Consider the following 72089-nt stretch of genomic DNA (forward strand, 5'->3'; position numbering starts at 1 on the left):
AACTCCAGGTGGTTAAACCAAAATCACACAGAACAAGGGAGTACCTTGCTCTAATACCAATTGAAAGTGCGTTATATCGACTAGAGGGGGGGGGGGTGAATAGGCGATTTTTATGAAATTCTTCACTGAGGAATTTGCTGGTGAGGAAATTCCTTAGCGAAGAACTACTAACAGCGGAATAAGTACTCAAAAGTAAACATAACAGAATACAAGCATAGTCATCATGATGAAATGAAGATAGGCACAAAGTACAGGAAGCGTAATCACAGGATACCACAGGATGAAGACAAATAGACTGAAGAAATTGAACTGAGGAAATTGAGAAAGTCTTCAGTCAAAGTCTTCAAACACAGATATGAACAAACACACAACACAGTTATGAGGAAATGGAAGAGTTGAGGGAATAGAACCAGTAAGCTTGGTGAAGACAAAGATTTGGTAGACCAGTTCCAACTGCTGTCTCAGTTGTACGTCTGGTTGGAGCGGCTGAGTATTTAAACTCAAGGACACACAGTCCCCGACACCCAGTCCTAAACACGCAGCTCAGGACACCCAGTCCTCACCGTATTCTCCTTGAACTAAGGTCACATAGACCTTGTCCAATCACTCGTGGTAAGTCTCCAGGCGACTTCCAAACCTTCACAAACTCGGTCACTCGGCGATCCACAATTCCTCTTTGATGCTCTAGACCATGACACCTAACCGTCTGGAAGAAGCACAATCTCCAAAGGTAACAAGCGTCGGATCCACGTAGGATCAATCTCTTAAGTGATGCTCAATCACTTGGGGTTTGTAGGTATTTGGGTTTTGGGTTTTTGGTTTTTCTATCACTTGATGATTTTCGCTCAAAGTCCTTAGAGGATGGGTTGCTCTTAAATGACAAGTGTCAGTTTCTCTCGGAGCAGCCAACCAGCTAGTGGTTGTAGGGGGCGGCTATTTATAGCCTAGGGAGCAGCCTGACATGATAATACATAAATGCCCTTCAATGATATGACCGTTAGGTGGATAGATATTTTGGGATAGCTGGCGCATAGCATAGCAACGGTCAGAATTTTGAGTAGTAAAATCCTCAGGGATATCATGTTCCTCACTGTGTAGGCAATCCACACAGGCGAATTCCTAACTCCTCAATCAGGACAAATTGCTCAGAGACTAGAAGAACTTCGTCTCTGTCACTGAAGAAATTGACTGAACTGTATGAGATTTCCAATGGCTTCACTCGAAGGGATTGGTAGGTGTAGGATTTTGAGTTGAGCATAACATGGAAATTTTTCCTTAGTATTTCCTCGACCCCCTTTAACAATACGGTGTTTCCTATGACTCAAGAAAGAGAAAAACAAAACTATGAAAATGAACATCGTCAAGCTTCATATTCCTCGCATGGACATCAAGTCTTCATGGACACACCAATTTCTTCACTTTCAAAGTGTTCATGAAAGTCTTCAGAAATACCAAAATCTTCAGTCGAAGATAATCATTTTTAGGGGTCGACTTTTCCTGTAAATATCAAACTCCTCATAGACTTATAGACCTGTGTACACTCATAAACGCATTAGTCCCTTAACCTATAAGTCTTCAATACACCAAAATCACTAAGGGGCACTAGATGCACTTACAGAGTATAGAAAGGGGGAAAAGGGGGAGCAAAGCAACCGTGAGTACTGATCCAAAGTACTCGCAAGCAAGGAGCTACACTACATATGTATGCATTGGTATCAAATGGAAAAGGGGGTAACATATGTGGACTGAACTGCAGAATGCCGAAATAAGAGGGGGATAGCTAGTCCTTTCGAAGACTACGCTTCTGGTAACCTCCATCTTGCAGCAGAAGAAGAGAGTAGATGGTAAGTTCACCAAGTAACATCGCATAGCATAATCCTAACCGATGATCCTCCCCTCGTCGCCCCGTGAGAGAGCGATCACCGGTTGTATCTGGCACTTGGAAGGGTGTGTTTTATTAAGTATCCGGTTCTAGTTGTCATAAGGTCAAGGTACAACTCCAAGTCGTCCTGTTACCGAAGATCACAGCTATTCGAATAGATTAACTTCCCTGCAAGGGTGCACCACATAACCCAACACGCTCGATCCCATTTGGCCGGACACACTTTCCTGGGTCATGCCCAGCCTCGGAAGATCAACACGTCGCAGCCCTACCTAGGCACAACAGAGAGGTCAGCACGCCGGTCTAAACCTAAGCGCATAGGGGTCTGGGCCCATCGCCCTTAGCACACCTACACATTGCGTGGGCGGCCGGAAGCAGAACTAGCCCCCTTAATACAAGAGCAGGCTTACGTTCCAATCCGGCGCGCGCCGCTCAGTCACTGATGTCACGAAGGCTTCGGCTGATACCACGACGTCGAGTGCCCATAACTGTCCCGCGTAGATGGTTAGTGCGTATAGGCCAGTAGCCAGACTCAGATCAAATACCAAGATCTCATTAAGCGTGTTATTTTGAAATAACCGCGAACGCCGACCAGGGCCATGCCCACCTCTCTCCTAGGTGGTCTCAACCTGCCCTGTCGGGCCAGGCCCACCTCTCTCCTAGGTGGTCTCAACCTGCCCTGTCGCTTCGCCACAAAGATCCACACAGAGGGCTGTCGGGAAAGTATGTCCTTCCAGCCCCCAATTCGTGAATCAACCGCGGGTACTCCTCGAGCCAACCCGACTTTAGTCATCACATGTATCATGTATAAAGTATATAATATATACCCGTGATTACCTCCCGAGTGATCACGGCCCGATAGTATAGCATGGCAGACGGACAAGAATGTATGGCCACTGATGATAAACTAGCATCCTATACTAAGCATTAGGATTGCAGGTAAAGGTAACAAGAGTAGTAGCAAGGACAGGCTATGCATCAGGATAGGATTAACGGAAAGCAGTAACATGCTACACTACTCTAATGCAAGCAGTATAGAGAAGAGTAGGCGATATCTGGTGATCAAAGGGGGGGGGGCTTGCCTGGTTGCTCTGGCAAGAGAGAGGGGTCGTCAACACCGTAGTCGTACTGGGTAGCAGCGACGTCGGTCTCGGTGTCTAGCGAGAGAAGAGGGGGAAGAATCAATAAATATTAAGCAAACAGATGCATAGCGGTGCATGACATGACAAAGCATGATGTTAGGTGTGCCCTAACGCGGTATGAGGTGGTACCGGTGAAGGGGAGAACATCCGGGAAAATATCCCCGGTGTTTCGCGTTTTCGGACCGATGAACCGGAGGGGGAAAGTTACGTGTTCACTATGCTAGGGATGCGTGGCGGACGAACGGGCTGCGTGTCCCGGTTCGTCTCGTCGTTCTGAGCAACTTTCATGTACAAAGTTTTTCCATCCGAGCTATGGTTTATTTTATATTAATTTTTAAAGTTTTAAATCATTTTCTAATTTATTAATTATTACTTAAATTCTAAAACTGTATTATTGCATCAGCATGATGTCAGCATGACGTCAGCAGTCAACGTTGACCGTTGACCTGGTCAACCTGACAGGTGGGTCCCACCTGTCAGGGACTGTTTAGCTAATTAACAATAGTTAGTTAGGTTAATTAGTTATTAGGTTAATTAATCTTAATTAGTTAATTTAAGCAGAATTAATTAAGTTAATTATTTAGTTAATTAATTGATTAATTAATATTTTTATTTTATTTTTAATTCTTTTTTTAATATCCTTTTTTTCAAAATGTTTTGGGGGTGGGACCCCTTTGTCATAGGGCCATTGGGCCTTAGCGGGTGCGGGCAGCGGGCGACACGCGCATGCTCGGGTGCGTGGACCCGACAAGGGCCGGATCAAGGGAGCGGTGACCACGGAGATGTCATGGCGGGAGCGGGGGGCGCCGGCCGTAGCCTGTGGAGAGGCGGCCGCGGGGAGGAGCGCTGGGGGCCGGCGTCGTCGGCTGTGGCCGGCAGTGTGCAGAGGAAGCGGGGGCGCAGGCTGCGGCAGGGCTGCAGTGGAGCTCGGGGGTGCGAGGTGCTGCACTCACATGGGGTGCAGGCGGTGAGCGCCGGCGGGACTAGCGGCAGCAGCTAGCGGGGATGAGGCCACGCGTGCGGGCCGGAGCCTGGCCGAAGCGCGGCGGGGAGCGGGCGAAGCGGCACCAGTAGGCAGCGCAAGCGGGGGAGGGCGCGGTGGTGAGCGCGAGCGCGCGAGGGAGAGGGAGGGAGCAAGGAGGGGACGACTCACGGGGATTCGCAGGGTTCAGGGCAATGGGGCGCGGGGAGGAGTCGAAGACGACGGCGACGCGGTGACGAGGTGGTCCGGCGAGGAAGCGGTCCGGCGACGGGCGTTAAGGGCGACGGGGTCGAGCGGCAGGCGTCGATGGAGGGGTCCATGCCGCAGGGGCGGCGCCGGTGGTGAAGCTGCAGCCAGCACGGGGCCGTTGGCGGCGGCGGCCTGCGGCGGTCGCCGGTGACGGCGGGTCGACGGGGTAAGCAACGGGGCGCCGGGCGCGGAGGTCGTTGCCCCGATCCAGAGGGGATCGGGGAGTGGGGGACCGAGGGGAGTGGGGATGGGAAGTGGGTTGCGTGGGGGTTAGGGTTTCTGTGTCCAGGGGATAAGGGAGAGTGGGGGCGGGCCGGCATGGGCCGGTGGGGAAAGTGGGCCAAGCAGCCCAGGAGGGGTCTGCCCCCCTCCCCCCAATTTGTTTTGTTTTGTTTCTTTTTTTGTTTTTCCTTTTTTTGTTTTTTAAAAAATGTTTAGCACCTAATTGATTTTTATAAAATTTGGGAGCTAGATCATAAATTGGAGTGCATTAGATCCTAGCACCAAAAACTAGTTTGGGTGAAATAATATTTCCTATTAGATTTAGATTAATTAAAAGGTTATTAAATAATGTGTTATGCCATTGTTTGAGATTGTTTAAATGACTCATCATATTTCAATAATGTTGTTTACAATTTTATTCTAGCCTCTGATTTATCTACTATTTATTGAACATTTTAGTTTTTAAGTTTGAAAACTTTTGTTGTTTGCCTTTAATTAAATTTTGAATTTGAATCGGTTTTTTTGAACTAACCCGAAATTTACAACAGTAACAGTTGTGACGTGGCATCGTTAACGTGGGATTACTGTAGCTTGATTATCCGGGCGTCACATTGAGGTAACCTAGTGTTATTCGAAATTTCTCTGGTTTCATGTTAATCGGAATGAGTTTCTTAACAAGACTTGATCAACCTTATTAGTGGATTCCTTTTGATGATCATGAGATGGATGAAACTAGAAGCACAACCTTCTGTACCACACTTTTACTTTCTGTTATTTATATTAAATAAAGTAAAAATAAATAAATTTCTATCTGTTATCTGATTATCCGTGCAATATAAAAATACCTCGAAAATAAAAGTTCTCCAAATGCCCTGAAAATTAAATATGATTTTTATAGAATATTTGAGGATTTATGGAACAAAGAACACACCAGGGGGGCCAAACACCTTGCCACGAGGGTGGAGGGCGCGTCCCCTGGCTCGTGGGCCCACGGTGGCCCTCCTCCACTTATTCTTTCACCCACACACTCCTTCTTCCTCCCCCAAACACGAAAAACCAGCTCAAACCCGAGTCCAAGCTCGTTTTGCTGCCATTTTCAATCTCCTTGCTCAAAGCACCTCTCACAAAACTGCTTGGGGAGATTGTTCCTTGGTATGTGACTCCTCCATTGGTCCAATTAGTTTTTGTTCTAGTGCTTTATTCATTGCAAATTTTTGCTGCTTAGGTGACCCTGTTCTTGAGCTTGCATGTCAAATTTATATGGTCAAAAGTAGTTTTGATGCATGATATAGGCCCTAGGCACTTGTAGGAGTAGTTGCTATCAATATTATTGAGTTTGGTTAACTTTTATTTTGAAGTTACTAAAAATTTCAGAATTTTTCAGAAAATGATGAGGAGATTATTGAGGGGCTCATCAAGCCAAAGTTCGAAGGAAAAGGCACCGAAGCCTAAGTATAATTTGCCACGCACCACGGAGGTTCGGGCGTGTGAATGGCCCTCCAAGGATTTCTTGAGAGCAGCCGGGATTTATGAAGATTTTCATGAGTTGGCTCATAATGCAGGCCTCACCGCTTTCCTCCATGACCAATGCAATCAGTATCTCTTACTCACAAATACCTTTGTGCAAAACTTTCATTTTCAATCTAGGAACTCACCACCTACGATGGAGTTTCATTTATATTATGAGCATAAGGAGATGTCACTTTATGATTTGTGTCGGATTTGTTTAGTCCCTTTTGGGGGCAAGACGGAAGAACCACATCATGATGATGTGGAGGGATTTATTAATACTATCACTGTAGGGGAAACTAGGAAGGTTTCCGATGCACGAATCACTAGCATACATTTTCCTGTCTTACGTTACTTTGCATTATTTGCTAGTCGTTGCTTAATTGGTCGCGGAAACTGTGGAAACCTTAGTATCCCTGATATTATTATTTTGCTCCATGGTTTATACAGTGATAACACTTTTAGTATGGGCGGCATTATTGCTATACGGTTAAGTATGAACCGTACTAAGGGTCCCATCTTTGGAGGCATCTATGCTACATGCCTAGCTGCACATTTTAACATACCTATTAGGCATGCTAAGAAGGAAGAAAAAGTGCTGCCTCGTGTTTATCTAGATTATAAAAGTATGGTGGCACATGATTTTATTGTTAAGAATAGGGCAGGAGAGCTTAAATATCAATTGTTCTTTAATAAACATCATCCTGAGACCATTACTCTCCCTGCTCCTGCTTTCTTTGATTATCAGGCAAGAGGAGGATATACTATTACCAGAGAGGAGGCAGATGAGTACGAGAGGAGAGCGGAGGCCGCTTGTCGCCACACTGCAGCTCAAGAGGTGATAGCCGCTGCATCACAATACGACCCCAACAACTATTATTATGGATATCAGCCAGGCCAGCCGTGGCCATAGACCAACTTAGGCCAAAAGCCTAAGCTTGGGGGAGTACGTATTTCTCACCGACATTACATTTATGTTCACACACACTCATTGCTAGATGTCGGTGCTCATGCTTTTTCATTGTATCATCCATGCTAGTTTATTTTCTTTTATGCTTTCTTCTTGTGTGTTTAATAAACCTTAAGAAAAACAAAAAAAATCAGTTGTAGCTTTTAATTAATTTTACTTTCCATGCTTGCAGTAGTAATTAAAAAGAAAACCCAAAAATATTCCCTGTTCTTCTTTTGCTTGTTGGGAGCTTTCCCGTGTAAATAGTTTTATTTCTTTTCTTTTCTTTGGGGGTCAGTAGGAGAAGACCATGATTAAATTGTTGAAATGGCTCTTATATGCATTATTGTTTATCTGACAAAAGAGCCCATATTGCCTTGTCTTCTCATGTTTATTGATTGCTCATAGATTGCAGCTTAGTCCAATGCACGTGCACTCTTTTTATTATTCACATCGTTCGGTCGTGCAAGTGAAAGGCAATTATGGTGATATATGATGGACTGACTGAGATGAGAAAAGCTAGTACGAACTCGACCTCTTCTGTTTTTGTAAATATGATGAGTTCATCGTTCTTGATTCAGCTTGTTATGAATAAACATGTTTGCAATGACAATTAGAGATCATAGTTGCTTGTGCCATGCTTGATTAGCTATGAGTTATAATGGTTTACCTTGCGTGCCAACATGCTATTAAAATGGTTATGATGTGGTATGATAGGCGGTATCCTCCTCTGAATGATTTAAGTGACTTGACTTGGCACATGTTCACGCATGTAGTTGAAACAAATCAACATAGCCTTCACGATATTTATGTTCATGGTGGATTATATCCTACTCATGCTTGCATCCAATGTTTATTAATTTTAATCCATGTACATGACTGTTGTCGCTCTCTAGTTGGTCGCTTCCCAGTCTTTTGCTAGCCTTCACCTATACTAAGCGGGAATACTGCTTGTGCATCCAAACTCCTTAAACTGCAAAGTTATTCCACATGAGTCCACTATACCTTCCTATATGTGGTATCTACCTGCCGTTCCAAGTATTGTATGTGCCAAACTCTAAACCTTCATATAATCATCATGTTTTGTATGCTCGAATAGCTCATGTATCAACTAGGGCTATCTATATCTTCCATGTTAGGAGGGTCATTCTCAAGAGGAGTGGACTCCGCTCCTCACTCACGAGATAAATGGCTGGTCACCGGGATGCCTAGTCCCATGCTTTATGCAAACTAAATCAAAATAATTGCAAACAAAACTCCCCCTGGGACCTGATGTATGTTGGAGGCACTCGTTGTTTCGAGCAAGCCATGGATTGATGTTTGTTGGTGGAGGGGGAGTATAAACTTTACCATTCTGTTTGGGAACTGCCTATAATGTGTGTAGCATGGAAGATATCGCCATCTCTTGGTTGTTATGTTGACAATGAAAGTATACCGCTCAAAATGTTATTCACCTCTATTTCAAAACGAGCTCTGGCACCTCTACAAATCCCTGCTTCCCTCTGCGAAGGGCCTATCTATTTACTTTTATGTTGAGTCATCACCCTCTTATTAAAAAGCACCAGTTGGAGAGCACCGCTGTCATTTGCATTCATTACTGTTAATTTATATTGGGTGTGACTATGATTGGATCTCTTTTACCATGAATTACAATGTCTAGTCAGTCCTTGATATTTAAAGGTGCTCTACATTTATGTTTTGTGGTCTCAGAAAGGGCTAGCAAGATACCATCTTGTTATATCATATTATGATTGTTTTGAGAAAGTGTTGTCATCCGATTTTATTATTATGGCTTGCTAGTTGATTATGCTATTGATATGAGTAAACATGAGACCTGAGAATTATTGCAAATATGGTTAGTTATAATCTTTGCTGAAAACTTGAATGCTAGCTTGACATATTTACAACAACAAGAGCAAACAGAGTTTGTAAAAGTTTTTATTTATTTCTTTCAGTTTGTCAACTGAAGTGCTTGAGGACAAGCAACGGTTTAAGCTTGGGGGAGTTGATACGTCTCCAACGTATCTACTTTTCCAAACACTTTTGCCCTTGTTTTAGACTCTAACTTGTATGATTTGAATGGAAGTAACCCGGACTGACGCTGTTTTCAACAGAATTGCCATGATGTTGTTTTATGTGCAGAAAACAAAAGTTCTCGGAATGACCTGAAACTCCACGGGATATCTTACAATAAATAATAAAAAATCCTCACCAAAGATGAAGACCAGGGGGCCCACACCCTTCTCACGCTCGTGGCCCCCCTGGAAACCCGCCGACTCCAACTCCAACTCTATATAACTGCTTTCGGGGAGAAAAAATAGGAGAGAAGAAATCATCGCGTTTTATGATACGGAGCCGCCGCCAAGCCCTAAAACCTCTCGTGAGGGCTGATCTGGAGTCCGTTCGGGGCTCCGGAGAGGGGGATTCGTCGCCGTCGTCATCATCAACCATCCTCCATCACCAATTTCATGATGCTCACCGCCGTGCGTGAGTAATTCCATCGTAGGCTTGCTGGATGGTGATGGGTTGGATGAGATTCACCATGTAATCGAGTTAGTTTTGTTAGGGTTTGATCCCTAGTATCCACTATGTTCTGAGAATGATGTTGCTATGACTTTGCTATGCTTAATGCTTGTCACTAGGGCCCGAGTGCCATTATTTCATATCTGAACCTATTATGTTTTCATCAATATATGAGAGTTCTAGATCCTATCTTGCAAGTCTATAGTCACCTATTATGTGTTATGATCCGTTAACCCCGAAGTGACAATAATCGGGATACTTACCGGTGATGACCGTAGATTGAGGAGTTCATGTATTCACTATGTGCTAATGCTTTGTTCCGGTTCTCTATTAAAAGGGGGCCTTAATATCCCTTAGTTTCCATTAGGACCCTGCTGCCGCGGGAGGGTAGGACAAAAGATGTCATGCAAGTTCTTTTCCATAAGCACGTATGACTATATTCGGAATACATGCCTACATTACATTGACGAATTGGAGCTAGTTCCGTGTCACCCTATGTTATGACTGTTACATGATGAACCGCATCCGGCATAATTATCCATCATTGATCCAATGCCTACGAGCTTTCCATATACTGGTTTACGCTTATTTACTTTCCCGTTGCTATTGTTACAATCACTACAAAATACCAAAAACATTACTTTGCTTTCATTACTCTTTTGTTACCGTTACCATCACTATCATATTACTTTGCCACTAAACACTTTGCTGCAGATACTAAGTTTCCAGGTGCGGTTGAATTGACAACTCAGCTGCTAATACTTGAGAATATTCTTTGGCTCCCCTTGTGTCGAATCAATAAATTTGGGTTGAATACTCTACCCTCGAAAGCTGTTGCGATCCCCTATACTTGTGGGTTATCAGGGCGCGACATGGCCTGTCCGGTGGTGGAGGCGGCTAGCGTCGGGGACGTCGGGGTCATGCTGCGCGGGGACGTTGGGTCCGTGATCCGACGAGGATGTAGGTCGTCGGGACGGTGGCTCAGGCGAGACCTAGACAGCGAGTAGATGTCAACAAGATGCGCATGGTTACGATATCAAAATGAAGAAGTTTGGAGGCAAGGGTGTGGTCATCGGAGACGTATTTCTCCGGCAGAGTTGGCTCAGCCGGCGAGATGCAAATGAACGGGGCGACGGCTGTGAGCGGCGTGGAGTTGTGCGAGATGGTGAGGAAGAAAGAGGAGGCCAGGGGCCTTTTATAGGTGTAAAGAGGGAGCGCGGGACTGCGGGATAAGCACTATCCCGAGAGGCCTCTCCGGCGGTTGCAGACGAGCGGGCTCGAGGCTCTGTCCCGTGCGGCTCGGCGAGTGGGTGGAGGCGATGCGGAGCGGAGTCCACCAGTCAGTGGTGGCGGCGGGTAGCGAGCGAGACGGGGCGCGGGACGGTCGACCGGCGCGGAGGGTCTCGGGCGCGGGAGCAGGCTACGGCCAAAAGGCCGGCTCGGCCATGCGGTTCGGTCCTGGGCCGAACCCAGTTTCGGTCCATGCAGTGCGTGTGTTTTGTTTTTAAAACAACAAGAAAAACTACAAACAGAGGAAAATAAATGAAATTTACATAGGCATATTGTATACCAAAATGTTCAGAAAAAACCCAAGAATAAGATGAACTATTTTTCAAGTTCAACTAAATTCCAAAAAAATCATAAAAGTCAAATAGTGCTACTGTTGCATTTTAAATCAATAAAAGTCGTTTTTAAAATACCAAAATTATTTCAAATTTATTTTCTCCTAATTCTCCATTAAAGGAATCATTTTACCCTTATTTACATTTATTAATTTTTAGGAGAAAATTAATTTGAAATTAAAACCAATAACTCCCAAGAGGATTTGAAAATTGGAAATTCAAGTAACTTCAAAGTGACTTTCAAGTTATTTCTTTGAAACTTCCAACTCTCTTTCTTCAAATTTGAGGAAGTCATTTTATCTTCTCTCATGAACTCATTGAGTTGCTTAAAGTTTCTAAATTTGAAATATTTCAAATGGAATTCAAATCATTTTCAAATCCCTTTTCTTTAAATGGAAGAAGTCATATTATCTTCACTCTTGGGTTTTGGTGATGAAATGAATTTGAATTCATGGAGATCAAAATGCAAAGGTGAAAGTTTGGGAATCTCCTTTTATTCCCTCTCATTCAACTTTCAAAAATAATTTTCAAATTCCACTCAGTTTCACACAATCAATCACACAACAATCAAACAAACACTCATAAATATTTATTTAATATAACATTCCAAAATTTAGAATTTTGGGATATTGCAAACTACCACCCCTAAAATGAATCTCGTCCTCGAAATTGACAGAGGCTAGAAAGAATGTTAGGTTTGGAGGGTCTTCTTGGAAATCCATTGATCACCACAAAGGTCTTGGGTGCTACCACCCTTAGAAGCATGGTTATGGTTCCGTCCTTTGGGTTGATAGTGTCGGCCTTCTCATATTCTCCTGGATAACTCCCTCACTGGTGCTCTTCTGGTAAGGGCATAACCTTTTCCTCAAAATCTTGAGTCCTTGCATCAAAATAAGATCCTTCCGAGACTGGGTCCTCTTAGTTGACAGGTCTGTCGCCAATGCTAAACAACCATCAAAAATCTCATGGGGGTTAACAATTACTGGTTCCTCTTGCAAGAAATGGGTATGGGTTGAATCTCACTGTATAACCTATGAATGGCAACGAGTGCGTGTACAGGGTTTCCATCGTCCTGCCATTCTAAGTCTTTTGGTTTGTCGTGTCGACACTCTTCTAGGGTTTTAAGGCTCTCTGGTTTTCCATCAACTTATGGTAGCTCATGATAGAAGTCTCCGGTATGGGGGCCAATCCATCCCGTACTTGAATCATTACCACATACGAAGATAGTGAATCCATATTCTAACACTTGGGCATCCTCACAAGCATTGCAGAACTTCTCTTCTCCACGAATTGGGTTCGGGTAAAACCATTGGTTCTGCAAGCCAAACAAAACCTCTATCGCTTCTTCACAACTCTCGGGTTTACGTAACCTCCTATGAAACGTTGCTCATGAAATCACTACTTCTTCCAGAATTCTTCTTGCAACAAGGTTGTGCTTTCTCCTTTTTAAATCCCGAGTCATGTGAGTTATGGCCCACTTCAACACTTGTATATCTTTAACTCGTCCTTGGAGTTACTATTGTTCCATATTCCAACATTACATCTCCTTTAAATCCAATAGCACTTCATTCCTTCATACTCTTGGGGTAACCATCTGAACTAAAACAAAACTCCAACTTATTTTGTCCAAACTCCAACTATATATGGAACAACATTTTCCTTTCCATCGGTCTAGTGTTCACACAGGATATTACCATTAGAATAAAATGTATTGGTTCATTCATAATTCATAGTCTATTCATATCAAATCCTTTATTACATCCTTAACCACTTCTCAAAACTCAAATTTCAAAAGTACTCTATTACAAATGTTGCCATCCACATAGTTTGGTATGGTCAAGCATTACTTCCATCTTTATTCATTTGCCCTACTTGAAGATGCTTCAATCCTACTGGAATTGTGCAATGTGATCCTTGAAATCATCGATCTTCTGCTTCAACATGATGGGCATGAGCTTCATATCCATCATCTCGGCATGCACCTCTCTCAGGTATTCCTGACTGTGACGGTGTCTTCGAGTATTTCTCCAATCTGACATATGGCTTCCATAGCAGTTTCATGAGTAGAGTCAAAGAATGTTGCTCGTGGTACTCGAGAAATGAAAAAGTATTTCCCCTTAGTCTTTGGGCAAACTCCCTTCACACGGCGGAGCTGTACCTCCATGTACCAAAGTTCAACTCCATTCTCCATGAAAGGATAACCCTTGTAAACTCCATCTCCTTCAAGATGAATGTGCTTCATCATGTCCTTCAGGATCTTTGGGTAATCCTGATCACTAGTTAGGGTCATGATCGTTTCTGGGCCCTTGAGAAAAGACTCGTAAGGGTTGTCATCTGCATGTATAAGTTGGAAGGGGTACTCAGGATACTGTATGTATTTCCTTGGGTGAAATGTGGTTGTTCTTCCCGGGAAAGGTTTTGGGCCAGCTTGTCCATGGGTTCAAGGTTTAAGTCTGGGTGACATAGTGAGAGAGGTGCTCACAATCAACAAACAACTCATGACACCTCATATGAGATTCCAAACATATCAACTTTTATTGCTGCATGAACTATTACAATTCCCATTTCATAACTCAACTCAACATCCCCAACAAAAATAAGTGCATTCCACATTTTTACATTCTTTATTTCGATATCAAGATCTCAACTACTTAGCTCAAGCTTTCATCTAATCTGAACATTCCCTAGCAAAATGTCATGCTTGCTTGCAGCAAAAACAAATGACTTTCGATTAATCTTTGGGCTTCTTGGGGAGGGTGTCAGCTCTTTGAGTTCTTGGCTTCTTCTCTGGACAATTATCAACGTAATTACCTAAATCCTTGCACCAGTAACACATGATATGACTCAGGTCCTTCTTTGCAGAAATTGGGTTGTTTTGGGGATGCCTTTGTTTTCGCTTCTTGGGGTTTTCCGTAATGATCAAAGCTTCTATTTCCTGAGGGTCAAACTTCACTTTTGCTGTCGGGAAGTCTCCGAGATACTCTTGGCTTTCCTTCATACAATACTGTGAGAAATGTCCTTATTCTCCACATGAATAGCACGCGTTGGAGTGAAATCTGTTTAGGCCTTCTTCTTCAGGGTCCTCAAGAACTTCCTTCATCATGGGTTCTTTTATACTTTCCATGTGGGCTTCTTTCTGCTGCTTGGTATTTTTTTGTACCTTGGGGTAAACATGACACTAAGCAGAGCAGTGCATAGTTCCTTCACTCAGGAAACAAGTCACCTGCCTAGCTCAGCATTCTCCGGTTGGGTGATTTTCATCACAATGAGGGCATCCATCCTTGTGTTCTTCATGGGTGTGTCCTATTTCTCCATAGATCTTGCATGCACAAGGCTTCTGCACTTTAGGGTCACGGGGCTTCTGGATAAAACGAGACCTCAGTAGAATTGTCTTGAATTTTTCCCAAGCATTTACTCCATTCCATCCTTGTATGGCTTGATGTATCTCTCGCCATGTTGCAGCACCTTGTGTGATGCACCATCACTACAAAAAAGACACATTTGGGACACTTTTGGCCAAACAATTTTTTTCTGTCATACTTATGACACTTCTATGACGATAATTGTGACAAAACCCGGTATCATCATAGATGCTGTGGGGTCCTACTTCTATGACAAAAAATCATGACAGAAAATGGGCTTTTTGTCCTGGGTGGGCCGGAGACACAGCTGCTTGACATTCTTTGGGCCGTCCATGACGGAAAAAAACATGGTAGAAGCGAGGGCGAGGAAAATATTGGGGAGTTCCCGGGTACGGTGGGTGGTCGGGGGTCGATGGATGCGCGTATCTCTCGTACATATGCACGTGTGTGCAAGGCGTTGTGCTCTAACTGAACCCGAGTGAGGCGTTGGGCTCTAACTAAACCCGAGCGATTGCACTGCAGGCTACGCGTTACTGAACCCGAGCGATCGATCGATCCCTTGCTGTTAACCGAACCTGAGTGATTCCTTCGCTACTACTGCTAACTGAAGCCGATCGATGCTACCTCTGGATGAACAGTGAGTGTTATTGGGGGGGGGGGTTGGATGAATAGTTCCCGGTGGGGATTTGGATGAACAGGAACCCGTGGTAGTAGAGGTTGTTGCCGCTGGATGAACATGACCCCGATCGGTCGAGCCGGTTGGGGGGGGGGGGGTGGATGAACAGGACCCCGTGGAGGGCTAGATGAACACGACCCCGTGGAGGGCTGGTTTAGCAGTAGCCGGCGGAGTGCTGAATGAACAGTAGCCCGTGGAGGGGTGGTTGAACAGGACCCCGTGGAGAGGGCTGGTTGAACAGTAGCCGGTGGAGGAGCGTGCGATGGAGGCTAGATGAACAGGAGCCCGTGGATGAACAGTCGCAGGTGGAGGCTGGAGGAGGTCGACGGTGGATGAACCGTAGCCCGTGGAGGCCGGAGGAGGTCGACGGTGGAGATGAACAGTATCCCGTGGAGCACCGTTTTGCGGTACACCTCACCCCTCCTGATGAACAGGACCCCCGTTTCAACCGTAGCGCTCCAACACAAGTCTGTTTCCTCTGTTTTGCGGTACGCCACACCCCTCCCGATCAACAGGACCCCGTTTCCACCGTAGGAGGTCCGTTTCCTCCGTTTTGCAGTAAGCCAAACCCCTCCCGATGAACAGGATCACGTTTCGACCGTGGCCGGTCGAACACAAGGCCGTTTCCTCCGTTCTGCGATAAGCCAGGCCTCGTTTCCATCAGCTGTTCCATCCAAGCCGGTTGGCTCCCGATGGACAACACACATTCCATTGCCTCCTGATGAACACGAGCATTCCGTTGCCTCCCCATGAACACGACGACGGTGCAGCTTCTCCGTTCCGACCGAACAATGTACACGAGCCCTGGCCGTATGTATGGGCGAGTAGGCGTTCGAGACCCCGCCCGTATGTACGTACATGACCGTATTTTCTTTCTTGCACCCTGGCCGTTGTACGTACGTGTACATGCTACGTGCGCGCCTCCACTACGACACGTGCGCGCCTCTACTACGACACATGCGCGCCTCTACATCGACCAGTATGTACGTACACATTCGCGACCAGAATGACAATGCTACGTACGCTTCGACCAGGTGGGTCCGGACTGTCAGGCACTTCCTTGCGTGCGAAGATGTAGCTGGCGGGTCCCAGTAGTCAGGGGGGAAACATTTTTTCACGATATACGGTGGCCCATCCAATGAGTCCCTGCTGTCAGGTGGAGGAATCATTATTTTCCGCGTAATAAGGAGGCACTTCCTTGCTGCGGCCGTGGACCCAACTGTCAGCCTCTCCATGTACAGTACTCTTCCGATGGAAGTCGTTCCTTGACCATGTTGACCACGCCGCGCCGAGAGCACCAGGGCTGTGGACCATGGCGAGGCCTAGGAAGGGGACGACACGAAGCCGTGGAAGACGCGGCAGTGGTTGCCCACACGGAGAGGAGTACGAGGATTCACTAGTTCGGCTATGGTGTGAGGCTGCCGTTGCCGCAGAATAACAGGGGGTGTGGGTGAGTAGAGGGATGGCCAGGCCAGCGGTGGGAGTAGTAGGGGGCGGTGAGGCTTCCGCGGCATCACAGCCGACCATGGGAGGTAGGAGCACACGGCACGACCGGCGCTAGTTTGGGCGGCTGGAGCAAGAAGACCAGAGGTTGAAGAAGCACTAGGGCCGTTGGATGGACATCGTACGGTCACTGGAGATAGAATCGGTCATATTGACTAAGTTGACAAAGCCCTCCGTCCCCGTCAACTTAGTAGGCCCACAAGTCAGCCTCCCACTATGGTGGGTCACAACTAGCAGGGGGTATTCATTTTTTTGTGCGTAATAAGGAGGCACTTCCTTGCGTGCGAAGATATAGCTGGTGGGTCCGACCTGCACCAGGGAGAATGTTTTTTTCATGAAATACAGAGGCTCACCGGTGGGTCCCAGCTATCAGGCGGAGGAATCATTATTTTGCGCATAGTAAGGAGGCATTTCCTTGCGTGTGGCCGTGGACCTAGCTGTCAGCTTCTCCACGCACAGTCTACTTCCGATGGATGTCGTTCGTTGACCATGTTGACGACTTCGCGCCGAGCGCATCCAAGGTGGTGGACGACGGTGAGGCCCCGAACAGCAATGAGCCGGAGACGGGAAGACGCGGGAGTAGAGTCGCAGACGAAGAGGTGTACGAGGGTTAACTGGTTATGGTGCGGAGTGGTTCGGCAGTCGGTGGAGAAGAACAGGAGGTGTGGAGGGATGGACGGATGGCCTGGCCAACGGTGGGGTAGCGCTTCATAGCTAAGCGTGCTAAGTAGAGCTGCTAGCAGCAGGAGGTGGGAGCAGGTGGTCCCGTCGGCACTGGAGGAAGAAGACGAATGATTGAAGATGGATGCCGGTCGTTGGATGTGAATCCAACGACTAACGATGTCAGAATCATTTATTGACTAAGTTGACAACGACTTGCGTTGGCTTCGACCTATTGGCCCACATTTCAGCCTCCAAAAATGTGGCACATATTCAAACCATTTTTTTTCAGAATTTGTAGTCAATTTGATCTTTTTTTAGAATTAGAGTTCATTTGCTGGGTTGGGTGAACAAATAATGTAGCGTCCATGCGGCCATTTATTTTTTTCCTAAAAAATTACAGGCCATTTGCACTTTCTCGAAATACACGATTTTGCTGGGCTGATTCTAATTATATTCTTGGGTTGGGCGCAGCAATGTTATTTTAAACAATAAGTGATTTATTATTACATTGGGCTGAGCATTTTGTTATAAATATATTTAAATAATAAGTGATTTATTATTACATTGGTCCTTAAATTTTACTAAGCTTTTTGTACACAATCACCAGGATTTTCGTTGCCAAAAAAATCCAGGATTTTATTGTTAAGAAATTATTTTTATAAGTGAATAAGATGTGGGATATTGTTTTCTTATATATGTAAGTATCTGTTAAATATATGATGAAAATAACAATAATATATAATAACATATAAAATAATTTAAATATATATATTATAGTTAGGAGGGAAACATAAGTTGGACCAGGCGTTCCTATTCTTATATAGAAAAATAGAACAGACCTCCGCGTTTTGTTCAAAAAAGTACATAAATTGGGATGCCGATGTTTCAGGAAAAATAAAATCTCGGATGGGAGGTCCATAGGCCGATCGATACATGACGGCCCTTGAAAAATACAAACCGGCATGTCGTGGGCTGCGCATGTTAAAAAACGAAACCTATACGGGGCAGCCCAAAACCCAGCTGATACTTGTTGCCCCAGTGATAATAAATGATACCTGCCCGCTCCCCGGCTTCGTTGTGAATTTATCTCCTATAGTAACTACGTTGAAGCACCTAAAGAATTGTAACTATGTTGACAAACCCATGGGACCCAACGTCAGTATAGCATTAGGATGAAGTATTTTTGCGATGAGGCACTTGCTTGCGTATGACCATAGACCTGGTGGGTCCCGACTGTCCGCCTCTCCATGTACAGTCCTCTCCAGATTCCTCTCGTTTGTTCAACATGTTCACAATGGTAGACAGCGGCGCCGCGGCGAGCGCACAAAGGCACAGGAGGAGATCGGACCACCTGAGGCAGTGCCTTGTTTGTAACCAAAGTACTGAACTAGCCCAGTGGCAAAGTGACACTACCCGACGGTTGTTCCGCCTGGGTTCGATTCCACCTGATGCAGGGAAAATATCTCCAATTTTTTTGCCTCTGCCATTATTAACATGTGGGTCCCCATTATCATCTATGCTTACCATGTCCAACACTTGCCAAAACTTCGTCCCTTGTTTTCTCTATTTTTCGCACCCTCGACATTGTGTGGGCATTTTGAAAATAGCATACCTTTTTGATTGTGCATCATATGAAGATGTGCTATGCATGAATGTTGATCAGCATGATGTTAAACGCCTGGTAGTTCCATTTTCGACCATGAATAAAACTTCCAACATGATGTTAACCATGTTAATATAAATGCTCTGCCTAGTTAATGTGTTTTGAATTTCAGTATGAATGATGTTAATACTGAAAATCTTGGTCAATTATGACCCAGAATAAAAGGGATACTAGTTAATGTGGGGTCGCTTTCTTAATTTATGGGTAAATTGATTTTGATTTTGATCCAGTCACAGCGCGCCGGCTCTCTCGTCCAATCCTAAGAGCATCTCCAGTCGTTCGGCCCCCCCAAGGCACCCCCGGTGCTTTTTTGGCCCTTCCCCCGGCGCGAATTTGGCACTGGGGGCGTTCTTGGCCCAGCCACGCCCCCAGCCCTGGCCCCAATGACGCCCTGTTTTTTTGAATCTGCAGTTCCCTCTACAAAAAAACGCAATAGTTCGGCGACCACTCGCCACAGCTCGGCGATCATCTCACATAGTTCGGCATAGCGAATAAAAATGGGAGGCGAGAGTGCATCAAATGACGGCTGCATGGATGTCCTCGGCGGCACCGTCCTGTGTTTCTGCATTGGCTTCGGCGTCGGTGTCGGCGTTGTTGTCCGTAGGTGGCATCCATGGGGTGCCGGGTGTCGATGTAGGCGACACGTCGTCGCTGGGGCTTGCCGGCCGGGTTGACGCATTGGTCGTGGTAGTGAGTGTCTCCGTCGGCAGGCCATCCATGATGAGGCCACACTCCCGCATGTACCACTCCCTGATCGGCCCGTCCATCGCCGACACTTCTGTCACGTCTGCTGCCATTAGGAAGGCCAAGTCGGTGTTCCTCTTCTTGGCGGCTACATTTGTCCGGAGCATGTCGAGCTTGATCTGGCCTGTCGACATGATCGCCGACCAGCACGCGTTTGCTTTCGCCTCCCTCTCAACGGTGTGGTTCTTGGCGTCAGCGATGCACTACTCGATGGACGCCTATAGACGCTCGGCGTTAGGCGCGGCGTCCCTTGCCGACTTGGCCTTCTTGTTGCCATCCGAGCGGCCAGCCGATGCCCCGGGCGCCGACGCGTCCGGCTGGTACGTCTCCCTCACATTGGCCAACGTGCTCCGGACGTCTGTCCACTTCTCACACTTGTCGATCTGGGAAAACACATGGAGGTACTTGAAGTCCTGCTCGGGGCTACTGTCCTGCCGAAACATGGCGAACATGCGCAGCATCTGCGGCGAAAGAGAAAAATTGTCGGCGAGGTAGAAGGAATAAACGAGGCAGCGACCTGTGTGTCCATACCTTTCCCTCACTGCTCTCGCCGCTCTCTGGTCGAGCAGCGACCTCCTCGACGATCCCATGCCATTTGTTGCACGTCGCCTGGATGATCGCCCAGTGATTCGCCATGGACTTTTCGCCGCGTATCATGTGGATGCCGGCGAATTGCGGGTCGACCAACTTCCGGTCGTCAAACTCCGACTTGATGCGCTCCCAGTACGCGTCGGCGCTCTGGTTCGTGCCGGTGATCACGTCGAGGTAGACGACCTTCCATGCTTCGGCGAGGCATTCATCCTCTTTGGCCATCCACTTGACGCATGGCTCCCTGGTCCTGGGTCCGCGCTTCCTCTTCATCCCGTTCCTCGCCGCCGCAGGCGCCTGCTTGTCCTGCTCCTCCTCGTCAGTGTCCTTCTCCTCCTCATCGGTGAAGTCCTGCTCGGCGCCCACATCGGCAGCGTCATAGAGCTCCTCGGCGAATCCAGGGGAAGCGGCGGCCGCAGCCGAGCCGCTCGTGATGATGTCATCCATGTCGGCGTCCGTCGACTCCTCGCTGCCGTGTTGCGACGATGATGCCTGCGAGTAGAGCAGGGCACCACCACGCAAATTCATCATCGGCGGCATCGGGGAGGCGACGTAGTCCGACGGAGAGTAGTTGTATGGGGGGTACTGGATGCCGGCGAACGCAGGAGACGACGTGCGCTGCCCGTGCGAGAAGGCGGTGTTGGGGTTGAACCCACCGTGGACGTCACCATTGCCATAGCCAAGGGATGGCGCGCACCCCCATGGCTGGGGCGGAGGCGTAAAGCTGGCTGGTGACCCGACGCTCGGCTGACTCCAGGCAACCTGATGATGGCTGGGAGGAGGCATCATCCGGGCGCTAGCCGCCGCCTCCGCGGCATGCTCTTGCTGCTTCTTGGACCTGTTCCGCTGGTCGGTGGTGGCGGCCGCCCCCCGTACGATGTCCGCCTTCCACTCGGCGTTCGACATCCCAGGCGGCTTTGACGGCGGCGCCCTCGGCTTCCTCTGCTTCGGCGGCGGGGCATCAGCATCCGCGGCAACGGCGGGCCTGGCGGCGGTGTATTTTTTCGGCGGCATGGTGGCGCGCAGCGAGAGGAATGGCGGGAGAAAGGGGGGGTGGAGGGAAGTGGGGGAGGAAACGGCGGGAAAAGGAAGACACTCACCGACAAGCAGGACCCACGCGCCTTTTCGCTTTGTCTGGCATCCCCAGGCGCCCCCAATGCACCGGGTTCGCCCAGGGTCTACCGGCGCCAGTTTCGGCCCAATCCGGCGAAAAAATTAGTCCTGGGGGCGCGGCTGGGCCGATTTTTCGGCGCCGGCACCGAAAAAGTGGCCTGAGGGGGCTGTTGGGGGCGTGACTGGAGACGCTCTAAATCGCTCCCACACGCTCCTCTCGCTCTTCTCCATTGCAAAACCACCTCCTCTCCTTTCCATCTCCATTCCATAACCACCGCCTCGCCTCTCCCTCTTCTCCATTGCAAAACCACCTCCTCTCTCCTCGGACGAGGATCCCCTGACTTACCCCATCCTGCCATTGAGACACTAATACATGGGTCCCACCAAGCGCGGGGTCCACCCGTCAGCGACCGAAAGGCAGGGAAACCTCTCCTCTCCAACATCTCCATTCCAAAACCACTGTCTTGCCTCCCCTCTTCTCCCTTGCAAAACCGCCCCCTCTCCTCTCCATCATCTCCATTCCAAAACCACCGTCTCGCCTCTCCATCTTCTCTATTGCAAGACCACTGTCTCTCCTCCCATCTTCCAAAGCTAGCACCAGACCACTCAAAAGGACATCTATGGAGATGATGCATCAGTGAATCAGGCAGATCACCGGTGGCGACCAGGCAATGTTAGCCAGGTTGAAGGAGATCCTTACTTGGTTTGACAATGAGTGGGAGATTTTGAGGACGGTGAGGGCCATGTGGAAATGTATGCGAAAGAGCGAGACAGCGGCGATGTACTCCTCGACAGTAGTCACGCCGCAGTTCTTCGAGTTCATCGAGTATCTCCTCTGGGCGATGGAGCAGACAAATTCTCCCGAGGCGAAAGTCAGGCGGAGGTGGTGGGCGTACAGGTCGAAGGTCGAGCACCCAAAGGATAATGAATCGATCGAGTACGGTGTGCCGTTCGTGAGGGTGCAGAGCCAGCCAGAGCCACATGAGTATTTGTTCTACCACCACAAGAGGAGGCCGGATGGTGCGACATCACTTCCCTGCCGCTCTCCACGGTTCCCTCGATGCTCGTCTCATTTCAACGGCGTCGGTAGGGTTTAAGGTAAGCTTCGCACTAACCTAATCTTCCATCTGCTCATGCTTACAATCAGTGTGACAACTAATAAAAATCATGCTTACAATCAGTCTCCGAGTACTACACCAATCACCCTAAAATAGCTCGGGACCTTTGGGTCAAAGTTGTGACACTGTGTACAAATAGAGAAAAATAGATTGGTGCTTCTTTCAGAAAAGAGTACTCCCTAGAAAACTGCCAATATAAGCTACTAGTATTTTTTTGAAGTCTAAGCTACTAGTATTTGGTTAGAGGATTTGCTGCCGAGAAAGATCTATCCACAGTGAGCGCCACACATCCCACTGGTGGTGGTGGATGCCAATGCTTAGATGGAGCAGGGTTGGTGTCGGTAATTTTTACTTGGCACCTCGCACTCTGCATATATGCTGGTTCCATCCGTACATTTATGCAGTTCCACCAAAATGCAGCTGAATAATCCTATTTGCACAGATAATGAAAAATCATGATTACATTATAGTGGCACTAGTTGATGAAACATACACTACTAAATAGAAGAAAAATATTGTGATAGTATCATAGTATGCCATGCTGCGAGGGTGAGATGGGCCCTGCGACGCCTCATACGGTACACCTCATACTGGAAATTGACCCAAGTCTCCCTGATACACCCTCTGCCAGTGATGAACATCAGTGTACAATGGTAGTACAAGGAGAGGCCTTGAGACATTCCAAGCTCTATTTTTGTGCAGATCAACTAAAATTAAGCACCCCAGTTTGCAAAAACGCTTAAACATTAACAATCGGACTAGTTGATGAAACATATACTAACAAAGAGAAGCACTTTCTTTATCTACATTGGAAATGAAATGATAGAGAGGACACTCGCTCTATTTTAACTGTATTATTACTTCATTTTATCAGTGGCACTAGGGTCGAGCAGGTGGCAAATGAGGTGTACCGTGCGTCGCAAGTATGGAGGCCAGGGGTGCTTAGATTGGGATGCTAAAGCTGGCTCTATCTTCCCCCTGATGTCTTTGTGGTAGCATTTGGATTGTAATCCAAACTTGGTTGAGCTGGTGTTGCGTCCCCCTACCTGCCTAGCTTATGTGGTGAACTTGTCTCCTGCTAGTACTCAGTCCGGTCTAGTAGTAGTTGCATAACTGCCCGTTTACACTGACATGTTGTCGGATAATGGTTCTCTATGGTATGGTTTCTTTAATGAAATCAGAGGAAACCTGCTCTTTCGATATATAAAAAATATCTATGGCACTAGCGGTGCCAAAACATTGCCTGAAATTAATAGTGCCACTAGATTAAGGTGCAAAATAATAACATTACTGCTTTATCATGGCAGTGCCAAAATAGTAGCAGAAGAGCAGACTCAACATGCATGATCTTTGGCAAACTGTCAGACCAAAAATCCACATACCATGTGATGGGAACCATATCTGCAGTCAACGCCATCGTAGAAGGGATGACACCAGTCACCAACATGGATGATTCAATTCATGGGACCTTTTGGTGCAGTTCACCTAAAATGAAGCAATGTCCCATGAGCTAGCAGCTTCTTCTTCATTTTTTTAAGAAAAGGGCTTCAGCCCCCGTTCCATTTCCATCAGAAAACGAAACCCACAGAGCTTATTCTTCAATAGTTGCAATAAAATTGAGCAACATCAAGGTTGGTTGTGAAGCTCCTGGAATGTTCAACTATAATCTGGATATGATTTGTGCAGTTCAACTAAGATCAAGCGTGAAATGTATGTCTCTGTTTGCACAAAAAGGGTGGAAAGGAGGGTGACAAACAAGTGATTAAACATACATCAAATGAAAAGAAGCATGTTCCTTATCTGAATGGAAATCCTACAAGGACAGTAGCAATTTCTAAAGCAGCAACATTGCTAGATATTAGTGTGGGAATTAGGATTAACTATGACAACTGTTAAATATGACATTACTTTAATGGTGCGATTGCTTCATTTTACCAGCAACATTACATTAACAGCTGCTACAGAGTCGGTATTTGGGCACGGGAGAGTAGGTGGACCAGGACCGTTGCATTTCTAACGAAAAGAAGCAACTTATCTTAATGGGAAATTTAGCAGGACATTGAAAACAACATTGGTTTAACGTGTCCTTACTTTTAACAGTGCGACTGCTACATTTTACCAGTGGCATTACATAAGAGTGGCTCGGGGCAACAAACATCAGAACAGGATATCTCGGTTGGTCCCATTTTTGTTCGGTATAGCCACCTTATACTGTGTGAGGCTAGCAAATCTAGTGCTGGACTTACTCTGTTGACTTGTCCCCCAGTCCCCACTTTCTTTCCTTTTCAACCAACATATCGGGTTTATATTGAGTTTGTATAGCCAGTCTTTGCTACTTTTCGCCCCCATTATTTTCTCTTTCGACCAAGTCCTAGATTCAGGTAACAGATCTTCCCCCAGCCCCTTTATTCCTTGTTTGAACCAAGTAGTAGTATATTCAAGTGCATGAACTACTTTTACCTCTTAATAGTCAAAATTTAGGTGGCTTTCGAACAACCGATCGATCCTATCTAAGAGGGGGCCTGGGAAATAGTAAAAGATACAAATGCAGTGACATCAGGAGAAGTAGAGCAAGGCTAGTTTTGAAGGAAGTTATACCCGAGGGTCGCCGGGAGGCCGGATATGCCCACACTACGGAAGCGAGGAAGAAGGGGTCGGAGGCCCTCCCTAGCCAGCGGTGCTGGGGAGAGAACGACAAGGCATGCTGATCGGGACACGCCAGCAGTGGGTAAGAGCCGTCGCTGAGGACGACTGCATGAACGTTGCACCTTCTCACCTTCCCCGACGGAGAGGATTCGGCTGGATCTATGACCATCGGTGAGCAGGGAGAGAGAGATAGTGGCCACTACTGTCGTGTTTAGATCTAGAGAGGACGAGACAGTGTGAAGAGAGCAACACTAGAAACCAAGCGCGGAGGCTCCTGCCTATATAGTGGAGTACTAGTTTTATTTTGTCTACCAAAGTCGGCTTGACCTCGTCAATGACTATCAAGAAGTCTTCATGCGCGTGCCTCGGAGGCACAGTTGTCGTCATTTTGATCTGAAGCACTGGATTATGACATATAACACAAAAAAATGTCACATGACAAGAAACCGTAACCTCACTGCCCAAAGGAGACAACATGAATCCCGGCGGACAAACTAGACGAGGATCGAAGCTCAAATTAAAGATAAACTCATTGTCAAGGGGTCCGTCGATAGATGTCCTAATTAACATAGCCGGCTTGACCTAGATGGCAGCCGAGTAGTCTTCGTGCATGTGCCCCCAATGACCAGCGCCTTGGAGGAACTCAGTTGTCGCTGTTCAACCCTCGCAGTGATCCGAAGCACATGACACCTAATATTGCGAGATGACAAGAAACCTTTTTTAGATTTCTCACCAGAACTACAGCCCTATACAACACAGCCTGCACGATATGTAGATGATAGCCAATCTAGGCGTGTCTCCTGGAGTCTCGTCACATGCATGGACGAACTGATCTTCCGTGTCATGCAGGGATTGTCTAGGCACCAACGTATGTACAACACTTCTCTAGTACTATAGCTCGTCTCTCTCTTCTATTAACTCACCCGACTTGTGGGGACAGGGAGTGTGCCTATGGTCAGTTCTCGATTGCGGTCGCACATGTGTGTGCAAACGCAATATGATGCACGTTCCATTTAGAGAGCGGCATGCCAGACCGACCGACCGTCTGGGGTGCCATGCGAACACGACGGGTGTGTTGTATACTCCATACATGTGTACCGCCGTTTTCTTGAGGCTTTGCTCCATGGCGCAATCCATGGATACAATATTAGTATACTGTACTATTTAAAAGTCGAGAGCGGGGCTTTTCCCGCATGGTAGGTGGGGCAGTTCCTCCTAGTCGGTTCGACAGAGACGTGAGAAGATGAGGGAGTAGGCTACTGCAAACGTAGGGCTGTGTGATTTGACAGCGAGTTACTGCTAGACAGGTGGAGCCCCGTGATTTGACTTGCCATTTTATCATTTTAACTGCGGCGCTACGACCGGCGTGAGTCTCCCGATTCCTGACCACCTTCATGGTATACATGTGCCTCTCCCAATGCTCCACCATGTAGAGGCTGGCTGTTGCATGAGAGCCCACTCCTCCAATTTTTCCTTGCCTCTTTCCTCCACATATGCAAAAATGCCATGTAAGCGGGCTTATAGCCCACTATTGTACTTGCTCGTATAGGTGCTAAGCCTGCCACATAGGCATAAAGTCTGATGTGCCAAGTTAATTACTCCCTCCGTCTAGGTGTGCAAGTCATCTTACGAAAACCAAATAATCCCAAAACACTTAGGCGTGGTGCATTAACTTCTACTCCCTCTTTTCCAGTTTATAAAGCTCAAATCTGAAATGTCATCAATCAAGGCATTTTGTGAGTGGAGGAACGTATCTCATACTTTACAAAACTACCCCAATTAAACTGATGCATTAAATTGGATTAATGGCAGTGCATCCATGCTTGGCCTCTAGATAAGTAGACACATTACATGCATTGGTGTGTTCCTTTTTAATTCTTATATGCAAAGATTTAATGCGTCTCGGAAACTAAAAATGAGATGGAGACGAGCCCTATAAATTGGAAAAAAAGTTGAGATAAGCCCTATAAACCGGAAAGGAGGGAGTACGTCGTTTCTTGTTTCTTGACATATCAACCAATAAGAGATGTGGGGTGTGCATGCTTTTAGTGACTTGAGACTACCATTTCATTTGAAGAGGTCACTCCTTGGCAAATGCAATAAATACTACAAAGAAAGAGATAGAGAGAAGTAAAAAAATACTCTTATAGCCAACCTTATAGCTAACCTTGTTGTATGAGCGACTAAGTGACGACTATGTATGACAGCCAACATTAGATAGCCTAACACACCGTGTTAAATCTCCAAGGGCACGACTGCGCGAGCGAGGCGATGGTCATGGTAGGCACGACCATGATACGGGCTGCTGGCAGCCCTTGGATCTGAGATCGAATGGCCGCATGCTAAGTTGCTGAAAATTTGTAGAATAACCCTCCAGGATCGGATATTCATTCATAGGTCTTGAATAATGCCATGCAACCATTCTATCTCAGATCCAAGGGCTCTCGGAAGCCCGTATCATGGGAGAATGGAAAGCTTTGTATCACCTGTAATTTTCCCGATGCTTAACATGACATCGAAAGCCATTTAATTGGGCGTCGAGTAGACATGACATCTAATTGGCACTCCATAGTACTGTGCATGAATCCATTTATCCACCAGGCAAGCCACTACCCTGTCGTTCGCACGCCCCACTCAGCATTTTTACAAAAACCGCTGACAGTTCGCCCCTACTCGTCCCCGTACATCCTTTAACATTACGGCACTTCGCTCCTAGTTGTCCCGTCCTTTCACATTACGACAGTTCTACTAATCCTAACCCTCCGTCCAAATCCATGGTGTCCCAAATCTCCATGATCAGCAGTCAGTACAAGGTTAGAACCATCACCGGCGATGAGTTCGACGTCATCTACACCCGTTCTTCCCTGACGGTGAAAGGATGCCTTGCTCACTTCAGACGCATGTTCGAAAACTCAAAGGATGAGTCGGTCGTTGGGCTAGATGTTGAGTACACCACAGTCCTGCAAAGCGAGAAGACTCTAAAGGAGGCAGAGAAGAAGAAGCTCGCCGTGATCCAGGTTTGCGTGCATGACTTATGCTTGGTCTACCACATATGCCATGCCGATGTTGAGTGCCAGGATTTTAAGAACTTCTCCAAGGACGACCGAGTCAAATTTGTTATTGTAGACTTTAGGAATGACAAGGAGGTCCTGGATCGGATAAGCCTCATTGTAGGCAACCCCTTCGACCTCCAGAAGAAAGGGTTGGTGCCCTCCCGTGATCAGCCTTCAATGTTGACCCTGGCAGGAGCCATGTTTCATCCCTCATACGGTACACTGAAGAAACCTCCATTCAAGTTTCATCATGCATGGGAGTGGAATGTACTAGATATAGACCACATCGACTACGCAACAATGGATGGATACCTTTGATTCAATATCTACAAGGGCTGGATGAAGAGCAAGAGCCAAGTGTGCAGTTCAAGCAAAGAAGTATTGGCCAAGAGGAAGAGGGACAAGGACGAAGTCGAGCACGTGGACGAGGAGTCCGAGTAGGGTGGCAGTGTCGTTACTCATGGTGGTTCTAATGCAGTGTCTACCGGATTACTTGCTTGCTTTAATTTCAGGTGTGCTTAGTTTTATTTGAGGGGTGTGTTGTGCTGAGCCCCCAGCAGGACTATGTTATGTTCCTTCTTGTTACTTTAACTCTTCAGTACGTACATACTAGTATTTCTTACAGTTCATCTTTTAGTTGGTATACTACTACCACTCATTTCTTCACATTATATACATACAATATATATGGCCAACATCATATAGCCAGCAGTTTAGTTGCCAAAGAATTTTAGGGTGCTTAGTTTTATTTGAGGGGTGTGTTGTGCTGGACACCATTATTATGACTCAAATCTCTTTGGCCATGTTATAATGACATAAATACCGATGGATCAACATGCCATCTCTCCCTCTATCTCACTACAGTAAAATAAAGTGTGGGGCCTACTTGATCCCAACATCGTTCTTATTTTCCTATAAAATAATTCGCTTGGTTAGTCCTGACAAGCGGGGCCACACTTATCATTGTGATAATCGGCTTATTTTTGTCATATAACATGGTCAACGGGTTTGACGTGAAAATAACAATATCTAATGGCATTTTGAGAAAACATCTAACTTAACGATGGCATTTTTAAGATATCTAATTGCATTTTTGAGCAGGCATCTCACGGATCGATGGCATTTTTGAGTAGTTGTAACTTCTAATGGCAAAAATGAGTAGTGATACACAACTAGTGGCATAAATAATAAGAACCCAAGAATTAAATAGGTATGCTAATTTCTTTAATATAATTTAGCACCCCATTTAAGCACGTACTAGGTTTTTTAATAGTACTATATGCATAATTTGGCGAGGAGTGCTCTCTATATGTACAACCTGTTATCTTTAATTTCATCTTGTTAGTTTTGCTCCATGGCGCAATCCATCGATACTAGTACTGTACAAAAGTATTTTTTTAAAAGGCAAGAGGGTGGGGCAGTCTAGCTTGGTCGGTTTCAAGAGAGGCGAGGGCCTTTGTGATTTGACGGCTCATTACTGCTGGAAGGCGGGGCCTTGTGATTTGACTGCTCGTATAAATGTGCCAACGACCTGACGAGGAGCAAAGAACCATGCGGTATACTCAAGTTTTCCACTGGAGTAGTACGACAGAGGAGCATGAAACACGACAGCCCAGTGCCATATGGCGATAAAAATGATCTAATTTGCTAGTCATCTCATTGTTAGCATTGTTCTATTCATGCCTCACAGAGAACGTGACACCTGCGGCGAAACACCCGAAGCAAAAGAAGAAACACCGGAGAAAAATAAGAAGGAAGATTATCACCAAAAACAAAGAAGGAATACGCACACACAAGTCTGGGCGCTGCTCTCTACTACATGAAGGGTTGCTGGCTATGAAGTCATAACTGCTTCTTCATCGCCTCCACGGCCACCATCTCCTTGCGCGTCTCCTCTGCCATCTTCTTCATTCTGTCCATGACGCGGGAATTCTCGACACGAGCCTTCATCATCTGTTCCGGGGCCGCATTACGTTCCTTGACGGCAGCGGGGTGCTCGATGCGGAGCTTCGCCAACTCCTCCTTCTGTTCCATGACGAGGGCCTGCAACATCTTCATCGAGGAACTACTATTCTCATGCAGCTTCTTCCAGCCGGCATTCTCCTCCTTCAGCAGGTCGAGCTTGTTGCAGAGCTTCGCCTTGTCCTCCTGAAGTTGTAGGATTTTGCAGGTCGCCTTCTTCTCCGAGGCAATGCTCTTCTACAGCAGCATCACCAAGCCGGCGGTCAACTCCCCCTGCTCATTGAGCTCAGCGGGCATGTCATCAAGGCTCTCCTTCAGCAGCTCCACCAAGCCGTGGATGAACTCCTTCTCCTTATTGAGGTGCTTATTGAGCTGGTCGGGCATGCCGGCATGTTCGCCTCCGCGGCTAGGGCACTCCTGGGAGCCATCGCCTGCCCATGAGAGAGATTTCGACGTCTCTGCGAGGCATCGAGCCCTCTTTTTTTCCGCAGTCTTGGTGGCCGCTCCCTTGTTACGAGTAGTTCGGATAGTTCTCAACCTAGAGCTATGTACACCGACCATGGCAAGGACAGACGAACAAGAAAGACTTATGAGGAGGAAGAGGTAGAGTGATTTTCGGCTAGGTACTAGTTCCCCTTTTTATAACCTAGTACTAGCACTAGTACTAAAACATGCATAGTGGGAACATGTTCAGGTTTGATATGTACTAGGTGTGAGGAGGTTTGCACTTAATTATACTACTCCCTCCGTCTAGGTGAATAAGTCATCTTAGGTTGTGCACCGTGACCAAGAAGGAGGGGAGAACGAGAGAACTTAATGTTTATTTGCTAATTAATAGCATTGCATGTAATGAACTAACCACTGCACGTCGTGTTTGGTAGTCTTGAGTCATTAAAAACATGCACACCCCACATCTCTTATTGGTTGATATGTTAAGAAACAAGAAACGAGGTGGTAGCATTTGTATGCACTTATGGAATGTGATGGGAACAAGCTAAAGATTAATTGATGGTTTTGGTTTCGAGGCCCGAAACGGCTCCCGATGAGTTTAGTGGAACATAAATTTCAAATACTCCCTCCATCTCAGTTTACAAGGCTTGCATGTGTATCTAGGTCGTTAAGTAACTTATATAAAATAAATTGTTTAACATAAAAAATACTCTGAATATTTGAAGTTTGTAATGATTTTTTGTAATGTATGCCTCTTATTAAGTTGGTCAAATTAACAACCTAGATACACGTGCAAGACTTGTAAACTGAGATAGAGGGAGTACTACAGTGCTCAAATGCGGTCGCACAAGTCAGTGATGTAACTAGTCGTACATGTCAGACCAAGCCGATGCGTGTCCCTTCGGTAAGACCGGGGTCCGACCGATAGTTTGTTGGTGCGACCGACCATAAAGTATTACGCGATGGAGACTTCTGGTTGTGGCTTCGGTTGATTGTCACGACCAAGCATTCTAAAACTAGTGGTAATTACCATCTTTTTCCAAACGACCAAGTATTTTCACAGGAATACAATACATATAGATGGAGTGATTATCAAGGTTGCAAACCGACATGGCGTTGCAAGTTCACTGTAGCAGCAACCGACTAGGTCACTGCATCGCTGGCGGGGAAGGAGGGAAGCTCACCTCGCCTACGATGCATGCCCAGCGGCACCGCTGCAACTGGTCCCGGGATTTGGCTTCTGCTACCGCCCATTTGAACAGTTGCACCGACTGCTCATGCCATTGCGCAGGCATGCACGTTCTTTCCTCCGCAGTCGACTCCATGAATATGATCTCTGCCATTAGCCCTAGCTCAAAATCAACGCGACGCTGCCAGATGCTGACACCCCTCAGCATCTCCCCCCTGAGATCGACTTGCGCCTCCGCCTTGTGCTGCGCCAGGCGCAGCTCCTTGGAACTTCTCTCCAATTGATGCGACGCTTCCTTGATCTAATTTGCCCTTGCTGCCCACCACCTGAAATGCAGCCCTGGCATGTCCTCCGTCGCTACCGATCTGTGATTCCAGAGAAATGGATCCCCTCTAAAACACATGTGGGTTTCTCTCAAAGGCGGCAGTGCTGCGGGCTGCAGCGAGAGGGCAGCCCGCGGGATCCTGGGATCTAAGGGATAATCCATGGAGGGATCCGGTGGGCGAGGCGGGGAGGCGAGCCTAGGCGCTGGGAGAGCCCTACGAGGCTAAGATAAAGATAATACTACTCCACTCCGTCCATATTTAAATACAAAGGCCACCAACAGTAGCCCTGGCAAAAATTGATCATGCTGCCTGTGTCCTGGTTTATTGGCCCCCTTTTTTCATGCCACTTTTTATGACATGCACAAATATTATGTTACTTACAAATATGCTCAAAAATTGGCACAAAATACAAAGGAGACCAATGGAAGTACTAGCAACCCATGATTTAACTACTCGCATGCGCGCAGTGGAGTAGTAATGTCTTTCTTCCGCCATCACGTCCACTCAATTTGCATGCGTTGTATTAATTGACCATCAATGAAGTGAAGGACTTTACACGTGTCAAATTATCACATGGGGTGGATCTTCGTACAAAAATGCGTCCCCCTGTGTACCCGCGTGTGCGTGCGAGGGAATGAGTGTGTGTGCGGCATGCGTGCACATCTTCGCTTCGTGCATGTACCGCCAGTGTGGCTCAGAGAGGATGAGTACATTCTTCTGGAACAAGCAGCACGTCACTGTGATCAATCCACACAAGAAGGTCGCGACAACGCCTCAACATGTGCCACGTGGCTTCATGAACTGTAAGAGAGACAATGTGTAGCGTGCCATTGGAATTCTAATTTACGTGTTTTGCACATACTCGAAGTACTAGTAAGGTACACGTGCATGGCACGCATCAGATTTGGCAACCAAATTATGAATAAATACCACACTATAGCATGTAAGCTCTGAGTCATATATGCCTGATGTAGACCTTCGTTTAATTCTTATAGTTCATCTCATTCAAAATAAATTAGTTTTTATAAAAAAGTGGGCCTCTTTGATTCGTAGGATTTCCAAAGGAGAGAATAGGAAAAACATGGGATTAGAGTGGAATGTCGTCTTGAATCCTACAGGATTGTACGAGTGTTTGATTGTGCATAGAAAAAACACAGGATTCTTTCAAAGAGGTTTGAGTGGATGGGATGTTTCCTATGAAATCTAGTGCAAATGAATCCTATGGAAAAATTCCTATGGTTTACAATCCTACGAATCAAACAACCAAGATAGGAAAAATTCCTAAGGATTAGAATCCTCCAAAATTCCTTTGAGAATCCTTTGAATCAAAGAAGCCCTTAATCTATTTTATGTGATTCGTGGAATTGTGCGTTGTAAAGCATAAAGTAAAAAATGGCAATTCAACTAGAAAAAAAGTTTGGGAAGTTATGATACGGAAGATTCTAGAACAAAGGAGAAGCACTTGTGTTTTGAGGTTTGTGCATTATGCTTAAGTTCAACCATGGAGTCTACTAGATTGTACATGTGGCAAAAGCCGGTGGGGGGCTAGTAGATGGTGCGAGGGGCCAAGTGGAGGGAGACTATGAAGGAGTGCACAAGTGCGAGATCGATATTTAAAGAGAGGGGGCGAGAATGTGCGCTGTTGCGCGCAGTGGCGGAGCCATGAAAAATAAATGAGCCAGGGGGCCAAGCATTGCTAATCCTTTACGAGGAGGGCCAATTCATCAACTTAAACCATTTTACCAGCAATTCTCTAATGATCACATTCATATTAGCATCGATATATAGTGATGTTAGGGGGGGGGGCAGGGCCCTTGCTACCCCTGTCTTCGCCACTGTGCGCGCGTCTGAGAGATGAAGCAGAAGGCATGGGTAATGAGAGGGGGGCGTTGGATATATAATTAATGTGTGTGTATTAGCTATGTAATCCTATATAGAGAGAGGTACAGATTGATCGATGTGGACGTGGGAAAGAGGGTGAGACCTCACTAGATATATAGATTGATCGGTTTGTGTGGGAAAATGTGAAAGACGTAGCTATATAGACACACATACAGGAACATCGATCATTGCACATGCACATGAGAGTTAAAGAATGCCCGATATGATGGAGAGGGGGAGGTGTCTGTGTGTGTGTGTGTGCATGCATGGGAGACCGACCTGAAGAAAAAGATTGCATGTGAGCCATGGATAATGCCGACTGGTATTGTGTGTGCATGCATGCATGGGAGAAAGTTAGTGGTACAACTATAAAAGAGAAGACGAGTGTGTGGGTGTAAAAGACTAGGTGAGGTCATAATCAATGTAAAGTTGAATTCAAATATTTGAATAAGAGATCATGATGTTTGAAACCCATGCATGCATGAATATAACTAAGATATGCGCGGTGTGGTTTGGAACGAGCATGTTGTACTGTATACACATTGAACAAGGTCAGACTGATTTGAATTTGAGATATCGATGGCAGACATCGTCTGGCCACATTGCATCCGTGCATGGACACACTATTCTAATTGGAGATGATGGGTGGCTTTCGCATCACATATCTATATCTATACCCCTATATATTTTATTTTATATTTTTTATATAGTGTGCAGATAACTTTAACTTTGAATGATGGTCGTTGGATGAGACCAATCCGATGGTGCGGAGATGGCAAATTTGAGCACTACTGGCCGTCAGATATCATCTAGATTCCACCAGATTTTGCCACATGTACAATCTAGAAGACTTCATGGTTGAACTTAAGCATAATGCACAAACCTCAAAACACAAGCACTTCTTTGTTCTAGAATCTTCCATATAAGAATTGCCCAAATGTTTTTCTACATGATTTGCCATTATTTGTTTGTACTTTATGCCTTACAATGCACAATTCCATGAATCTTAAAATAGATTAGCTTTCTTATAAAAACTAGATGATTTTGAATGAAATGGACTATAAGAATTAAATGAACATCTACATCGTGCATATATGACTCAAAGCTTACATGCTATAATGTGGTATTTATTCATAATTTGGTTGCCAAATGTCATGCGTGCAATGCATGTGTACCTTACTAGTCTGAATGGTGTTTGTGTGTGTGTGTTGTGCTTGTTAAACACATTGTACATAGTATATCATCCATGGTTTAGATTCCGAACATCTAGCTAGAACATACATGTACTATGACAACATAAAATGGATACATATATTTGAATTTGAGATCGTATGTACATGTAGTTCATATTTATATACGAATTTACTTCTCCTATATTCATGTCATGTGTTGTGAAGATAATATTTAGATGGTTCTATAACTAACCCGAGTATAATCCCATTCAAACAGGGAAAATGTACTCAAATTTAGTCCATATGCTAGACAACACACATTGTTTTCTTATTGTTGTGGGAAGTGCAAATTGTTTTGTTACTGTACATGTTATGTTTGTTGTCCCGATTTTTTAGTTTTTTTGTTGTATTTGAATGCATTTCTAGTAATATAGTAAAACATGACATGGCTCTCTCTAGTGATGAGGTGCGAATTATCTTTTTTTGGGGTACACGTTAAGCTTGTTTTCCCAAAATTTTGAGCTGCGCCTTGTTATGCCGAAATTACAAGCTAGCGTCTCTATCTATCGTGCTGCGAAACTCCCGCCTCTTCAACCCGCGCCTTGTTACCCCGAAATATTTAAGATATATCTTTGTCTCATTGTGCTTCGACAACTCCCTCCATCTCAATCCGCGCCTTGCTATGCCAAAATTACAACGCGCGTGAAAACTACCACCTCCTGTGAAATCCCGACACACGAAATGCCCGTGATACCCCTTAACTGAAAGAACCGCCTAGCTCAAATTGGTGGGGGTACTTTCGTAACTTACCCCACATTTCGGACAAGCGCGTCCCTAAGCCATGGTCCCCCACTCCCATCCCATCCGCCCACCCATTCGTACACCAAGGCCGCGAAAACCCGCAAAGCCCCACACCCTCCTCCGTCCGCCACCCAGCCGGAGCCTCTTCCCCGACGACATCGTCCACAGCAACACCTCGACATCCCTCATCCACCATACCGGATGAGGATTCATCATCGATCTCGTCGATTCAGCCACCCCATCCTCCACCTCCAAGGAGCTGCCCCGATGTTCCCGTCGTATTTTGCGCCAGCTCCATTCCCACACCGCAATCTTCGCGGGCACCACCAGAAGAGCATCATCATCACCGTTTTCTCGGATGAAGTTGAGGCCTAATCGGCGCCACCAAAGAGGTTGTACACTAACTGCCGCATTTTCTTCTTGATTCGATCTCACGGTGCTGCCGGCGCTCGGTCCCGAGCCGACACGGAGCGGCTCCATCCACGGTGGCGTCGCCGACCACTTCCTCCATGGCGTCGCTCCCTTAGCGGCGACGTCCACATCAGTAGGAGCTGCTATTGCTTTATCTCTCGCCTGCACTGCTGCTCTGCTCTTGCTCTTGGTCCCCTGCTTGGTCTACTGTTGCTATTGCTCTTGCTCTTGGTCGTGCTGCTGCTCTCGCTCTTGCTTGCGATGCTGCTCTGATATAGCTACACTTTAGTCGACTGAATCGACTTTTGGGTCAGTCGATTTTCAGGGGGTGGGGGGGGGGGGGCTCGCTGGTGTTAAGGAAGAACCAGCCATAGTGGGGAGGGGGCTCACTGGAGAGGTACCCCACTATCTATCTTCGGGTTCAGGGTGGGGGAGGTGGTCGCCGGCGGTGGTGGGGCGGTGGCGTGGGGATCGCCAGAGAAAAATCTCAGCATGGGAGGCCTAGAGGGATGGCCGTGACAGCGGCGTACCGGCTGTGGGGAGTGGTTTCGGGGCAGGTGGGGCGACGCACCGCCGGCCGCAGGCGATGGGGTAGCCTCACCTGATGCTGCTACACGACCAGCTGCCCGGCTCTCGCACACGGTGCTGCTGCTGCTACTACTGCTTTTCTGCTACTAGTGAGTTCCGTTTCGACAGTAAAATTCAATTTCGACAGCAAAATTCAGGTTCGACAGTTAAGTTCAGTTTCGACAGTTAAATTCAGTTTTGACAGTTAAGTTCAGAGATGAGTGGCTGATGTATTTTACATCTAGCACTTTGTGGTTATGTATTTTACGTCATCTATTGGAGATGCTATTAGAATTCCACTCAGGTTAACGCTGTCTCTCTTTTCCTGCTTCAGCCTCGGCGTCATACAACTCATCGGAGCTGCTCTAATGATGAAACCCTCCATCACAGCGGAGCAGTACCCCAGGCTCCATCTCCAGACGCCTAAGATCTTCTTCCCCTCCTTCGATAGCCAAGTCAGCTGGTGCATCCTCACCGACGAACCCAATCACGCTGAGATCGACATGGCTTCGCCAAAGAGGTTGTACACTTATTGCATCTCTTTTTTACTCTACGTGTTATATATATTGTCCACTAAGCACACGTAGTAATGTGAAATACGATTATTTTATCCTACTATATGACAGGCAGTGAGGTACCAGGAAACTTAGCTATCTGCGATGGATTCTCTTGAACGCCATCATTATTTATCTCTGCGGGTTTGAGCTATGCATTTGTCGATGGGCCTGGGAGTTGAACTAGTAGGGCAGTGGCCTGGGTCCAAAGCAATAGAAGTAGCACAAAAACATTTTTTGAGTGTAGGCTTTTCCTTGCTCAAGCCTGCCTACTAGAATCGCCAGTGCTTGAAAGGAAAAGTGAAGGAAAACATAGGAATCGAAAAGTTTCCTATGGTACTACTATTCATGAATTTGGTTCAAAGGAATGGAGCAAAGGATAACTGTAGGATTTGTTCCTTTAGTGTCTCCTTGAAAGAAAAATCGTAGGAATTTTAATGTCCACTTGTCCTCCTTTTCAAATTCCTATTCATGAAGCACAAGACTAAGAGATAGTAGCATAATAACATTATAACCATACATTTTCTTGTGGTTTGACTTAATCTCACCATGCTTCTTTGCATCATGTGATCTTCCAATTCTTGCGAATCAAACACCCAAATTAGCAGAAATACTGTGTTTTTAATTTATTTTTTTGCACATGCATTCCTATCCTATTCCTGTCTATTTACTATCCCTGCATTGTTAGAATCCTCAAATTCAAACAAGCCCTTACACAATTACTTCTGTTACAGATTTGTGTGAAAGAAAACCTTGTGTGGTTTGTCCTACTCCTGCTGTGCTGTGTTCCACCCCAGCTTAGCTGCTCCAACGATGGAAGGGTTCACCATAGCAGGGATCCGCTCTCCAGACTGGCTTTCACCGCCTCAGATCTTCTTCCCTGCCACCGACATCCACGACAACTGCATTACCATCATCAACTGAGCAGATGACCATGAGGACTGAGTTTTTAAATGGTTGTGGGGTACATAGTGGGGCAGCAATCAGTACTATATGTGTACTATCTGGTTAATCTCGGGTGTCTACTATGAGTTTCATGTTGGGTGCAAACAAACATTAAAGGAGCCATTATTTGTATTTTTAACTAAAGCTATTATCCGCCTGCTATCATTGGTTTTGGGTCTATCCATAGTATGCTACCATCACTCTGGATTTGTGCATGCACTCCTTACATAATCTCACTATGTTTTATTCCTATGCATGTCGGTTATTGTGCACAATGGAACTGAACATGTAGAGCAAAAGAGACGAGCCTTGCGTGGCAATAAATTTCATGCAGACGCCGCTCCATGGTCGGTGCAAAGGCAGCCCCCCTCCACCCATTTTGGATCGTAATCAAGAGGAAGATAACTGTTCTGACGGGGATTCAGAAGGAGAAGACCACTCCTATTTACCCCCTGAGGTCTTCGCTCTAACTTGGCATGCTGATGTTGGTAATATCATGCATATGGTGCCTTGCATTGCTTACTGTATACATCAAATATGTCATCTTCTTAGTTTAGACATGCTTTGTGTCAATGCCATCTGTTTAGTTTCTTTATCGTATATGTGAATCATGCAATGCCATCTTGTTTAGCCAGGCATCATATATGTGAATTTTGCAATGCCACCCTGGTTAGCCAGTCATCTTATATGTGAATTATATCATGCCATCATTTTTTATTACAAGTTAAATTTGTCAACAATTTTAGTACATTCAATTACTCTTCCTGTGCATCAGCCATTCGGCAGGTCATGGAAAAATCTGAAGTGGAAACAAGGTCTTTAGAGCAGACAATGCTATCCGACGAAGCGCATGTCTTGCTCGTTACGGATAGCTCCTCAGAGGAGGATTCAGAGACAGATGACCGGTTCTATCCCCCCGAGGTGCATGCTCTAACTTGGCAGGGTTAGGTTGCTCATATCGTGCGTATGGTATTGATAACCCACAAGTATAGGGGATCGCAACAGTTTTCGGGGGTAGAGTATTCAACCCAAATTTATTGATTCGACACAAGGGGAGCCAGAGAATATTCTCAAGTATTAGCAGCTGAGTTGTCAATTCAACCAAATCTGGGAACTTAATATCTGCAGCAAAGTGTTTAGTAGCAAAGTACTATGATAATAGTGGTAACGATAGCAAAAGGTAACAGTAGTAAAAGTAATGTTTTTGTAATTTTGTAGTGATGATAGCAATAGCAATGGAAAAGTAAATAAGCGAAGAACAATATATGGAAAGCTCGTAGGCAATGGATCGGTGATAGAGAATTATGCCGGATGCGGTTCATCATGTAACAGTCATGACCTAGGGTGACAAAGAACTAGCTCCAGTTCATTAATGTAATGTAGGCATGTATTCCGAATATAGTCATACGTGCTTATGGAAAAGAACTTGCATGACATCTTTTGTCCTACCCTCCCGTGGCAGCGGGGTCCTAATGGAAACTAAGGCATATTAAGGCCTCCTTTTAATAGAGTACAAGAACAAAGCATTATCACATAGTGAATACATGAACTCCTCAAACTATGGTCATCACCGGTAAGTATCCCGATTATTGTCACTTCGGGGTTAACGGATCATAACACATAATAGGTGACTATAGACTTGTAAGATAGGATCAAGAACTCTCATATATTGATGAAAACATAATAGGTTCAGATCTGAAATCATGGCACTCGGGCCCTAGTGACAAGCATTAAGCATAGCAAAGTCATAGCAACATTAATCTCAGAACATAGTGGATACTAGGGATCAAACCCTAACAAAACTAACTCGATTACATGATAAATCTCCTCCAACCATCACCGTCCAACAAGCCTACGATGGAATTACTCACGCACAGCGGTGAGCATCCTGAAATTGGTGATGGAGGATGGTTCATGATGACGATGGCGACTGATTCCCCTCTCGGAGCCCCGAACGGACTCCAGATCAGCCCTCCCAAGAGGTTTTAGGGCTTGGCGGCGGCTCTATATCGTAATACGCGATGAATCCTTCTCTCTATTTTTTTCTCTCTGAAACTAAATATATAGAGTTGGAGTTGAGGTCGGAGGAGTTCCAGGGGGCCCACGAGGTAGGGGGCGCGCCCCAGGGGGGCAGGCGCACCCCCACCCTCGTGGATAGGTGGTGGGCCCCATGGCCTTCATCTTTTGCGAGGATTTTTTATTATTTCTGAAAAGTTGCTCCGTGAAGTTTCAGGTCATTCTGAGAACGTTTGTTTCTGCATATAAATAACACCATAGCAATTCTTCTGAAAACAACATTAGCCCGGGTTAGTTCCATTCAAATCATGCAAGTTAGAGTCCAAAACAAGGGCAAAAGTGTTTGGAAAAGTAGATACGACGGAGACGTATCAACTCCCCCAAGCTTAAACCTTTGCTTGTCCTCAAGCAATTCAGTTGATAAACTGAAATTGATAAAGAAAAACTTTTACAAACTCTATTTTCTCTTGTTGTTGTAAATATTTAAAGCCAGCATTCAAGGTTTCAGCAAAGATTATAACTAACCACATTCGCAATAATGCATAGGTCTCAAGTTTACTCATATCAATGGCATAATCAACTAGCGAGCAATAATAATAAATCTTGGATGACAACACTTTCTCAAAACAATCATAATATGATATAACAAGATGGTATCTCGCTAGCCCTTTCTGAGACCGCAAAACATAAATGCAGAGCACCTTTAAAGATCAAGGACGGACTAGACATTGTAATTCATGGTAAAAGAGATCCAGTCAAGTCATACTCAATGTAAACTAACAGTAATGAATGCAAATGACAGCCGTGCTCTTCAACTGGTGCTTTTTAGTAAGAGGATGATGACTCAACATGAAAGTAAATAGATAGGCCCTTCGCAGAGGGAAGCAGGGGTTTGTAGAGGTGCCAGAGCTCAATTTTGAAATAGAGGTGAATAATATTTTGAGCGGTATACTTTCATTGTCAACATAACAACCAAGAGATGGCAATATCTTCCATGCTACACACATTATAGGCGGTTCCCAAATAGAATGGTAAAGTTTATACCCCCCCTCCACCAACAAGCATCAATCCATGGCTTGCTCGAAACAACGAGTGCCTCCAACTAACAAGAGTCCCAGGGGGAGTTTTGTTTGCAATTATTTTGATTTAGTTTGCATAAAGCATGGGACTGGGCATCCCAGTGACCAGCCATTTTTCTCGTGAGGGAGGAGCGAAGTCCACTCCTCTTGAGAATAACGCGCCTAACATGGAAGATACGAACATCCCTAGTTGATACATGAGCTATTCGAGCATACAAAACAGGATATTTATTTGAAGGTTTAGAGTTTGGCACATACAAATTTACTTGGAACGGCAGGTAGATACCGTATATAGGTAGGTATGGTGGACTCATTTGGAATAACTTTGGGGTTTATGGAATTGGATGCACAAGCAGTATTCCCGCTTAGTACAGGTGAAGGCTAGCAAAAGACTGGGAAGCGACCAGCTAGAGAGCGACAACAGTCATGAATATGCATTAGAATTAATCAACACCGTATGCAAGCATGAGTAGGATATAATCTACCATGAACATAAATATCATGAACGCTATGTTGATTTTGTTTCAACCACATGCGTAAATATGTGCCAAGTCAAGTCACTTAAATCATTCAGAGGAGGATACCAGCCTATCATACCACATCACAACCATTTTAATAGCATGTTTGCACGCAAGGTAAACCATTATAACTCATAGCTAATCAAGCATGGCACAAGAAACTATGATCTTTAGTTGTCATTGCAAACATGTTTATCCATAATAGGCTGAATCAAGAACGATGAACTAATCATATTTACAAAAACAAGAGAGGTCGAGTTCATACCAGCTTTTCTCATCTCAGCCAGTCCATCATATATCGTCATAATTGCCTTTCACTTTCATGACCGAATGATGTGAATAATAATAATAGTGCACGTGCATTGGACTAAGCTGGAATCTGCAACCATTCAATAAACAGGAGAAGACAAGGCAATATGGGCTCTTTTGTCAGATCAACAATAATGCATATAAGGGCCACTTCAACAATTTAATTACGGTCTTCTCCTATCGACCCCAAAGAAAAGAAAAGAAATAAAACTATTTACACGGGAAAGCTCCCAACAAGCAAAAGAAGAACAAGAAATCTTTTTGGGTTTTCTTTTTAATTACTACTGCAAGCATGGAAAGTAAACTAATTAAAAGCTACAACTAATTTTTTTGGTTTTTCTTAAGGTTTATCAAACACACAAGAAGAAAGCATAAAAAAGGAAATAAACTAGCATGGATGATACAATGAAAAAGTATGAGCACCGACATCTAGCAATGAGTGTGTGAACATGAATATAATGTCGGTGAGAAATACGTACTCCCCCAAGCTTAGGCTTTTGGCCTAAGTTGGTCTATGGCCATGGCTAGCCTGGCGGATATCCATAATAATAGTTGGGGTCGTACTGTGAGGAAGAAGACTCTGATTGCCACCGGTTGGCAATCATGTCCGGGTCCCAATGGTAATTGGACTGTCGTGGAGGCTCAACTTGTGGTTCCGGTTCTGGCTCTGTGGCTGATGTAGGGTTCCGATAGGTGTGAATAGCCTCTAACGGAACAAGGTACTAGCCTGCAGATAAATCAAACAAGGAAGGAGCAGGCAGGGTAATAGTCTCATGATGATGTTTATCAAAGAACAATTTGTATTTAAGCTCCCCTTCCCTATTCTTAACAATGAAATCGTGTGCCACCATACTCTTATAATCTAAATAAACACGAGACAACACTTTTTCTTCCTTCTCATAATGCCTAATAGGTATGTTAAAATGTGCAGCTAGGTGAGAAGCATAGATGCCTCCAAAGATGGGGCCCTTTGTACGGTTCAGACTTAACCATTTAGCAATAATGCCGACCATAATAACAGAGTTATCACTGAATAAACCGTGGAGCAAAATAGTAATATCAGGAACACTAAGGTTTCCACAGTTTCCGCGACCAATTAGGCAACGACTAGCAAATAATGCAAAATAGCGTAAAATAGGAAAATGTATGCTAGTGATTCGTGCATCGGAAACCTTCCTTGTTTCCCCTACAGTGATGATATCAATAAACCCATCCACATCGCTGCGATGTGGTTCCTCTATCGTGCCCTCGAAGGGGACCAAACAAAGCCGACAAAAATCATAAAGTGACATCTCCTTATGCTCATCATATAAATAAAACTCCACCGTAGGTGGTGAGCTCCTAGAAAGGAAATGAAAGTTTTGCACAAAGATATTTGTGAGTAAGAGATACTGATCGCGTTGGTCATGGAGGAAAGCGCCGAGGCCTGCATTCTCAGCGAATTCATAAAAATCTTCATAAATTCCGGCTGATCTCAAGAAATCATCAGAGGGCCATTCACACGACCGAACCTCCATGGTGCGAGGCAGATTATATTCGGGCTTCGGTGCCTTTTCCTTCAAGCTTCGGCTCGATGAGCCCCTCAAAAGTCTCTTCATTATTTTCTGAAAAATTCTGAAATTTTTAGTAACTTCAAAATAAAAGTAAACCAAACTCAATACTATTGATAGCAACTACTCCTACAGGTGCCTAGAGCCTATATCATGCATCAAAACTACTTTTGACCATATAAATTTGACATGCAAGCTCAAGAACAGGGTCACCTAAGTAGAAAAACTTTGCAATGAATAAAGCACTAGAACAATAACTAATTGGAGTAATGGAGGAGTCACATACCAAGGAACAATCTCCCCAAGCAGTTTTGTGAGAGGTGCTTTGAGCAAGGAGATCGAAAATGGCAGCAAACTGAGCTTGGACTCGGGTTTGAGCAGGATATTCGTGTTAGGGGGAAGAATAAGGAGTGTGTGGGTGAAAGGATAAGAGGAGGAGGGCCACCATGGGCCCACAAGGTAGGGGGTGCGCCTAGGGGGTAGGGCGCGCCCTCCACCCTCGTGGCCGGGTGGATGACCCCGCCCCCGTTGTGTTCTCAGTGCCAAATATTCTCTAATATTCCAGAAAAAATCATATTTAAATTTTAGGGCATTTGGAGAACTTTTATTTTTGGGGTATTTTTATATTGCACGGATAATCAGATAACAGACAGAAAAATATTATTTTTATTTTCTTTAATATAAATAACAGAAAGTAAAAGTGGGGTACAGAAGGTTGTGCCTTCTAGTTTCATCCATCCCATGATCACCAAAAGGAATCCACTAACAAGGTTGATCAAGTCTTGTTAACGAACTCATTCCGAATAACATGGAACCGGAGAAATTTCGAATAACACTATGTTACCTCAATGGGAATATGCACATCCCCAATAACAAGAATATCATATTTCTTCTTGACAGTAGGAAGAGGAAATTCAAAACCTCCAAATATAATCGATGGAATTTTTCCAATAGAGTTGATACTATGAACTTGAGGTTGTTTCCTCGGAAGGTGTACCGTATGCTCATTACCATTAACATGAAAAGTGACATTGCCTTTAGTGCAATCAATAATAGCCCCTGCAGTATTCAAAATGGGTCTCCCAAGAATAATAGACATACTATCGTCCTCGGGAATATCAAGAATAACAAAGTCCGTTAAAATAGTAACGTTTGCAACTACAATAGGCACATCCTCACATATACCGACAGGTATAGTAGTTGATTTATCAGCCATTTGCAAAGATATTTCAGTAGGTGTCAACTTATTCAAATCAAGTCTACGATATAAAGAGAGAGGCATAACACTAACACCGGCTCCAAGATCACATAAAGCAGTTTTAACATAGTTTCTTCTAATAGAGCATGGTATAGTTGGTACACCGGGATCTCCAAGTTTCTTTGGTATTCCACCCTTAAAAGTATAATTAGCAAGCATGGTGGAAATTTCAGCTTCCGGTATCTTTCTTTTATTTGTAATTATATCTTTCATGTACTTAGCATAAGGATTGGTTTTGAGCATATCAGTTAATCGCATACGCAAAAAGATAGGTCTAATCATTTCAGCAAAGCGCTCAAAATCCTCGTCATCCTTTTTCTTGGATGGTTTGGGAGGAAAGGGCATGGGTTTCAGAACCCATGGTTCTCTTTCTTTACCATGTTTCCTAGCAGCAAAGTCTTTTTTTATCATAACGTTGATTCTTTGATTGTGGGTTATCAAGATCAACAGCAGGTTCAATTTCTATATCATTATCATTACTAGGTTGAGCATCATCATTAACATTATCATTAACATTATCACTAGTTTCAGGTTCATTACCAGATTGTATTTCAGCATCAGAGATAGATATATCATTTGGATTCTCAGGTGTTTCAGTAATAGGTTCACTAGAAGCATGCGAAGTCCTATCATTTTTCTTTTTCTTCCTTTTAGAAGGACTAGGTGCATCTATATTATTTCTGTGAGAATCTTGCTCAATTCTTTTAGGATGGTTGTCGGTGTCAAAACTGGCAGATCTCGGGTAGGGGGTCCCGAACTGTGCGTCTAAGGTGGATGGTAACAGGAGGCAGGGGACATGATGTTTTACCCAGGTTTGGGCCCTCTTGATGGAGGTAATACCCTACGTCCTGCTTGATTGTTCTTGATGATATGAGTAGTACAAGAGTTGATCTACCACGAGATCAAAGGGGCTAAACCCTAGAAGCTAGCCTATGGTATGATTGTATGTTGTCCTACGGACTAAAACCCTCCGGTATATATAGACACCGGAGGGGGCTAGGTTTACATGAGGTCGGTTACAAAGGAGGAGATATACATATCCGTATTGCCTAGCTTGCCTTCAATCTTGTATCTTCATAGTCCAACTGTCCGGCCAAAGGATATAGTCCGGTTGTCCGGAGACCCCCTAATCCAGGACTCCCTTAGTAGCCCCTGAACCAGGCTTCAATGACGATGAGTCCGGCGCGCAGTATTGTGTTCGGCATTGCAAGGCGGGTTCCTCCTCCGCATACATCATGGAAGAGTTTTGAATACAAGGATTGTGTCCGGCCTTGCAAAATAAGTTTCACATACCACTGTAGAGAGAATAATATTTCCACAAATCTAATCCGCTAACACGTTTTGACAGCATGACATCACGCCATGGCCTGGTTATTATTCGAACCGCTTTTCTTAACCAGCTCCGCACATATCGCGAGGCGGTTTTCTTGACACATCTTGTCAAAGCAGAGACCGTGTCCCCTTCTCACGGGATTCTCATCAATACAGACATGGGTAACCCAACCGTGCCTATTGGTATGACTCCTAGATCTTAGGCAAGTCCCAAACGGCCACGAGTAGGACGCTTGATATTCACCCTCTTTATAAAGGGGACAAGGCTTTTTATTTTTTCCCTCCCGTGCTCAATCGAATCCTTCCCCCGCCTCGAGTTCTAACACCCAAAGCTTAAGTCAGGTGCTTCGTACCTTCAACTATGTCTGGATCCAACCTTCATGGTCGGTGGATGCCTTCCTCCATCACAGAGGAGGACATCAAGAAGTTCAGAGAGGCCAGATATCTGACCGCCGAAATTTCGCATAGGCTGCCTGCCCGAGGGCAGGTCGTCCCTACTCCCGAACCCAACACTACAAAAAAATACACTTCCGTGATGATACGTGTTTGTCACAGTAGGTCGCGTTTTTGTCATGCATGTACATCCATGACAAATTTATGACAGAATCAAGATAGTCATACCTGTGCTGTCGTAGAAGTGTTCCATGACATTACCAAAATTATCATCACGGAAGCATCCACTTCCATGACGATAAATCGCGCGTCACAGAAGTGCTTTCTTCAAGGGTGACTGACACGTGGCATCCACCTTAACGGAACGCCGTTAAGCTATCGGGTTGGGTTTTGGATCTGATAACCCGTTAACAGCCCCGACCAATGGGGATTTTCCACGTGTAAAATCATCATTGGCTGGAGGAAACACATGTCGGCTCATCATCAGGACAGATGTCATCCACTCATTGGACAGAAGGCGCCTATGATACGTTGACACGTGGCATGGCCCAACAGAGGCCCATTCCTGTGAAAAGGCCGGCCCGTTTGACTTGGTCAAAAGGTGGCAGGCCGGCCCATGGAAAGCCTGTTAATGGCATGTTCGCATATAGCCCATTTACAGCCCGCTAACCCAAGGCCCGTTACGCCCTATCCGAATTAGGTCCAGTAGTGTCATCTGGGCCATCCAATATGATTCCAGCCCATTTTCACTTCTGGCCCATGTATGGCCCATGACGTCTTTCGGCCCATATGAGGCCCTATGTAACTCTTGGCCTATTAACGACCCATGGTGAAACTGGCCCGTAATGAACAGTGCATCACTTTACACCCATTAATGGCCCGTGGTGAAACTCGCCCGTAATGAACAGTGTATCACTTTATACCCATTAACGGCCCGTTATTCCATTGGGCCGTCTCCAGCCCATGTTATCTTTCGGCCTTCTCAGAGCCCATTTATTCTTGGGCTCATTTCCAGCATTCGTTTACTTACGACCCGTTACTGTCATTTTCTGCTTATGGGCCAAATTCAGCCCGTGGTTACAGTCGACCCGTTTGTGGTCCGTTAATACGTTGGGCCATTTTCATAGGGTCATCAAATACGGCCTATTAACGATGGCCCATTATGGTCGGCCCATGAATGGACGATTCCAACTCTATCCCGTTTATGAACGGAATGCAGTCTGTTTGGCCCATGTTTGGCCAATCGATCATACGGCCCGTATAAGGCCCATTGATGATACGGCCTGTAGAAGGCCTGTCGGTGTCAAAACCGGCGGATCTCGGGTAGGGGGTCCCGAACTGTGCGTCTAAGGCGGATGGTAACAGGAGGCAGGGGACACAATGTTTTACCCAGGTTCAGGCCCTCTTGATGGAGGTAAAACCCTACGTCCTGCTTGATTAATATTGATGATATGGGTAGTACAAGAGTAGATCTACCACAAGATCGGAGAGGCTAAACCCTAGAAGCTAGCCTATGGTATGATTGTATGTTGTAGTTGTTGTGTCCTATGGACTAAAACCCTCCGGTTTATATAGACACAGTAGAGGGTTAGGGTTACACAAGGTCGGTTATAAAGGAGGAGATATCCATATCCATATTGCCTAGCTTGCCTTCCACGCCAAGTAAAGTCCCATCCGGACACGAGACGAAGTCTTCAATCTTGTATCTTCATAGTCCAACAGTCCGGCCAAAGGATATAATCCGGCTGTCTGGAGACCCCCCTAATCTAGGACTCCCACAGTAGCCCCTGAACCAGGCTTTCAATGACGATCAGTCCGGCGCGCAGTATTGTCTTCGGCATTGCAAGGCGGATTCCCCCTTCGAATATAACACGGAAGGATTTGAATATAAGGATAGTGTCCGACCTTGCAAAATAAGTTCCACATACCACCGTAGAGAGAATAATATTTCCATAAATCCAATTTGCTGACTTGTTTTGGCAACACGACATTATGTCATGACCCGGTGATTATTCGAACTATTTCCTTTAACTAGCCCCGCACATAACGCGAGGCATTTTTTTGACACGTCTTGTCAAAGCAAAGATCGTGTCCCCTTATCATGGGATTCTCATCAATACGGGCGTGGGTAACCCAACCACGCCATCGATTACGGCGCTTGGGGGATAAGCGAGTTTTACCAGGCTAGTGGGGACGCTTAGTTTCGTCCGCCCATATAAAGGGATAAGTATTCACCTTTTCATCCACGCCTTCTTCCTCCTTTGCTCATCCATTTTTGCACACTCGAGCTCTAGCGCCCAAGTACACACTTCCCACCTGAACCTTCTCCAACCATGTCCGGAGTGGGAGGCAGGTGGATGGTCTCCTCCATCACGGAGGGAAACATCAAGAAGCTGAGGAGAGCCGGATACCTGCCCGACGACATCGTGCACCGGCTCCTAGATGAGGGGCAGCTCATCCCCACCCTCGGGCCCCATGAGAGGGTAGTGTTCCTTACCCATTTCCTCCGCGGACTGGGATTCCCTCTCCACCCATTCGTTCGGGGGCTCATGTTCTACTACGGCCTGGATTTCCATGATCTGGCCCCGAACTTCATCCTCAACATCTCGGCGTTTATCGTCGTGTGCGAGGCCTTCCTCCGCATCAAGCCCCACTTCGGCTTATGGCTAAAGACCTTCAATGTCAAGCCGAAGGTAGTGGGCGGCCGCCAGGCGGAGTGCGGAGGTGCCATGGTGAGCAAGATGCCCAACGTTACATGGCTCGAGGGCTCCTTTGTGGAAACCATAAAGGGGTGGCAATCGGGGTGGTTCTACATCAGCGAGCCGCGTGACCCTGCATGGGCAACGGCCCCCGAGTTTCGATCTGGCATCCCCATGCGGCTCACCTCCTGGAAAGAGAAGGGCCTGTCCTGGGGTAGTTCGGGAGAGCTGACCGGACTCCAAACATGTATTCAAAACATGGTGAACAATAAGCTCAAACTCGTCAACATAGTCCAGGTCATGCTCATCCGCCGGATCCTCCCGTGTCAACAACGGGCCTTCAACTTGTGGGAGTTTGACCCAGCGCAACACCAAACTCTAAACAGGCTCTTCGATACAACACACGAGGATGCCTGGAAGGTGCTATTGAAGGGCGCCGAGGTTCCTCCTCCTACTACCGAGGATCACGGATTCTGCGTGAAGCGCCAAGCCAGCGCGGTAAGCTGTTTTACCTCTTACAAGATACTTGTTTTACATAGTTTGACTCTATGCAGGATCTAAGCTCCCGTTCCTTTGACAGGACTGGCAGGAAATGGCCGGACAGATCGACTGTCCGGCTCCTTTGCCCGAAGGCCCAGCAAACACTCTCCTGACGGAGATGCTGACTCCGGCTCCTTACAAGGTGACAGAGAAGACCAAGAGGGCCAAGGGAACCCGAAAGAGTTCCCGACGCCAGGTGTTATCGGACTCATCGTCCGATGACTCTGCGGCACACTCCTCCCCCGAAGACGAGGAGGAAGAAGAAGATGCTCCCCTTCCAGGCGGGGGAGACAAGAAAAGGAAGGCCGCCCCAACTGGGGGGGCCGAAGGGTCCAAGAAGGGAAGGACTCTCCTTCCGGACAGTTCCACCGCCGTTGATGAAGGCGAAGACGAGTGGTTGCCCAGGGCCAAGCCCCTGGGGAGATCGTGAGTATTCGGATACCAGAGTAACTCATAGCATGTAACACCCTCGATGCGACTATAGCTCCCACGTGTCGAGGCACGACTTAGAGATATAATCGCATTGAAGGCATATGTCGCAAGTTAGGCAATCTTCACAACATCCCATGTAATATGATAACAAAAAGGGAGATAACATAGTTGGCTTACACTCGCCACGTCAATCAAGTGCATAAATAACATTACATCATCCAAACACTCATGGCCCGAGTACGGCGCCAAAATAAAAGAGAACCCAACATGCGACACGGTCCCGTTCACCCCCAACTGGGCACCACTACTGATCATCGGGAAAGGAGACATAGTAACATTGAGAGTCTTCGTCGAACTCCCACTTGAGCTCGTACGCGTCTCCTGGAGCGGAATCATTAGACCATGCATCTGGTGTAACAGTAATCTGTGAGCCACAGGGACTCAGCAATCTCGCACCCTCGCGATCAAGACTATTTAAGCTTATAGGTATGGCAAGGTAAATATATGGAGCTGCAGCAAGCGACTAGCAAGTATGGTGGCTAACTTATCCGCAAAAGAGAGCGAGAAGAGGGGGCAAAGCACGAGCGAGAAACTAGAGAGAAACCTGCGCAAACATTACTCCAACACCGTAGCCACTTCCCGGACTCTACCGAGAAGAGGCCATCATGGTAACACACTCGGTTGATTCATTTTAATTTAATTAAGGTTCAAGTTATCTACAACCGGACATTAACAAATTCCCATCTGCCCATAACCGCGGGCACGGCTTTCGAAAGTTCAAATCCCTGCAGGGGAGTCCCAACTTAGCCCATGACAAGCTCTCACGGTAAACGAAGGAATAGACCTCCTCCCAAGACGTTCCGATCAGACTCGGTATCTCGGTAATTCAAGACACTTCGACAGGTTAAAACAAATCCAGCAACACCGCCCGAATGTGCCGATAAATCCCGATAGGAGCTGCACATATCTCTTTCTCAAGGCACACTCGGATGAACACTACGTACAACTAAAACCAACCCTCAAGTTGCCCCGAGGTGGCGCTGCAAGTGGCTCTATTTGGACCAACACTCAGAGGAGCACTGGCCCGGGGGGGGGGGGGGGGTTTAAAATAAGATGACCCTCGGGCTCCGGAAACCCAAGGGAAAAAGAGGCTAGGTGGCAAATGGTAAGACCAATGTTGGGCATTGATGGAAAAGCTTTAATCAAGGCGAAATATCAAGGGGTTCCCATTATAACCCAATCGCGTAAGGAACGCAAAATCCGGGAACATAACACCGATATGACGGAAACTAGGGCGGCAAGAGTGGAACAAAACACTAGGCGAGAGGCCGAGCCTTCCACCCTTTACCAAGTATATAGATGCATTAAGATAACAAGGCAATATAATGATATCCCAACAAGTAAATAAAAGATGTTCCAACAAGGAACGACCTCCAATCTTCACCTGCAACTAGCAACGCTATAAGAGGGGCTGAGCAAAGCGGTAACATAGCCAATCAACGGTTTTCTAGGACAATGGTGGGTCAGAGGTTTGACATGGCAATTTGGGAGGCTTGCAAGAAAGTGGTAGGCATCGCAGCAATGGCATAGCAAAAGAGCGAGCAAACTAGCATAGCAAAGATAGTAGTGATTTCGAGGGTATGATCATCTTGCCTGCACAGTTGTTAGAGTTGACTGGATCCTCGAAAGCAAACTCAACGGGCTCCTCGTTAGTGAACTCCTCTCCCGGCTCTACCCAAACAAGACAAACAAGCAACAAGGATACAATCAACCACGTGCAAACTCAAACAACACGATGCAAAGATGATATGCTATGCGGGATGTGATGCGGGATGCAACATGCAAGATATGACAGGAAATGCATGAACCTGGCCTCAACTTGGAATTCCAAGTGTGCCACTAGAAAGATGAGATGAAATCGCTTGAAAGCGATATAAAGAACGCCGGAATCGGAGTTACGGTTTGGAAATGGCAAGCGATTCAAAAACGACACCGGTCTGCGATTTACAGCAAGTAGGCATCTAAATGCAATGAGATGAACCTGCTACAGCCACCAAATATGACAATAAAATACATGGCAGGGATGCACACAAGATGCTTAACAAAAGTCTAGCATTGAGCTACGGCCAAATCATCCATTGACAGGTTCAAACAAGCATGGCAAAAACGCAAATGGTAAAAAAGATCTCAGACTTAGTGAAATTAACACTTGTCTGGAATTTCAGATCATATAGCCCTCTTCGGAGCAACAAAACAACATGCTACAGGACCTGAACATGACAAAGAAAGACATGTCATGGAGCTACTCAACAAGCTTAACAAAAGTCCCTAAGTGACCTTGAGCCAAAAGGGAGCAGAAAATACAATTGCAAGCATGTGAACATAGCAAAAACATAATCAGTTTTCAGACTTAGTGAAAACTGGGACATGCTGAAACATAACTCACGAAGGCATGTCTACAAGCTCGATGCACTCACCACAGTGCAAGTCATGGCAAGACAAGCATACATCCCTTAAGAAGGCACAAAATTCAAGCTAGACATGGCAAGAACAATGGCATAGCATGCACGGATCAACTACAATAACATCGGCAAAATCGCAAACAAGTTGACGATCTGCCCAGATTTGCAACGAAGCAAAAGTAGAGCTCGATTGACTCAAGCTAGGGTGCTCCATAATTGCAAACAAAGACAAGGATGGATAGAGCACTACAATATTAACAAAACTCCTTTACTGATCATCCTCAAAAGAGGCACGGATCACTAGGAAACAACATGAACATATGGCATCGTGAGATAAACAATCCCAGGACTTAGTGAAATTACTAAGTCCCTGAAAACAGAATTAGCAAGTGCACCACTTTGCAAGCTTGCACAAGTCACCACACACATCCTAAAAATACATGGGTTGCACCTCTGGAGATATGACAAAACCCTTAACAAAACACATGTAGGACTCACGGGCATAGGATGCACACAATAATCATGGCAAAAATGACAAAAGCGCTAAATAGAGTAACATATCTGACAATTATCTCAAGTAGCCCTCTTCTAACAGCATTTCGGGCATCAAGATGAACTCTAATGAAAATGATGCAATGGAATGAAATGATGTACTTTCTGAGATGAAAATTTTGATATGCTATATGCCCAAATCGGAGCTACGGATGCAAAGTTACGGGGCCCCGAACAGAGGCACTTGGATCTACAATTTTGGGAGTTAGCAAAAAAAACACCTCCTAGGGTTTACTGTAGACGTTTCGGATCTGGATCGTGGCGCGCCTCCCGAGGTGGATCCGGGCTCACCGGCGGGCTGGTCAGCGACGGACGGCGGCTGGGCGGCGCGCGGCGCGGCAGGGCAGCGGTGGGGGCGTGGGGCGGCCGGCGGCTGGAGGCGGCGGGCGGCTCCGGGCGGCGGGCGACGGGATGCGGTGGGCGGCGCGCGGCGGCGGCTGGAGGCGGCGGGCGGCGCGCGGGCAGGCGGGAGGCGGCGGCCCGGTCGCGCGGAGGAGAGGGCCCGCCCTGGGCCGGGATGGGCCGCGGCGGTGAGAGGCCGGCGCGGGACAGGTGGCGCCTCAGGATTGGCGGCGGCGACGGGCGGACGTTGTTCGGCTCCCCCCGACACGTCCGGAGCGGCGGATCTGGGATTTTAGGGTTTCGGGGGAGGAGGAGATCCGAAAACGGAGGGGTCTATTTATAGGCATAGAGGGAGCTAGGAGAGTCCAAATGAGGTGCGGTTTTCGGCCACGCGATCGTGATCGAACGCTCTAGGACATGGAGCACAGTTTGGTGGGTTTTGGGCCAAATTGGAGGGGTGTTGGGATGCAACACACACGAGGCCTTTTCGGTCCCTCGGTTAACCGTTGGAGTATCAAACGAAGTCCAAATGGTACGAAACTTGACAGGCGGTCTACCGGTAGTAAACCAAGGCCGCTTGGCAAGTCTCGATCCAATCCGGAAATGTTTAATCCCCACACACAAAAGAAAGTTAGAAATGACCACCGGAGGAGAACGAAGCGCCGGAATGCAAAACAGACAACGGGGAAAATGCTCGTATGCATGAGATGAACACGTATGCAAATGCAATGCACATGATGACATGATATGAGATGCATGACAACGATAACAACACATGGAGACAAAGACCCGAACCCAAGAAGATAAAATAACTTAACGCCGGAAACGGCAAGAGTTGGAGTACAAATTGGGAAAGTTACATCCGGGGTGTTACATAGCATTCCTTTGTCGCACTGCTTTCCCTAACACCGAACATGATTATGCAGGCTGCCACGAGCCAGTATCGATGTATCATCGGACGGCTTCCTGGGCTCTTCGGACATGGATAGCAATCCAGTCCCGACCGCCACCTCCCCTCATCCTGCTGACGATGCCGAGGTGCTGTCTCACGAGGCACCGGGTCAAGGGGAGACAGTCCCGGAGGCGCCTCAAGGCGGCCTCCCGGACTCCGGGAGCTGAGGGGACAAGGCCCCTGAGAGCTCCGAGTTCGGCCCTCAGCCGAACACTGCGCCGGAACCTCCAGTGGTTCCGGGCTCGGGTAGACGGCCTCCTTCTAAGAGGGGCGAGACACCTGTACCGGTGACTTCTGTCCATCTAGAGGTGCCGGACAATCTGCTGGAAGCGCTTCGCAGCGCTTCCATCGACGAGGAGCACCGCACTATCATGAGTGCGGTGATCTAGAAGGTTCAGTCTGCCAAGAGCGGATTGACTGAAGCCTGTGCCAGCCTTCTAACAGGCTTTGAGGTAAGTGTTTGAAATATAGGAAAATATTACCGCATAGAGAGTAGCCCCTGATGCTCTATTCGGTGTTCACAAAAAAAAGCCGAACAAAGGATTAAACAATATCACAGGAGTCTAATATGAGTATGTCAATATGCGTATGCAGGCTTCGCTGCTGGCGTCCACCGCACTGACTGCGGAGGTCGCCGTACTGAAGCAGGACCTCGAGGGGTCCAAGAAAGAGCTCGGCCTTGCCAAGAGGGAGCTCAAGGAGAACAAGGGTAAGTAATACCCTGTCTATAGATATGTATATATAAAAGAAGATGCAATTGCAAAATGACAGGATCATCGTATATTTGCCAGGGGCCACGACCGAGGTGGCAGCCCTGAAGCAATCGCTAACCAAGGCTGAAGATAAAGCGGCCAAGGAGCGCACCGAGCGGGAAAAGCAAGAGGCTCATGTGGGCGAGGTGCAGCAAGAGCTCCAGGCTCTAGTGACGAAGCACGAGGCGTTGGAGCTTGACTCGAAGACGCGGGAGTCTGAGCTTGCCGCGGCCCTCGAGAGCGCAAAAAGTGCCAAGGCCGAAGCCCAAAAGGCCCTCCAGGAGATCGACACAATGAAGAAGATAGCGGCGGGTAAGGCATTCTATATGCAGAGCAAGCATGTGAAAGTAAATTACCGATTACTTACCCGAATTTGGAGCTCTCCAGGAGCATTCGCAGATTTGCCCCGCAGCGTGTCGGATGCCGCGCAGTTTTACCAGGCCGAGGAGGGAAGCTCGATGGAGAAGCTGTTCTGGTCTCAATATACTGAGACCGAACACCCGATGCCTCTGAGCGACCAGCTAAAGCAGCTGGTCGAGCTGCACAAGGCGGCCGTACAGGCCATGAAGGGCCTTGTAGTCCGGCTGTGGCCTGGCGACGCCCTTCCGAATAGCTACTTCGTCCTGGTGAGGCGGCTTGTGGATGCCTGCCCATGGCTGGATGTCATCAAGCGGTCCGTCTGCATCGAAGGTGCACGCCGGGCTTTCGCCCGTGTGAAGGTGCAGTGGGCCAAGCTAGACGCTGTGAAGCTGATCAAGGAAGGGCCGCCGCAGGGCAAGGAGCATCGCGCCCCCGAAATTTATTATGAGGGTGTCCTGAAGGGTGCTCGTCTTGTAGCGAACGAATGTTCAAAGGATGTAATATTTGAGTAAACTTGCTCGTGTGATCCTGTATGATGAAAACTTGTTTCATATGCGCTATGCAACGCTTGTGTGAATTTAAAATATTACCTTCTGTTGGCTGTTTATGCAATCTGAGAGATGGCTAGTCCACGTCTTCTGCCCCCATGCCACGAGTGCTGGGGTGTTCAGGATAAACCTGAGCACTCTTGTTCCCATGTTTGGGTCCCTCAAGGGAGGTGCTCAGCACAACGAACAAGGAAACCAGACTAATAATGCTTTATCACTCTCACTTAGCCATAGAATTCTATAATTTTAAAATTCGGCGAAGCCCCAGGTATTCGGAAGACCGAATTCGGGGCGCGATACACGCCTTTAAGCCGGACAGGGCCGGCCCTCACTCTAAGCGGCATAAGTCTTTAGGGACTCAAAAACCTCGCCGAACAACGACCAGTCTCTCGCCTTATCATGACAGTCAGTTTTAGCTTTCTCTACTGAGGTGCTCAGCCCAGCAGAACCGGGGCATAATCGCTATAGTTCTCCTAGCGCTACCTTAGCCGATAGAGCGGAACGTAAGGTACCAAAACATAGGAGCCGGGCAAACCCAACATTTGACCAAAGACATGATTCGGAGCTGATGCATATAATGCTATAAGTTCGGGGTGCCGCACTTGTGAAAGTGTTCGGACTTTTCACACCATATTGTGGGGTACGTAAGCCCCTGGTGTATTGGCCGTACCAAAGTGTACGGTTGCAAGGCGTCATTGATGAACACACACACACACACACACACACACACACACACACACACACACACACACACACACACACACACACACACACACACATATATATATATATATATAACAAGAATTGCAATAATAGTCGTAATGTTATGCATTGATTTTTTAAAAATGTGCGTTTAAAGAAGAATGATACAGATGGTGCGATAAGCAAAGAGTAGGACTATGTCCCTTCCAAGGGCAAGCTGAGGAATAGTATTAAATCAAATATTTCGCTCGTTATTGTAATCCACCTGGGAATTCCGTGGTGTGACGTAGCTTTCTGCCTCCTTGGTTGCTGCATCATGTGTTCGGCAAATTTGCCGCCAGACAGGGTTTCCAGAGATTAAGGTCCTGAAAATGAGAAAAATAACCAAACGGGAAGCCCCTAGTGCGGTTTAAGCCGCGTCTTGGGGCGTGCCACAGTTGTGCCCCCCTCCCCACCTGTGCCCATGGTATTTTTAATGAGTAATTATGTAGGCGTGGCACGAGTTTCGCCGTTTGGCTGAGACTGGGGTGGGGGCCGGATTGCTACGCGAGCTCAGATCGTGCCAGGCGGTCTAGTTGCCGATTGCTCCTTGCACGCTTGAAGGTGTCCTGGTCTTGAAACGCCGAACTGGTGGATTGCCTTGAGAGGCTGCTTTGCGCTTCTGCTGTGAGGGCCACGGTGTGCTCCTCTGTTCGGAGAGAGCGCTCTATATTTCCATTGACTGTAATAACCCCATGAGGTCCTGGCATCTTGAGCTTGAGGTATGCATAATGTGGTACCGCATTGAATCTCGCAAATGCGGTTCGCCCGAGTAGTGCATGATAACCACTGCGGAACGGGACTATATCAAAGATTAACTCTTTGCTTCGGAAGTTATCCGGGGATCCGAAGACCACTTCCAGTGTAATTGAGCCTGTGCAATGGGCCTCTACGCCTGGAATGATGCCCTTAAAGGTCGTTTTTGTGGGTTTGATCCTTGAGGGATCTATACCCATTTTGTGGGTCCTGATAAAGCAGGTTCAGGCTGTTGCCGCCATCCATAAGGACTCGAGTGAGGTTAAATCCGTCAATAATTGGGTCCAGAACCAGTGCGGCGAATCCGCCATGACGGATACTAGTGGGATGGTCCCTGCGATCGAAAGTGATCGGATAGGAGGACCATGGGTTGAACTTTGGGGTGACTGGCTCCAACGCATGTACGTCCCTGAGTGCACGCTTCCGCTCCCTTTTGGGAATGTGGGTTGCGTATATCATGTTCATCGTCCGCACTTGTGGGGGAAACCTCTTCTGTCTTCCGGTGTGTGGCTGTTGGGGCTCCTCCTCGTCATCGCTATGTGGCCCCTTGTCCTTGTTTTCGGTAATTAACTTGCCGGCCTGCTTGAACACCCAACAATCCCTGTTGGTGTGATTGGCTGGCTTATCTGGGGTGCCATGTATTTGACACGAGCGGTCGAGTATACGGTCCAAGCTGGACGGGCCTGGTGTACTTTGTTTGAATGGCTTTTTCCGCTGACCGGGTTTAGAGCCTTTGAATCTGGCATTGACTGCCGTATCCTCGTTATTATCACTGTTAATGCGGCGCTTATGTTTTGTTGCGACGTGACCTGCTATTGCCGTCCTTGGTATCCGAAGTACCATGGTTCTTTGATATGTTATTACCGCGAGCCAGCCAACTGTCTTCTCCCGCACAAAAGCGGGTCATGAGTGTCGTGAGGGCTGCCATAGATTTTGGCTTTTCCTGACCAAGGTGCCGCGCTAGCCATTCATCGCGGATGTTGTGTTTGAAAGCCGCTAGGGCCTCTGCATCCGGACAGTCGACGATTTGATTTTTCTTTGTTAGGAACCGAGTCCAGAATTTCCTGGCCAATTCTTCTGGCTGCTGAATTATGTGGCTCAAGTCATCGGTATCTGGTGGCCGCACATAAGTGTCCTGAAAGTTGTCGAGGAATGCGGCTTCCAGATCTTCCCAACAGCTGATGGACTCTGCTGGCAAGCTGTTAAGCCAATGCCGCGCTGGTCCCTTGAGCTTTAGTGGGAGGTATTTGATGGCGTGTAAGTCATCACCGCGGGCCATGTGGATGTGGAGGAGGAAATCCTCGATCCATACTGCGGGATCTGTTGTGCCATCGTATGATTCAATATTTACAGGTTTGAAACCTTCTGGGATTTGATGATCCATTACTTCGTCTGTGAAGCATAAGGGGTGTGCGGCGCCTCTGTATTGGGCTATATCGCGACGCAGCTCGAATGGGTCTTGCCCGCTGTGTTTGGCCCGGCCGGATTTACTTTTACTGTATCCGGCGTGATGTTTATCGTCTCGCATAGTGGCGCGCCCCCGTGATCCGTAGATCGATCTTGCATGCTTTGCTTTGTCCTCCAATATGTCTTGCAGGTCTGGCGTATCCTCCCATGCCTTTTTATTTGAATGGCATCGGGGTGCGGGCTGAGTTTTTGGCTGGAATGCCTCTCTATCGCGGCCACGAGATGGCTGATCAGCCGCGCCATACGCTTCTTCCTCCAGTCGGGGTAGCAACCTGCATTTTGGGTAACTCTTGGAGGGGCGCTCGAGTTTATATTCCTCGGTCGCGAGGACTTCAGTCCATCTATCAGCTAGCAGATCTTGATCAGCTTGAAGTTGTTGCTGCTTTTTCTTAAGGCTATTTGCCGTGGCTATAAGCCGGCCTTTGAAGCGCTCTTGTTTGACGGGATCCTCTGGCACGGCGAATTCATCATCGCTGAGGCTTGCCTCGTCTTCGGAGGGGGCATGTAATTATCATCCTCTGCCTCTCCATCTGCCGCTCTCTCAGGAGGGCTGGCTCTTCCATCCTCCTGCTCTAAATCTTGCTGGAGGGGATTGTTGTTGTCTTTGGCACTATCCGGAGTGTTATTATCTCCTGTGCCGATATCACCACTTTTGCTTTGGCGGGACTTAGAGTGGCGCCGTCGACATCGGTGCTTGGGTTGCTTCTTGGAGGGGTCATCCTCCGCTATCTCATCGCCATTGCCTTCTTTGGGTGTATCCACCATGTATATATCGTATGATGAGGTGGCTGTCTAGTGCCCTGTGGGCAGTGGTTCCTCGATGTCTTCGGAGTCGAAGTCGAGCATGTCGGTTAAGTCATCGACAGTGGCTACTAAGTGGGTGGTGGGTGGGCCGCGAATTTCTTCGTCGTCCGCATCCCAATCCTGTCGTACATAGTTCGGCAAGGATCCTCCTGATAAGGAGAGAGACCTTAATGAGTTCAGTATGTCGCCAAAGGGCGAGTGCTGAAAAATATCCGCGGAGGTAAACTCCATGATCGGCGCCCAGTCGGATTCGATAGGAACGGGCGCAGGCGGTTCGGAGTCCGTGGCCGGAGAAGGATCCGGCAGTTTAACAACACGACTCTCGTGTAAGGTAAGGTCGATGTTTGGCTCGATCGCCGCTAAGGGTAAGGCTTCCGTGGCGGGGTCCATCCACCCGTCCATGGACGGCGCAACTGGCTCCGAATTGAGGGCCGGAGCGGCTGCATGTGCGATCTCCTGAACACTGTCCGACGATAGAGCTAAATCGTACTCATCGTGACGGCGTGATGCACAAGGCAAAGGCTCGAATCCATCGAAGATCAAGTCTCCACGGATATTGGCCGTGTAGTTTAAGCTTCCAAACCTGACCTGGTGGCCAGGGGCATAACTTTCAATCTGCTCCAGATGGCCAAGCGAATTGGCCCGCAGTGCAAAGCCACCGAACACGAAGATCTGTCCGGGAGAAAAGTCTCACCCTAGACTACATCGCTATCGATGATAGTAGGAGCCATCAAGCCTAACGGCGACGACACAGAGGAACTCTCAATGAAAGCACAAATATCGGTGTCAAAACCGGCGGATCTCGGGTAGGGGGTCTCGAACTGTGCATCTAAGGCGGATGGTACCAGGAGGCAGGGGACACAATGTTTTACCCAGGTTCGAGCCCTCTTGATGGAGGTAAAACCCTACGTCATGCTTGATTAATATTGATGATATGGGTAGTACAAGAGTAGATCTACCACAAGATCGGAGAGGCTAAACCCTAGAAGCTAGCCTATGGTATGATTGTATGTTGTAGTTGTTGTGTCCTATGGACTAAAACCCTCCGGTTTATATAGGCACCGGAGAGGGTTAGGGTTACACAAGGTCGGTTACAAAGGAGGAGATATACATATCCGTATTGTCTAGCTTGCCTTCCACGCCAAGTAGAGTCCCATCCAGACATGAGACGAAGTCTTCAATCTTGTATCTTCATAGTCCAACATTCCAACCAAAGGATATAGTCCGGCTGTCCGGAGACCCCCTAATCTAGGACTCCCACAAGGCCCATTGATGATATGGCCCGTAGAAGGCTCATTGTTTCTATGGCCCGTAGAAGGCCCACTGTTTATACGGCCCGTAGAAGGCCCACTGTTTCTACGGCCCGTAGGAGGCCCAGTGTCACTATAGTAAATATTAGCCCATGATTATTGTGGCCTAGTTTTTAAAAATAGGTTATTGCAGCCACTAGCAAACCGCAGAAAAAGAACTGCACTGATTACAAGCAAATAAATAAACAAGACAACAAGGAAATAAATAAGCAAGCAACTTACGCTAGGCTATCACGGCTATTACACATATTACATCCACTGGGCATCAAAGTTCGCCACCAGTGCAAATATAGGGAACACAGCAGCATATAAACGCCGCAGCAAAACAAGTCCAGAACTGAAACCACTTCAGAAGAGCTCAAGAAACAATATCTTGGGTACCCATAATGCTGGCAAGATGCTTAGCAAGCTTATTAACTTTCTCTTGTTTGGCGCTTAAGTCCTCCAGCGCTTGTTGTTGCACCAGAAAGTATGCATCTGAATTCTGCAGGGCCTTCCTTAGTCCTTCGGCTTCCTGTCGCATAACATCTGATCGATGTCTTTCAACTTGAAGTTGAGACTCCAGAAGCCGAACTGATTCAGGCAGTGAGTTCGAAGAGCTGGTGCCAGCAGTGGTAGCCAGTAACTCGAACACTGCATCAAGACAGGACTTTGGGGTTGTCTTAGTGTCTTCAATATAGTTTTTATCAGCTTTCTTGGAGACCAACAGGGATGTCTCCCTATCTTGAACCTTATCTGCATTACTTCCTTTACCATTGGATAACAGGGTACTCTTCTCCAATATCTTATCCGCGTTCTAAAAGAGAAACAAACAAACACATCTCAGGTTTACAATGTAGTATATGAAACTCATTGAAGAAACGGGTTTAAAACATACCTGTTGCGCCATTGGAGTTTCAATTGCATCCTTCAAATTTGAAATTAGTTGGTATCAGTAAATACAGTGATGCAAGAGCAAAGTAGTATGAACCATAGCTACGGAACCTGACCTGAGAACAATTCTTCTTCTGCTTTAAGCGTTGACTTCGGGTTCGGAGTGGTGGTCCTCGTGATTTGGGCACTGCAGTTGCCTTACTAACTGCTCGTGTTTGGGTGCTCTGTGGTGGAGATGGTGCTGTGTCAACGGGAACTAGGTGTCTATCTGCTGGGGTTGGGGTTAGAAGGGGTGTAGCTGGTTCTCTGTCCAACTGGGTAGGGGTACAATCTGCATGAGTGTGGGTTATGTGTGGTGGGGCTGATTCTTGGGCAAGTACAACCGTGGTTCTATCTGCATCGACAGGTAGCACGATCCTTTCTGAAGACCGTGTTTTTACTCCCACAGATACTGCCATCACTCCCTCCAATTGAAATGGCTGATAAACAAGAAAAGTAATTGAATGTACAAACATTGTAAGATAGACAGGTGCAATGGACAGTAGGGAAGAAAACAGGGCATGAAATAATTCACATTTATGTTGTCTAAGAAAACAGAATAGCAGGACATAATTTCACATATATGATGGCTAATTAAACAGGATAGCATGACACAATTTCACATGTATGATGGCTAACTAAACATGATAGAATGACATACGTCAAAATATGATGACTATGTAAACAGGATGACATGATATAACTATACGATGTGTCTATTAAAGTGGTTGGCATGCCATAAATCACAAACATGCCGTCGATGGAAACATGATGGCATGATATAATTCACGGATAGAATGACATAATTTAAATATGATGACTATGTAAACAGGATGAGATGATATAACTATATTATGTCTTTAGAAAATGGGTTGGCATGGCATAATTCAGATACATGTTGTATATGTAAACATCATGGCATGACATAATTCAAATATATGATTTATATACTAAGGAAGTGAGCAGAGGTGTAGGATCGAAAGTATGTCTAGAGGGGGGGTGATTAGACTACATGACCGAATAAAAATCTATCCTTTTCCCAATTTTAGTCTTTGGCAGATTTTAGCTATCTTAGCACAAGTCAAGCAATCTTAACACACTTCAAGGAAGCATGCAAAGAGTCCATGAGCAGCGGAAAGTAAAGCATGCAACTTGCAAGAATGTAAAGGGAAGGGTTTGGAGAATTCAAACGCAATTGGAGACACAAATGTTTTTGTCGTGGTTCCGATAGGTGGTGCTATCGTACATCCACGTTGATGGAGACTTCAACCCACTAAGGGTAACGGTTACGCGAGTCCACGGAGGGCTCCACCCACGAAGGGTCCACAAAGAAGCAACCTTGGCTATCCCATCATGGCCATCGCCCACGAAGGACTTTCCTCACTAGCGGTAGATCTTCACGAAGTAGGCGATCTCCTTGCCCTTACAAACTCCTTGGTTCAACTCCACAATCTTGTCGGAGGCTCCCAAGTGACACCTAGCCAATCTAGGAGACACTACTCTCCAAGAAGTAACAAATGGTGTGTTGATGATGAACTCCTTGCTCTTGTGCTTCAAATGATAGTCTCACCAACACTCAACTCTCTCTCACAGGATATGGATTTGGTGGAAAGAAGATTTGAGTGGAAAGCAACTTGGGAAGGCTAGAGATCAAGATTCATATGGTGGGAATGGAATATCTTGGTCTCAACACATGAGTAGGTGGTTCTCTCTCAGAAAATGTGTATTGGAAGTGTAGGTATGTTCTGATGGCTCTCTCCACGAATGAAGAGTGGGTGGAGGGGTATATATAGCCTCCACACAAAAACTAACCGTTACACACAAATTACCAATCTCAGTGAGACCGAATTGCGAAACTCGGTCGGACCGATTTAGCAAACCTAGTGACCGTTAGGATTTTCGGTGGGACTGAGATGCAACTCGGTAGGACCGATATGGTTAGGGTTAGGGCATAACGTAATCTCGGTGTGACCGATTACACAAACTCGGTGGGACCGATTTTGGTAATAAGCTAACCAGAGAGTTGGTCAGGTAAACTTGGTGGGACCGATCGCTCATTTCGGTGGGACCGAAATGTTACAAAAGGGAAACAGAGAGTTTACATTGCAATCTCAGTGGGACCGATCGCTCATCTCGGTAGGACCGAAACGTTACAAAGGGAAACCGAGAGATTACAACCCCATCTCGGTGTGACCGAGATCCCTATCGGTGAGACCGATTTGCCTAGGGTTTGTGGCAGTGGCTATGACATCTGAACTCGGTGGCGCCGGATAGAAAGAATCGGTGGGGCCGAGTTTGACTTTTGGTTTAGGTCATATGTGGATGTGGGAAGGTAGTTGAGGGTTTTGGAGCATATCACTAAGCACTATGAAGCAAGAACCTCATCAAGCAACACCTCATCCCTCCTTGATAGTATTGGCTTTTCCTATAGACTCAATGTGATCTTGGATCACTAAAATATAAAATGTAGAGTCTTGTGCTTTGAGCTTGAGCCAATCTTTTTGTCCTTAGTATTTTGAGGGGTCCACTTTCCTCATCCATGCCATGCAATTCATTGAGCTTTTCCTGAAATATTAATCTTGGAATGGCATTAGCTCAATGAGCTATATGTTATTAGGAATTACCAAAACCACCTAGGGATAGTTGCACTTTCAGTCTCCCCCTTTTTGGTAATTGATGACAACATATAGATCAAAGCTTCGACAAATGATAATAAGAGTGAGAAACATTGTCGCTTTGAAAAGTATGTCAAAAGCAAGAGCTCCCCCGTAATTTGTGCATAGTTTATGATTTGCTTTGGATTGCGAATGCACAGAGAATTAGGCTCATGGGTTACTCTTCCATGTCACATACATCTTGGTGGAGCGCTCAAAATGATAATAATTAAAGTGAATGATCATGTAGGGATAAAATGATAATGTCATCCAACAAGCATTAATGTAGCATATGATCCAACACACATGATCATCCAAGTATCACACGGATAGAAAGTATCTCAAACAAGCAAAGCAAATAAAGTTTAATCACCAAAGCAAGAGAGAATTAAAAGCAACGCTCTCTCTCAAAGCCTATGATCTATACATTTTTCTCCCCCTTTGGCAACAAGTTACCAAAAAGTTCCTAGAAAATGCATAGCACTAAATCGTCTCTCAGGCTTGGTCTTCAGGTGGTGGTGTCCGGATAACCTCAAGAACGAAGGCTTCAGTCGATTTAGATGGAGCTGATGGAGTAGGTGCTGGAGCTGGTGGCACTGAAGCTGTAGCTGGTGTAGATGAAGTGGCTCTGGTGTCTGGAACAGGCATTGCAGCAGACCTGTGAGCTCTAGGCACTTTGGAAATGCATCAGTGGTTGTCTTGCCCTTCCTCTCCTGCATATCATCCTGAAGTTGCTCCACAACAGAGTGGATCTCAGTTACCTTCACATCCAAGTCATAGAACTTATGCTCCACGATCCTTTCCAAGCTCTCTTGGTTTTGAGTCAGGGTGGCCGTTCCCTTCTCAATCCTCAGAGTGGAGGCAATCAAGTAGCCAAGATGATCTTGCTTGCTCTTCAGAAGATACTGAGATGCTTCTTCCGTAGATGGCATCCTTGCAGCCTTTTCAGCCTTTGTCTTCTCCTTCTTGGCTTGTACGTGCAAAGAAGATGGTTCATTTTCATCCATCACCATAGTGTTGTCGTCAAATTCTGGGTAGATGGGCAGGTGCTCCTTGTCCAGCAGATATGTGCCAGTGCCCATCTTGGAGTTAATCACCTCCTAAATCTGTGGGGCATATCCACAACTCCTCTTCTGATCTGCAGCTGTCCTCTTTATAGTTTCAACTATAAGACTCATGACCTTGAACTTCTGTGGGACATCAAAGATGTGAAGCAAGTTTATTGCATGGCCTCTGATCACCTTGTGATCTCCTGACTTTGGCAAGAGAGTGTGCCTGAGGATCCAGTTGATAGTTGGCAATCCTGACAGAAGGTAATGTACAGATCCAAACTTATGTGTTTCAAGAGCAGCATCTGGGATCTCCTTGTACATGTGTGCCATGGAGTTGTGATCCTTCTTCTTCTTGGCATAGGCATCCAAGTCATCTTCACTCTCTTCTAGAGCATTGTTCAACTTAGACCATTCAGCAACCGTTGACTGGTACCTAGTGCCTTCAGACATCCAGACAATCCTTCCATCTCGGTAGAAGTGAGCTGTGGAGTAGAACTGCATGATGAGCTCATCGTTCCAATTTGTGAGCTTCTGAACCACAAACTCATCAACTCCACAAGCCTTGAAGCTGTCATATACACCAGGGAAGTGATCCTCATTTTCTTCAATGAATTTCCAATCAACCCATCTCATGTCACACACTATGGGCTTCTTGTCAAGTAAGATAGTCTCATAGAAGTCCTGCTGTTCCTTTGTATGGAACCTGTAGTCCACATCAGTCCTTCTCCTGGTGGCATATGGATCTGACTCCCTCCATAGCCTCAGACCAGAGTCCTTCCTGACTTTCATGTTCTCTGCAACTAGATGAGCATCATTGTGATCTGGAATTTTTGGCTTCAATTTCCTCAAGACAACAGAATCATCTTCTTCTTCCATTGCAGCTTCAGGCATTGGGGCCTTGTTCTTCTCTGCAACTGGAATGTTCCTGGTACTCCTCTTTGGTGCAGTTTTGGGTTTTGGAGCAGCTGGCTTAGAAGCTTCTTTGGGCTTAGATGAAGAAGCCCCTTACCTTATGGCATCTCCCATAAGTTTCTGTGCCTTAGGTGCTGGTGTAGCATCTTCTTCCTCTTCCTCTTCAGAGTCTCTCATGATTGAGGATCTCCCAAGCACTCTGATAGTGGTCTTCTTGACCCTCTCTTTCCTCTTCTTCCCTTCTGCAGCACCCTCTTTGGGTTCAGATTCCAAAGGTACTTGAGTAGAGGCTCTGGCTTTAGATATGGGAATTCTCTTTGCAGGTACTTTGGTCTTCATACTAGGCTTAGTGGCAGCGGCAGTGCTATATTCCTTTTTAACCACTTTCTTCTTGGAAGTGGCCTCATCCTCAACTGCCACATAGTCTTCATCCTCAGATTCAGAAGTTTTCTTCTTTCTGGCCCTGGTGGCAGCCTTTGGCGGATTGCTTGGTGTGCTCCTGCTGCCATCATCTGAGCTGCTAGAGGGACTAGTGCCCTCACTCAAGTGAACCTGCTCCTCTGACTTGTTCTGGCTGTTACTTTTATCAGACATATTGCAATCTCTGACAACTGACCCTGTGAATATATTATAGATGAGGTAGAGTGGATGAGCATCACAAAATACAGAGGTTTTTGCAAACGAATGAATCAAAAACTTAGTTTTAGTTTTCCTCAGAAAGCATTTCGAATCAGCCGATTTGTAAACTCGGTGATACCGAAGCAGCTTTTGGAACCTAAACTGGTGAACTCGGTCAGACTGAATCAGTTCGGTGGCACCGAGACTGCTAGGGTTTCACAAAGTCCTGAACTCGGTCACACCGATTTGCAATTCTTGGTCGGACCGAGAATCGCATGTGCAATGGCCCAAGCCGAATTGGTGGTACCGAGTTCCACAACTCGGTTGGTCCGAGATGGTTTCGGCAGAAACCTAACCCTATATTTTCAAATCATCTCTAATCTACAGAGTGTTTAGACTAGATAGGATAGTTTCAATCATGGCAAGATTCATGGCGAACACAATGTGCTAGGAATCAAATAAGGATAACACAGTGATCAAGTTCATACCCTAGTTCAGCGATGAACTCTCTACGGCGGCAACGGCGGGGATGATTCCCATTGACGGCGGCGGAGACCAGCAGCAGGAGGCAACTGGCGACGAGGAGGACGATCTGGAGACCCTGGAGGCAGAGTGGGCTAAGCGCGGGCGAAAGAGTTCGGAGAAAATTTCCAAAATTTTGTCTGTGGGTATATATAGCCCGACCCTGTTGGTGTGACCGAGTGGAACAACTCGGTGGCACCGAGATGCATAACTGCAAGCAGTTGCTGCAACTCGGTGTGACCGAAAAGTTCAAATCGGTTTCACCGAGATTGAAAATCTAGATTGACTTAGTGATCTCGGTATGACCGAAATGGATGAATCAGTTAGACCAAAACGCACAAAGAAGTTTTGGAAGTTTAAGTCTATGACGAATCAGGGACTCCGAGTGCTCCTCACACAGAGTGGTTCGAATCTGACTTGATCAAATTTTGTGATGTAGCATGAATAGAGTTTGAGACGAGAAAAGCATAGATAGCTAGAGAAGGTTCTTAGTCATTCTTGTCCATCCACTTGGCCAAAAGAAAAGGAAACCAATCAATCAAAACAACAAGTGGATGTCCTCGAATGAGTAAATTATGCAACCAACATGCTCACAATAAAATGACAAATGAAATATGTGGCAAAGCATGCACAAACAATTCTAGCATCTATCAAGCAATTGGCGATGACTAGGTCATCTATATATGAGTATATTGACTTAGGAGTCAAATGAGAACATTTGATCATAGGTCATACTCATCGTTTAAGCACAAGTGGGGTTACCAATTTTACATAAAGCATTGTTGTGTTCACACCATTAGAGTTGATTTAACTCAATTGTTAGAGTATAGCTCCCCCTAAGAGGGATGAACTAACCTTGGGTTTTTTCGATGATGACTTCATGTAGGTGTTGAAGATGTGGATGCTCTATGTTGATGTAGATCATTTGGAGCTATCCTTTGGAGTGAGTTGCACTTTCAATACCTACACAGGTTAGTCCCACAAGGAACAAACAAGGATATCCATACACATAGAGTGATGCACACACAAGATGATGTCTATGAAAGATTTAGGTTACCTTGTCCCTTGTCTTACCAAGAAGAGGGTTTGTGACTCCTTGAACTAGTGCAAGATGTGGAAGTTGATTGCACTTGTTCTTGCCAAAATGATAAGAGTGAAGCATGTTGGCAGAGTCACCCTCAAGAACTCTCTAGTTCTTCTTCTTCGGGATCCACACCATCTTGATGGGAATCCTCGGAGTTGTAGTTGTACTTGATGAAGTGGAACTTGATGTAGTCTTGGGAACCCACTTGACCAAGGCCTTAGGAGCTTCTTCAAATGCATCAATTTCCTCTTGAAGCTTGTCCTTGCCTTTTTGCTTGTGGTCTTGTGGTGGAAGATCATCTTGAGCTTGTGTTCCTTTGAAAGAAGTAGGATCATACTTCTCCTGTTGAGGAACAAACTTCATCTTGGGGTATTGATCTTCTTCCCACTCAACTCCATTGGCATTGAACTTTCGTTCAAAACCAATACCTTGATTCTTCCGGTGCCTTCCTTGCTTGCGTACAATTTCCTCGAATTGCTTACTCCCGGCAAGGCTCCTGTAAACACCTTTCTCTATGATTCCCTTCAATAAGTTGTTTTCTTGCTCAAGTGTAACTTGGCTAAGAGAATCATTAGTGGAATCAAGAGAACTACTAGAAGCAACAATATTGGATTTAGCATGATTATTGTTACTACTAGAAGAAGAATCCTTCTTGTTCTTGTTACTAGACTTGACTTGAGGCATGTAAGTGGATAAGAGTAAATGCTTGGCAATGTAAGAAGAACTTTTCTTGCGAAGATCATCATTGATTGCCTTTAAGAACTCAGGCTCTTGCTCAAGGTTGAGCTTTTCAAAACGTAATTTCTCATGAGTCCTTAAAAGTTCTCGATGATCTCCTAAGATAGTTTCATGAGCTAACTTAAGAGTGTTTAGTTCTTTAGTTAGAGACTCAATCTTCTCCTTATCATTGTCATTGGTTTCATCATAGTATTCATCACTATAGTTGTCAACAAGTAAATCATCATCACCTAACAATTCATCTTCATCACTATTGAAATCAACATACTCGGGGTGTGATACCTTTGGACCTTTGGCCATGAAGCATCTTCCAATTCCTTCATTTGGTGAATCAAATATGTCATAGGAGTTGGTTGACACAAGTGCTAGACCGGCAACACCTTCATCTTGAGTTTATTCGGAGTCGGAGTGATAGCTTCTCTCGGAGTCATTGTTGGAGTCGGAGCCGGATACCCATTCACTAACATGAGCTTGATGTCTTTGTTTTGTGTAGCTCCTTGATGACTTGTCCTTCCTTTCCGAATCCTTGCTTCTCCGAGAGGGTCTTCGTTCATATCGATCATCCCTACTCCTCTCCCTTGATGGTGATTCTTCTCTTCTACTTCTTCTTTTGGGAGAATCTTCTCTTCTCTTGTGGGGAGCCATACACTCATTGGAGTAGTGTCCGGGTCTTCCAAAATTGTAGCAGTTTCGCTCTCGACTAGAAGATCTTTTGTGATTGTAGGACCTTGACTTGGAACTTCTCTCTTTGCTTCTATTCTTGTAGAACCTTTTGAAGTTCTTCACCATTAAGCTCAATTCTTCATTGAAGGTCTGTTTCTCACTTGATGATGTGGGAGCTTCACATGAGGCTTTGTAAGCACCACTTGACTTGTTATGGAGCTCCTCCTTATCCTTGAGTGACATCTCATGAGCAACAATTCTTCCAATGACTTCCGTTGGCTTGAGATCTTTGTAATTTGGCATCATTTGGATCAATGTGCATACGGTATCGTATTTTCCATCCAAGGCTCTTAGGATCTTCTTGATGATGAATTTGTCGGTCATCTCTTCACTTCCTAAGCCAGCAATCTCATTTGTGATAAGAGCAAGCCTAGAGTACATTTCAGCGACACCTTCACCATCCTTCATTTTGAACTTGTCAAGTTGACTTTGAAGCACATCCAACTTGGATTCCTTGACGGAGTCAGTACCTTCGTGCATATCAATCAAAGTATCCCAAATTTCCTTTGCATTCTCAAGACGGCTGATTTTGTTGAATTCTTCGGGGCACAATCCGTTGAAGAGGATATCACAAGCTTGAGCATTGTATTGTAGCATCTTCAACTCTTCTGCGGTAGCTTCACGATTCGGTTCTCTCCCATCAAAGAATTCACCTTGCAAGCCAACACACACAATAGCCCAAACGGCGGGGTTATGTCCAATAATATGCATTTTCATCTTATGCTTCCAACTAGCAAAATTAGTACCCTCAAAGTAAGGACCTCTACGGTGGTAATTTCCCTCGCTAGATGCCATACTCTCCTAGGTTGTGAAACCAAGGCTATGACCACCAAAGCTATGGAAATCAAAGCAAATGGAGACCAAAGCTCTGATACCACTTGTAGGATCGAAAGTATGTCTAGAGGGGGCTGATTAGACTACTTGACCAAATAAAAATCTATCCTTTTCCCAATTTTAGTCTTTGGCAGATTTTAGCTATCTTAGCACAAGTCAAGCAATCTTAACACACTTCAAGAAAGCATGCAAAGAGTCTATGAGCAGTGGAAAGTAAAGCATGCAACTTGCAAGAATGTAAAGGGAAGGGTTTGGAGAATTCAAACGCAATTGGAGACACGGATGTTTTTGTCGTGGTTCCGATAGGTGGTGCTATCGTACATCCACGTTGATGGAGACTTCAACCCACGAAGGGTAACGGTTGCACGAGTCCATGGAGGGCTCCACCCATGAAGGGTCCA

The sequence above is a fragment of the Triticum aestivum genome, chromosome 4A, assembly GCF_018294505.1.
Source record: "Triticum aestivum cultivar Chinese Spring chromosome 4A, IWGSC CS RefSeq v2.1, whole genome shotgun sequence".
In the NCBI taxonomy this organism is placed as follows: Eukaryota; Viridiplantae; Streptophyta; class Magnoliopsida; order Poales; family Poaceae; genus Triticum; species Triticum aestivum.